The sequence below is a fragment of the Delphinapterus leucas genome, chromosome 13, assembly GCF_059928025.1.
Source record: "Delphinapterus leucas isolate spDelLeu-1000000601 "Yukka" chromosome 13, BTC_Dleu_Yukka2, whole genome shotgun sequence".
NCBI classification, from domain to species: Eukaryota; Metazoa; Chordata; class Mammalia; order Artiodactyla; family Monodontidae; genus Delphinapterus; species Delphinapterus leucas.
The window spans coordinates 14,841,047-14,912,797 of record NC_143141.1 but is presented as its reverse complement, the minus strand read 5'-3'; the positions used below and the strand labels follow the sequence as shown (position 1 = coordinate 14,912,797).

Sequence of the window (71,751 nt, the reverse complement as noted above, 5' to 3'; positions counted from 1 at the left end):
AGAATCCAGGTGTGAGTCAGGCTCCCTAGGTTTTCCTTCTGGCTCTGCTGCTTATCAACTGTGCAAACTTAGACTGTTACTTTACCTCTCTACACCTCTGGTCTCCTCATCTGAAAAATGGGGTTTGTAATAGCAACTTTAGATACCCCCAGCCAACACAAAAACAAGTGGCAAAGAAGGGCTTATGATTATATGCCTCAGGGATTTGTGGGTGTTTGTTATACAGCATGATTGTGCTAATAGCTAACTGATACAAGCACATGGTAGGTGCTCAATAAATATTGCTTAATAGGAAACTAAGCAAGCCCTTTCCTTATAATGGGGAATTCACAGGTTACCTGAAGAGGGGCTGCATATAGGACCCAAAGAGAAAGCTCACAGTTAACATCCAAAGTATAACCAAAGCACTGGGGTTTTGTTTATTTAACAGGCTGTGTTTTGAGTACTAGCCATTCTGGAAGCTAAAGCATATACAAATAGAATAAGGATTGACCCTTGTCCCCAGAGCTGACAATCTCTGGAAGGAAAGATTTGCAAACAAGTAATTACAAGGTGAAGTGCACTTGCTATAATAAAGGTGTGGACAAAGGGAACCAAGGAGGGTAATAGCACATCCACCCACGGTGGATGTGGGGTGACAGAGGTGGTGGCTTAGGAAGGGGATGGTGCCTGGTGAGGAGGCAAGGGATTTAAAGCTGCAAAGGTTAGCTGAATCCAGGGTGGGAAAGGCCTTGAGGGCCCGGGAAGGGAACCTGAATGTCATTCTTAGGGTCCGAGAGAAGGTGGTAGGATCTGGGGGCAGAGCAGCGCCATGTTCAGGTTTGTGTTTTGGGGAGATAACTCTGGAGTTGATGTGAAAGGTGCAAAAAGCCCCGGATGTGGGGCACTTAAATCTCACCTCCTGCTGCAGTCAGAACTGATCGGGGACAACTTCTGGGGACAGGATTGATCTGGGGCCAGACAACCCCGGGTGAGCAAAGTGGAGGAGCACAGGCATTGATAACCAGAAAAAGTCCTTTCTTCCAACTCCCCCGCTAGGAACTGTACCAGTTAGGAAAGTATTGGGCTGCAAGTAGCAGGAAGCCTGGTTATAGACGTTTAAACACACAGGGGAGTCTTTTTCTCATAACAAGAAATCAAGAGGAGGCTGTCATAACGTTGTTGTAGCTCAACGACTCTGAGATTTCCTTTGGCATTTTCTTCTTTATTTATTTAACTGAAGTATAGTTGATTTACAATGCTTCAGGAGTACAGCAAAGTGATTCAGTTAAATATACATATATATATATATTTTTTTTTCAGATTGTTTTCCCTTATAGGCTATTACAAGATATTGAATATAGTTCCCTGTGCTATAGAGTAGGTCCTTGTTGTTTATCTATTTTATGTATAGTAGAGTGTATCTGTTAATTCCAAATTCCCAATTTATCACTCCCTGCCCCCTTTCCCCTTTGGTAGCCATAAGTTTGTTTTCTACACCTGTGAATCTGTTTCTGTTTTGTAAATAAGTTCATCTGTATCGTTTCTTTAGTTTCCACATATACGTGATATCATATGGTACTTGTCTTTGTCTGACTTAATTCACTTAGTATGATAATCTCTAGGTCCATCTGTATTGCTGTAAATGACAATATTTCATTCTTTTTTTATGGCCGAGTAATATGCCATTGCATGTATATGCCACATCTTCTGTATCCATTCATTGGTTGATGGACACTTGGGTTGCTTCCATGTCTTGGCTATTGTAAATAGTGCTGCAGTGAACATTGGGGTGCGTGTATCTTTTCAAGTTAGAGTTTTCATCTTTTCTGGATATATGTCCAGGAGTGTGATTACTGGATCATATGGTAGTTCTATTGTTTTATTTATTTATGTTTAACATCTTTATTGGAGTATAATTACTTTACAATGGTGTGTTAGTTTCTGCTTTATAACAAAGTGAATCAGCTATATGTATACATATATCCCCATATCCCCTCCCTCTTGCGTCTCCCTCCCATCCTCCCTATCCCACCCCTCTAGGTGGTCACAAAGCACCGAGCTCATCTCCCTGTGCTATGTGGCTGCTTCCCACTAGCTATCTATTTTACAGTTGGTAGTGTATATATGTCCATGCCTCTCTCTCACTTCGTCCCAGCTTACACTTCCCCCTCCCTGTGTCCTCAAGTCCATTCTCTACGTCTGTGTCTTTATTTCTGTCCTGCCCCTAGGTTCTTCATAATCATTAAAACAAAATTTTAGATTCCATATATATGTGTTAGCATACGGTATTTGTTTTTCTCTTTCTGACTTGCTTCACTCTGTATGACAGACTACATGCTGTTCTCCATAGTGGCTGCACCAATTTACATTCCCACCAACAGTGTAGGAGGGTTTCTTTGGACTTTTCTTCATGGTCTTCGATGGTTGGTACAACTCTAGGTATCATGCCCACATTCAAAAGAAAACAGAGACAAAAAGATGAAAAGAAAGGGGTCACGCCAGCTGAATCCATCCCCTTTTATCAGGAAAGCAGAAGCTTCTGGACTTAACACTGTGAAACCCACTGTGTCTCCCCACTTCCATTCCAGACACTCTCCCCAGTGGGTTGCAGTTTATCCCTACCCCCCCTTACAGGGCCATTAAAAGTAGATCCAGCCCCTGTGTCTGGGGTAGTGATTGGTGCTAAGCAGAGTGGGGAGGGGGTCCCTGGGTCATCTGACACAGCACCATTGCTGAATTCCCTGTGGGCCTTTTCTGAGCTGAGTGGGTGCAAGGGGCCTGGGGACAGCTGCTGCTTGGAGCCTGGTGTCCTAGTAGCAGAGGGTACTAGCAGCAATACGCTGTAGGGGCTGCATTGTCCATATAACTCTATGGTTGGTCTCCTCTCCTGGCAAGTCCATAGTGAGGGGAGTGAGGGGCCCTCAGTCCAACTTGGTGGCTGTATCAGTCAGGAGAGGCTGAGTGATGCTGTGGTAACAAAAGGCCTGAAAAGTGTAATGGTTTAAACACAAAGTTTATATCTTGTTCATTCTAAATGTCCATCATGAGTCCACTGCGGGCTCTGTTCCATTTCTCCGCCCTCTGGAACGCATGCTAATGGATGGTCACCATTTTGAACTTGCTGGTTGCCGGGACAAAGGGCAAGGAAAGATCTGGAGGGTCTTGAAATGGCATTTAAATGCTCTGATTTGGGACAGACTCATGTAATTCCTACTCACAGCTCACTGGCGAGGACCCACGCCACCACAGAGGGACCCCCGAGGAGTGATCCCGCAATGCGCCCGGAAAAGAGAGAGTGGGAAAGGGTTAGTAAGCGGCACTCATGATGAACATAGTGATTTGGGGAAAGTCGTCTAATTTCTCCAGGCTTCCTTTACTTTATCTAAAAGTGGCACTCTAAGGCAGAAACTGGGTATGGTCAAAACGGCTCTTATAATCCCTTTAGCCATTGGTTATCCACAGACAAAGGAATGAACCTCCACTTAACCCCATGCCTTATACAAAAATCAACTCAAAATGGATTGTAGACGTAAATGGGCTTAAACACAAAACTATAAAACTTGAAAAAGCATAGGAGAAAAATCTTTGAGATCTAAACCCAAGCCTGATCCACAAAAGGAAAAATGGATAAACTGGGCCTCATTAAAATGAAAAACTTTCCTCTGCAAAAGTCCCTGGTTGAGAGCCTCAAAGACAAATGCGCACGAGGGAATTGCAGAGCAGTGATTGTGGAGGGCAGGCTGAACACCTCCATGCGTGGAGACCTGGGTCACCTGGGCTGTGTCCACAAAGGCTGCTGTGCTCAGGGTGTGAGTGACCCCTGGAAGGCCTGTGACCAGTCCCCTGAGCATGGGGGTCCTGGGGTGTCCCTTCCTGGCCCTGAGACACATTCCTCCCCTTATTGCCTGGCTGTGCGGGGTCACAGCCCCCGGAGGAGGGGGCCAGTCCTCCCTTCCTAAGAGAGCACCTTGTCTACAGCGCAGACAGCTCACAGGCTCCTCGGACCCCAAGATGCTGGAGGTGGGGCTGGGGCTGGGGCCTGAGATAGAGCAGCATCAGCCCCTTTTTACAGGTGAGGGAATTGAGGCCCGGGGAGGGCGAATGAGCTGGGTAGTCTCACACAGCCAGTTAGGGAAGGAGACTGAGTGATTTCAGACAGTGGCAGAGATGCCGGCGGCAGGTTTAAAAGTGAGGACTGGACAAGCCTCCCACCTCCCGGGGTGCAGCCTGGACCAGTCCCCCCAGTCACGGGGGAGCCCTCCCCACCTCCTATGAAGTGAAAGAGGTTCCCAGCTCACCCTTTCTTCCTCCAGGCCAGGGGGGAGCACAGGGTCACGCGGTCCGGCCCTCGCCTCCCCCCCATCAGTGCCCCAGGCTGGGGGTGAGGGGTTGCTGGGGGTAGGCTAGGCGGCCTGGGCGTGGGCATGGGCACCCTCTGCCCCCCAGGGCCTCCTGTGGGCGCCCCATCCCTGTGTGGGCTGCTCTGACTCCGTGCCGGGAGCCGAGCTTAGGCAAACCACGCCGCACTGGACTCCATTCAAGCTTTTACAGGCCCTCAAATTGGGGCTGGAGCCGGAGAGGAAATACTAAAATCCTGCGTACACAACTTCTGTCTGTGCGCGCCCGGGCTCCGGGAGAATCAGGCGCGGCTGCGAGGGACACGTTTGTACTGTTTTAAGGGCTCCACGCCTTTCTCCCTGCTCTGCTTTGAACAGGCAACACTGATGTGTCGCCTAAAACCGAGACTCCTGGACGTGGGCCCCGGGAGGTGTCTGTAGGGGTTGTGTGTGGGGGGTGCTGAACTTTTCTCCTACCCCATCCAAGACCCACAAAGCTGCGTTCAGAATCCTGGGATCCATGAACCACAGGGCACAGCCCAGGCCCCTTCGCTGGCAGAAAGATGCAGCCAGAGGAGACGGTGGCTTAGAGGTCCCTAGAGCCAGGCAGGCCTGGGTGGGAGCCTGGCTCAGCACTTTGCAGCTCTGTGACTGTGGGCAAGGACACCCCCTTTCCCCATCTGTAAAATGGGTGTGATAATGGTAAGATGATGGTACCCCTGAGGTTTCCTGTGAAGATTAAAGAGATGACGTAGTTAGGGAAATGTCTCAGAGTCTGGTACATTATATGTGCTCCCCAAATGGTAGCCGTTGTTATTATTTATATGAGGTAATAGTAAGAGCACCATTATGAGCCTGGCACTTGCTAAGTGCTGCATGCAGTTTAATTCATTTTATCCTCACAGTAGCCCCATGAAGTAGTAATTTAACCACATTTTAGGTGAGAAACTAGAACACCAACGAACGGAATGACTTACCCAAGGTCACACAACTAGTGATTGGCTGGGTTGGGATTTGAACCAACCTCTGCTTCAGAGACTTAGGTGCTTTGCTGACGCTCTGAACTGCTGGTCAGCTGTATGTGCCCATGGTGTCCTCATCCTGACATGAAGCTCCCCACACTTGGCGCCTGCCCCCCTTCCCAGTTTCATCCCTGCTGAATGCCCTCAAGGGCTCCTACGTAGCCACCACGCATCTCCCTGGCTCTGAACCTGTGTTCCTCCTCCCACCTCTCGGTCAGGGCTCAGCGCCTCTCCTAGCACAAAGCTCTGTCCGTTGACCGTCTGTGCGTTAGGTCCTCCCAGGCTACCCTGGCCAGAGAGGCTCCCTCCCTCTTTGAGCTTCCCCAATACTCGCCTCCCCCCACCTTCAGGTCTCCCATGCCCTTGACCTTGGGCCACCTTGAGTTGTGGATGTGTTCATCTTCCTCATCTGTTCCCTCATCAAGACCCCGCATGTCTGACCCAGTTTCTTGCGCAGATAGGTCCTCCCATTTGGGGGAATTGAATTTTCACTGATGGTAAATCTGGGCTGTTTGGCGACATCACACTGGTGACATGTGTGAGGGAAACAGAAGAGGGGCTCAAACCAGCTTGCTCAGAGGAGGTGGGAGACAAGGTGGGCACCAGCCCCATGTTGCTAACATCTGCCACCGGCCCAGGAATCAGCCAGGACAGTGAGAGTGTGGCCTGGGCTCCCCTGCGCACCCCTGCCTCTACTTCCCCCTTAAGTGTCCTGTCATCAGGGTTTCCCAGGAGCCCTGCTCAGTCTCAGGTAAGGACGGACGCCTCACAGGGGTCTGAGCTCATTCTGGCTGGGCTGTCCCAAACAAGCGGCCTGCGAAGGGCATCTATTTTCCAGGCCTGTCTGTGCTCCACGTGACACCAACCTCATCTTGAGCAAGTGCATCTTCTAGCCCTCTGCCGGGCAGCTAGACCCACACACCCTCCCATGCTACTTCCCCCAAATAGCCGAACCCTCGGTGCCCATGTTCAAGAGACTCAACGGTGCTGTGAAAATCACATGGCCTTTGGAATCTGGAGGTCTGGGTTTCAGTGCAGTTCCATGAGGTCTTGGGCAAGTCACTTCGCCTATCCTGAGCCTCAGTTTCCCCATGGGGGTGATGTTCTCTATCTCGTTTCCTTGAGATTAAGTGACAGCAGGAGTATGAGAGGGCCTGGCACACTATGGGAACAGAAGTGTTGGTGGGGTTAAGTGGAGTCACACAGGTGGGGTGACCTGGACCCGCCAGACAGTCTGGGACCTGAGCCTGAGTGGATGACCCTGTGACCTGGTCCCAGCTGTGAGACTGCTCCCCTGAAAGGAGGATGGATGCTGGACAGCATATCTGCTCCATACAGCCCTGGGGGCTGGCGGCCTCCCTGAGCCACCCATCCCGCAGGCTAAAGCAGAAACAGTCTACACGGCATGGCAGCGCCCTCTGCTGGCCAGGCTTGGCTGGCACTGGCTGCTCCTCAGCACAGGGCGATGGTGACCCTAAAAGCAGCCTCAGGCAGGGCCTCCACACCCCTGTACTGGGCAGGCAGGCCAGACCCCGGCCCAGGAGGGACCCTGGTAGGTGGGAAGCCCATTCCCATTTTACAGATGAGAAAACTGAGGATCAGAGAAGTGAAGTAAACTGCTGTTGAATGGTCGAGCCAGACCCACCCCACAGTGCTCTTCCTCCTACTCCAGATAGAGTCATTTTGTGTGAACGTAACAGAACAGCCATACTGGAAACAGTGCCCTTCTTTATTTCATTAAAATCAAATTAGACCTGGGTGGGGGAGGGATAAATTAGGAGGTTGGGATTAACATATACACACTACTATATCTAAAATAGATAGCCAACAAGGACCTATTATATAGCACAGGGAACTCTACTCAATATTTTGTAATAACCTATAAGGGAAAAGAATCTGAAAAAATCTATATATTCATATATAACTGAGTCACTGTACTGTATGCCTGAAACTAACAGGACACTGTAAATCCACTCTACTTCAATAAAAACAATCAAATTAGACCTGACGCCACCTTTCCAGGGCTGCAGAAAAATTCATTGTTACTTGCTTTTGGAAGTGGGAGTGGGGCTCCTCTCCCCTAGGCCCATGCAAGGACCCAGGAGCCTAACATGGTGCCAGAAAAGGGGTGAGTGTGGGGGAGGGCAAATCTTCAGTATGTTGGGGCCACTGTGAGAGCGTCATGTCTAAGCCTCCAGGAGGCTCTGCTGCTTCCTTGGCAAGATCGGCAGCCCTGGGGCCTGGGCCCATGCCCACATGCTCCCCGGGCGCCCCACACAGTGCAGCCCTGCCACCTGAGGTCCTGTCTCTTCCTGGTGAACACTGCTACTCTGGGTCACCGCATTCTCCCCAAACTACCTCTTTCTCTTCTCCCCAAACCCCCAGCCCAATCCCCTTAAATTGCTCAGGATCCTGAAAATAAAAGCAGGAAAGGTAGGTTGAATAAGGGAAGGAAAGTAGATCAAGAACAAAGGGTAAATAATTATCTCGAGAAAAGTTCCTGCCCCTCTAAACTCTGCCCGGTAGCAACTTGTGCCTATGGGAAAATGCTATGTCCTTGGAATGACCTTCTTGCTGCAGCTGAAGCCAATAAGACACGGCTCAGACAGTGAGCAGGTTGGTTGAATCCAACTGAAGAAAGCCTGGGGGAGCGGCTGGTCATGAGGAATGGAACGTGTTAACTCCTGTCCCAACTAAACCAATAAAAGCTGAAAAAGAGGTTATGGAAAACTGGGTAAGGGGATAAATACCCAGGAAGCCTGGGTTGCAAAGCCATTCCTATCTGAAAGGGATGGACTTGGGGCCCCTGTTGTCATCTCAAGTGTACAAAGGGCCTGGTGGGTCCAAACTGCGGCCCTCTGGACTCTGCAGTTCCCAGATCCACAATACTGTCTTGAAGTTCTGACCAAAAACCATCCACTGCTTGGCCATAAACTACCAGCTTAGTGTCACCAGTTCCCTGAGGGTGGTGCCCATGGCCTAGAGATGGTGCATCTGCTTCCTCAAGGGCCCTTTTCCAATCTGGGAAAGTTTAGATTTAAACATGAAGATGATGAAACAAATTAAGCCCTAAGGATCAAACTCTCATGTTAAGTTTAGAAGTAACGTGTCTATAGTGGTTTCTTTAAAATATTGTAATAGTTAAGAGACTCTAACACATTAAAGACTGACAGATTAACGATGTGTTTTAAACATGTAATAGAATTTAGACTTGTGACTTTCAGTTGGAAGGGGAAAGAAAATTTGACTCCATTTTTGGGAATATTATGAATTTTAAAGAAAACTGGTGCTTCACTATATTAATACATTTTATTTCTTAGGTTTATAAGAATTTATTACTTAGAGATATTTTTCTTTGTCAGGCAACTGAAGTGCTTACGAAAGAAATGTAATATATTAAATTTATGATTGCAGTTCAAAGTGTTTAGGGGAATTTAATTAATTAAGTTTGTAAATGATTTTTCAAAGGAGCTTAGGGTCTTCAAGTTGAGTTAATAGATCATTAATCAAAGAGAATCGAAGCTCACTAGTCTTATCTTGCCATATTTATAAACAGGATAACAAGATTTGTAAACTGAACATAATTGCTTAAGGATAACGAGGTTATTTCTATGTTATGAAGGGAACATTAATTTAAAATCTAAGTAACTCTAAGTAGTCCCTTCTGGACTGCCCTCAGATTTAAAAAAATAATTCACAGGAACAGCTATTAATGCTAACAGCTAGTATTTGTGGAAGGCTTTACACGGACGATCTCATTCCATCTTCCATTCTAGATGAGACCCTGGGAGGTCAGGAACTTGCTCAAGGCCACACATCTAGGAGGCTGTACAGGTTGGACTTGAGTTGGCTCTTCCACTCCAGAGGCTACGGTATTAATTTTTGGAGGAGAAATTCTGCATTCTCCCTTTTTTTTTTTTTTTTGGCCTTGCTGCACAGCATATGGGATCTTAGTTCTCCAACCAGGGATCAAACCCATACCCCCTGCAGTGAAAGCTCAGAGTCTTAACACCTGGACCACCAGGGAAGTTCCCAGAAGCTGCAGTATTAACCACAGTGCTGAACCATCTTTGGGGCCCGGGTTTCCAGGGTCTGCACCGAGGTCCCTGGAGAATGGCTACACTTCCCTAACTCATACCAGTGAATGCGAGCTTGTCAGGGCCCCATCTGCCCAGCTGCTTTGGTGCTCAGCAGAAATAGGGAAGGGACTTTTTTTTTTTATATCTATTAATTTTTTAAAAAATAAATTTATTTATTTATTTGTTTTTATTTTTGGCTGTATTGGGTCTTCGTTGCTGTGCACGGGCTTTCTCTAGCTGTGGCAAGCGGGGGCTACTCTTTGTTGCAGTGTGCGGGCTTCTCATTGTCGTGGCTTCTCTTGTCACCTAGAGCACGGGCTCTAGGTGCGCTGGCTTCAGTAGTTGTGGCTTGCAGGCTCAGTAGCTGTGGCTCGCGGGCTCTAGAGTGCAGGCTCAGTAGTTGTGGCGCATGGGCTTAGTTGCTCTGCGGTATGTGGGATCTTCCCAGGCCAGGGATCGAACCCGTGTCCTGCATTGACAGGTGGATTCTTAACCACTGCACCACCAGGGAAGCCCTATTAATTTTTTCTTTTTTTTTTTTTTTGCGGTACGCGGGCCTCTCACTGCTGTGGCCTCTCCCGTTGCGGAGCACAGGCTCCGGACGCGCAGGCTCAGCGGCCATGGCTCACGGGCCCAGCCGCTCCGCGGCATGTGGGACCTTCCCGGACCGGGGCACGAACCCGTGTCGCCTGCATCGGCAGGCGGACTCTCAACCACTGCGCCACCGGGGAAGCCCCTATTAATTTTTTTATACATATACTTTGTCCCATTTTCCCTTAAAATGTATGTCTTCAGGATTTTTTTTTTTTAATATTGAGCTATAGTTGATGTGCAATATGTTTCAGGTGTACAACATAGTGATTCACATTTTTTAAAGGTTGTACTCCTTTTACAGTTATTATAAAACATTGGCTATATTCCTTGCATTGTACAATATATCCCTGTGGCTTATTTATTTTATACATAGTAGTTTATACCTCTTAACTCCTTACTCCTATCTTACCCCTCCTTGGGGAAGGGACTTCTGAGTGGCCAATCTGAACCCCTAAGTACCATTTGTGGAACTGCCATATACTTGTGTCCCGTAAACACAGAACTTCTGACAATAGCCATGGCCTTGTGACAGGTGTGAACCAGGAGCTATGCATATTTTCTTCCTTGTTGTATACATTAGTCCTTTTCCCTTACTGTCCCTCTCCTAACGATTTACATAAGAAATGGTGTTTAACATTACAGCATCGTTTCTAGGTAACAGAAAATTCAGGTGGGATTGGTGATTGAACTAGAAGAGAAATTAACATTGCCTAGAGATGGAGGCAGAGACAAGTGGGACTTGGTGTCTAAAATTTTGTAAAGAGAGTGCGTGTGTCCACATCTGTATGAGTGACAGTTGCATTCTGCTAGGCAGCAGTGTGAGGGTGTAGTGATCCCTGTCACTCAGAGGGCTGTGCTGGGTCACGTCCGCTGTCTCCTGATTGCTTGTCTAACCATCCTCTCCACGGAAGGATTTGGAAATCTGAAAGCCGCGTTCCCTGACTCTCTACCTGTGAGGTTCTGCTGATGAGAGACAATGGTGGGAGACTGGAAAGCGGAGACGGGAAAAGCCTTTTTAGGGGTTGGGGCTTCTGATAGCAACTCTCCCGGTAGCAGTGGTAGCAGTGGTGGCAGGGGTGGTGGTACTGGGTAACACTGCTGCCCTTTTTTGCTTCCTGCAGGTACGAATCTGTAGGTAGCCTGAACTTCCACTTTTGTTCCTCCAGCAATTCCACCCCCTTTATCACTAATGCTCTGTGTTCAATCCCCTCTGTTTAAAATGTTTATGGTGCTTTCCATTTTGTTGATTGGACTGAAACAGATCTCATTCTCTTGTTTGCTTTTTGTGCTCAGCTCTTTGATTTGAAGATAATCCATCTTGTAGCGTCTACACCAGGTCTGTCGCCTCTAACTGCTGCGTAGTGCTTCATGGGGTGTGCATGGACCACACTGGACCTATCTCCTCCTCCAGGGTGGACACCCAGATTGCCCCCCAACATGCTGTCATAAATATTCTTATACATATTTCCTTTTTATACCTGTGTGAGAACTTATCTGCAATTAAAACGTATACCCAGAACTGAAATGGCTGTGTCATAGATCATAGGTATGTTCATACTACATATGACTAAGTATTATAAGGTCATGATCCTGAATAGCCACACCTCCCCAAAATATAAGATAATGCTATATATACTATTCTGTAATTAAATTTCTCCCACTTTAGGTCAGACGAAAATTCAAATAATTCCAACTAGGGAAAAATTGTTTTTAATTAAGGTGCAATTATAATCAATTCTCCTGAAACAACAGAAACGGTGTTTTGGATAACAGCTTCTAGAATGAGACTGCAAATTCCAGCTTCACCATGCACTAGCTGTGTGACTTTGGGACAGTTGCTTAACTTCCCTGTGCCTTGTTTTACCCACTTGTAAAATGGAGGTGATAATAGTACCTACCTTATTAGGAGGTTGTGAGAATTAAATGAGATAACGCACATAAAGTGTTCAGAATACTGCTGTTGGCTATTATTGTTGAACATTTAGGTAATATACAATTTTTTTGCTATTTCTCAACAATGCTGCAATGAAGTTCAAGATTTTTTATTATTATTCTTGCTGTTATAAAAAACACATAGCATTAAATTTATCATTAATAAATTCACATCTTACTAAGTGAAATAAGTCAGACAGAGAAAGATAAATATCATATGATATGACTTATATGTGGAATCTAAAAAAAATGATACAAATCAACTTATTTACAAAACAGAAATAGACTCACAGACACAGAAAACAAGCTTATGGTTGGTTACCAAAGGGGAAAGGGTGTGGGGAGTGATAAATTAGGAGTTTGGGATTAACATATACACCCTACTATATATAGAATAGATAAACAGCAAGGACCTACTGTATAGCACAGGGAACTATACTCAATATTTTGTAATAACTTATAAGGGAAAAGAATCTGAAAAGATTCAGATATATGTATCTGAATCACTTTGCTGTATACCTTTTGGCTTGGGACACCTGGGTCTTTTTAGAGTAACAGGATGTCTCCACACCGTTTGCCCCACTGCTGCATGATCAAGGCCTGTGGCTGGGAGAGCCCTTCCTGAGGTTCCCTGATTTCTGCAGAGCCAAGATCCTTACCAGGGCCTTCCTGAGCCCTGGGGTGGGTGAGACAGGGCAATAACCTCCGGTTAGGCAGTGGAGCATCTGTACAAGGTTGTGTGCCATGAAGGGATAGAATTGATTCAAAGTCCACAACTCTACCATCTGTGTGATCTTGTGCAAGTGATGTCACATCTTTGGACCTCTGTTGCCTCATCTGTAAAATGAATCCTGGCCTCGAGACTCATCAGCAATGGGGCTTGGGTAAGTCGTCTTTTCCCCTGGGGTCTTAGTTTTCCCATCTGTGAAACGGGGTATCATCGCCTTTATAGGTTTACTGTAGGGATTAGGGATAATGTTTGCAAAGTGCCTGGCAGAGTGCCTGGCGGAGATTCTGCGGCTGGTAGACAGTTTCAATACTGCAGATTCTGTCTGCTTGACCCTCTGGAAATTTTGACTCGTTGGCATCCAACCTGCGCATCGAACATAAGGTCCCCAAAGCCCCCTCATGCTTATGCTCCAGTGTCTCTCTGAGTTTGTAAACCCTCTTCTGGATGCCCTGTGGGAACATTAGGCAGCCTTCTGTCCCTGGTACTGGGGCCACAGCCTCAGGATCCCTCTGAAACCTCTTCCTTCTCCTCTGTCCCTATCTCCATCCCATCTTTATTTTCCACACTCCAAAGGCAAACTTCTTCCTTTCCAACATGAATGGATGAAGACATTTCATCTACATACATTCCCAAGGGCACGCCGGGAGGGGGTGTCTCTGCTTCCCCACCTCTTATTTGTAACTCAAAACAGCAAATCAGGGGGACCCCGGTTTTAGCTCTGAAATCTTGGAAGTCGTTGCTCCCATCCTTACAGCAGGAGAAAAGCTGAACAAACTGACAGATCAAAGAGACAGAAAATCAGTAATTACATAGTTGAGCTAAAGAGCACCATCAGTTGTCTGGATCTAATTGACATTTATAGAATACTTACCCAACAAGAGCAGAATACACATTCTACTCAAGCTCACACAGAGCACTCACCAAGTGTTTGTGTCTTCCCCAAATTCATATGTTGATGCCCTAACTCCCAGTGTGGCTGTATTTGGAGATGGGGCCTCTGAGGTAGTGGTTAAGGTTACAATGAGATCATAATGGTGGGGCCCTGATCCAATACAATTAGTGTCCTTATAAGGAGAGACATCATGTGAGCACAGAGCAAGAAGGCAGCCATCTGCAGGCCCAGGGGAAAGCCCACACCAGACACCTACTGGCAACTCCCTCTAACTTGCAGTTCCAATTTCCAGAACTGTGAGAAAATAAATTTCCATTGTTTATGAAACCATGCCCCATAGAATTAACAGAAGCTGATAACAGAAATTCTTGAACTTGTCTTACATAACAACAGATAAAGGAACAACTTGTTAAAAGTCCTTTGCTTGTAAACTGCCTTCGTTGATTAAGTTCACTTTAGTTTTTTTCTTTCTTTTTTTCCCCCTCTCTTTAATTACATACCTTCCCAGCTTCACTCAGCCCAGCTGTTCTACAGGAACTTGGAGTCAGCTCCTATTCAGTGCAAGCCGGCCGGGGGACGACTGGGACCATGAACCCTAGACCTGGCCTGTGCAGATGTCCAACCAACAGCCTTTTGACATCAGAGGGCCAGAAAACTCCACCCTCAGATCATGCTAAGCACATGAATATGCAGAAGCATGAACCCAGATGCACCTTCCCAAACATCAATTACCTCATCTTTTTCCCGTACATCCAATCACCTTTCCCCACACCTAAGGCCACCCTGCTAATCCTATAAATACCCCAATGCCCTCACCTGCCTTTCTTTTGTTGTTCATGGCTTTGTTGTCATATCTAAAAAGTCAATGCCAAATCCAAGGTCATAAAGATTTACCCTTATGTTTCCTGCTAAGTTTTTTTTTTTTTAATATAGTTTTAGCTCTTATATTTAGGCCATTGATCCATTTAGAATTAGTTTTATGTATGTGGTGTGAGATAGGGATCTAACTTCATTCTTTTGCTTGTGGAAATCTAGTTGTCCCAACAGCATTTATTGGGGAGACTGCTCTTTCCCCATTGAAAGGACCTGGAACCCTTGTTGAAAATCTGTATAGCACAGGGAACTTTACTCAGTATTCTGCAATAACCTATATGGGAAAAGACTCTGAAAAAGAATGGATTAAAAAAAAAAAAGAAAAAAAATAAATTGGCTGTCAGTGTTTGAGTTTATTTCTAGATTTTCAATTCTGTACTATTGGTCTATTTAACTATCCTTATGCCAGTACCACACTGTTTTGATTAATGTCACTTTATTGTAAGTTTTGAAATTCGGAAGTGTGTGTCTTCCAACTTTTTTTTTCTTTTTCTAGATTACTTTGGCTACTTGTGTTTCCTTGCATGTCCATATGAATTTTAGGGTCATCTGATCCATTACTGCAAATCAGGCATTTGGAATTTTGATAGAGATTGCACTGAATCTGTAGATCAGTTTGGGAGGAGTGCTGCCATCTTAGCAATTTTAAGTTTTTTGATCTATGAACATGGGATGTCTTTCCCCTTATTTAGGTCTTCTTTAATTTTTCAACAGTGTTTGGTAGTTTTCAGACTATGACTTTTGCACTTCTTTTGTTAAAAGTATACTTTTATATTCATAAGTATTTTATTCTTTTCGATACTATTGTAAATAGAATTGTTTTTGTAATTTCATTTTTAGTGTGCTCAAAGCTATTATACAGAAATATGATTGATTTTTATAAGTCGATCTTGTATTCTGCAAACTTGCTGAACTCATTTATTACTTTAATCATTTTCAGTGGATGCCTTAGGATTTTCTATGTACAAGATTATGTTATCTGAAAACAGAGACTGTTGTAATTATTCCTTTCCAATCTGGGTGACTGATATTTCATTTTCTTGCCTAGTTGCCCTGTCTAGAATCTCCAGTTTGGGGGAAAGCATTTAGTCTTTCACCATTAAGTGAAAACCCATTAGCTGTGGGCCTTTTGTAGATGTCTTTTATCCAGTTAAGAAATTTCCCTTCTATTCTTAACTTGTTGAGTGTTTTTTTTACCATGAAATGGTATTGGATTTTGTCAAATGATTCTCCTGCCCCCATCTAGTGGGATGATCATGTGAATTTTGTTTTTTATTCTATTGATATAGTGTATTACAAAAAGTGTTTTTTCCAAATTAAACCAACCTTGCTTTCCTGGGATAAATCCCTGGTCATGGTGTATAATTCTATTAATAGAGTGCTGGATTAGATTTGATAACATTTTGTTGAGGATTTTTGCATCTATACTCATAAGAGATATTGCTCTATAGTTTTCTTGTGATGTCTTTTCTGGTTTTGATATCAGGGTAATACTGGTCTCACAGAATGAGTTGGGAAGTGTTCTCTTCTGTGTTTTGGAAGCGTTTGTGAAAAATTGGTATTGATTCTTTAAATGTTTGGTAGAATTCACCAATGAAGCCATCTAGGCCTGGGCTATCCTTTGTGGGAAGTTTATTGATTAATTATTAACTTGATCTCTTTACTTGTTATAGGTCTATTCAGATTTTTTTTTCTTGAATTAGTTTCAGTAGTTTATGTCTTTCCAGGAGTTTTTCCTCTTCATCTATTATCTAATTTGTTGGAATTCAGTTGCTCATAGTAGCCACTTATGATTTTTTTCTATAAGGAAGGTCAGTAGTAATATACCCTTGTATATTTTTTAATTTAGTCACTTAAGTATTCTCATTTTTCTTGATCAATGTAGCCAAAGGTTTGTAAATTTTGTTGATCTTTTCAAAGAACCAGGTTTTTGTTTTGTTGATCCTATAATTTTTCTAGTCTCCATTTCATTAATTTCTATGCTAATCCTTGTAATTACTCTCCTTCTTCTTGCTTCGGGTTTAGTTGGCTCTTCTTTTTTCTAGTGTCTCAAGGTGGAAGGTTAGATTGTTGACTTGGTATCTCTTTTTTCTTTTTTAAGCTTTATTTATTTATTTTGGCTGCACCACATGGCATGCGGGATCCTAGTTCCCCGACCAGGGATCGAACCCACGCCCCCTGCAGTGGAAATGTGGAGTCCTAACCACTGGACCACCAGGGAAGTCCTGAGATTTTCTTCTTTAATGTAGGCATTTACAGTTATAAATTTCTTTCTAAGGACTGCTTAACTTCATCCCACAATTTCTGGTACATTGTGTTTTTTATTTTCATTAATTGCAAAGTATTTTCTAATTTCTCATAAATTTTTTCTTTGACTCTTTGGCTACTCAGTTGTGTGTCATTTAATTTCCACATCCTTGTGAATTTCCCTAATTTATTTCTTTGACTAAGTTCTAATTTTACTGCATTGTGATTGGATAACATTCTTTGCATCATTTCAATCCTTTTAAGTTTATTAAGGCTTGTTTTATATACATTGGATAGAACAACTGGGCAGAAGGCCAACAAGGAACTAAATGACTTGAACAATGCTCTACAATAAATGACTTGAACAACGCTCTATGCAAACTAAGCCAAGCAGGACATTTTCTAGAACAATGGCCACTAACCACTGGACCACCAGGGAAGTCCCAGCATGCATGTTTAAATGTATCAGTATCTCCAGTGGATGTGTATTATTTGTACCATAAAGAAAAAACACAAGTAGTGTTTCTTCCTGATGGCGGGTCTAGGAGTCAGGACTTGTGGTGGGCAGGGACCAGCAGATCAAGGAAGTGTCAAGGCCAAGCTGGGCTCTGCAGGGTCTATAGGAGCTCCACTGCCTCCCAGAGCCTCACTCTCCCAAACCGTCCACTTAACAAGGGACAAACTTGGATGTAAGAGGTGTTGCAAAGGCAGAATCCACCTGACCTTCCACCTGAAGCTGGAGGACTCTGGGTCATGGTACCTGTGAGATTCTGCCTATCAGAAAATGAATCGTTCAGCAGAAGAGCCCTGGAATTTTTGGCATTTGGAGTCTGAGGTCCAGGCTAGCTGGGGAGGAGGCAGTGTCCTGAAGGAGGTGGACACGCTGGGCTGTGGCTCTGGAGACTTGACGGGGAGGCCCCACTGCAGACCTGGGTGTGGACTAAAGAGAGGCTGTATCAAAGTGTGACCCACGGGAGTGGATGACCCTCCAGGGAGAAATTACAACGGAAAGGGGAAAAGAGGATTGGGAGGAGGAAGGGGAACCCAAAGAGAAGTGGTCAGAGATGGTGCAGGAAGGAGGGAATTAGCCCAGCCGAAGAAGAGGCCTGACACGCAGAGGAGTGGGTCCCACCGGCCGCCCTTGGGGCTGCTTGGAAGCCCAGGGCTCTGAGAGCCGCGCACGCACCGCAAGACACTAGGCGGCGCTGTGGCCCATTCTAACAGCCACTCCTTTTCGTGTCGGGGTTTTCTTCTTTTTAAAGAGAAATTAATGTGTGCTGCCCTCCTCACCCCACCCCCCCATTTCCTGTTTAACAGATGAGAAGCCCAGAGAGGGACTGTGGTTCTCCCCAAAGCATACAGGGGTGTCATGGCCGAGGTAGGGCCACCTTGCCCACCAGGCCCAGCCCTCCAGCACCACCCACTTTTTAGTCTTGCCAACAGTGAAATCACCTTCCTTGGTTTTCCCATCCTTTCTGTTTCCGGTTCCCCATCGGCCCCACCCCCATTCTCCTTCCACCTGCAGCCACAAAGATGTGTTTCAGTATAAACTGAATCAAGTTGCTCTCCCAGTAACACCCTATGGTGGCTCCAGATTGCTTTTTACCCTGGCATTCAGCTTAGCCTGGCCTGCAGGGCTTCACACCTCTAGAAGCTTCACCCTGAGCCTATGCATACTTGCCTTTTGGGTTTGCTCTGATAAAGCTGGTCATGCTGTGTCACCTCCACCAATCTCTTCGCTCTGCTTCCCCACTCCTCCTCTCTCCTCTAACTACCACCTTGGTCTCAGGCTGACTTTCCTGGCTCTACAGTGCCCTCCCCTGTGCTCTAATGCCTGCGTTGTCATGTTCATGTCTTTAATGTTTTTTCCCTTCTAGACTGAACTCCAGGGCACTAGGACAGGGTCCATTTTGTCTGCAGCCTGTCCATCAGGGTCCAGCCGTGGCTCTAGGAAGGCTATCGCACTAAGGATGACCATGCTGGCAGAGCAGGCGAGGAGCTAGCACCAGGTGTCACGGGGCAGGATCTTTGGGGCAGGCCCACTGAGTACTAACCTATAGCCAAGAGCATCTGTCTGGAACCGTGGGCAGACCATCGGCTGTTCTCAGCGTTTGAACAAATGGTGTTCCATACAGAACGGTTAGCCAGAGCCACAGAATCGAGCCGGCAGAAGGGGCCCCCGCCGTTGGTCTCACTTTTGTATTCTAGGAGCTGGTATATTTCACTGCTTTTAAAAATAGAACAATCAGGGTTTCAGTTCCAAGTTTTGGAGAATGTGGGGCTGCATCTGGAGCAGGTAGGAATCAGCACGGCCTTTGTTCTCACCTGGTCAGACCTCTCCCAGAGTTGAGGCCAACAGACCCTTGAGCCAGACAATGACAGTAATGTGGAGGCACCCACAAAGCTGATGGTGGACCAGCGCCCCGCCATGCTGTCACTGTGGACATTACCAAATTTGGGCTGTTGGCCAATAGGACAAACATGTCAAAATATTTCCCTCTCCTTTCTCTCTTACAACAAAGCTGTAGCAGTGGGTGTTAATAGACGTTTTGGATTTCCCCAGTGCATAGGCCAGCTGCAGGGCTACTGAAACCCAAGTTTGTTATGCAAAGGAGCTCATACACAGAGACTTCAAAAAGCCTGAAGAAATGAAAAATGATCTAAATGAGCTTTTCTTCTTTCTATTTCATATCTCAATGCTAAATGATATTTAAAATCCTGTTAACTTTTTTCAGGAGTATTCAAAATTGGACAATAGAAATTAGATAGTCCTTTGTTTCTGCAGGAAGTTTTGACACAAGGCTGTGGTTTTTAAATCTGGCTCCTAGCTCCAGGCCAGAATCTCCTCAGTTGTCAGCCTAATTTTGCAAACTTCCTAAAGAGGAAGGATTCTTTCTAGTTGGAGAGAAGCTAAATCAATGTTTAGTACAGGATGTGAACAGGGGGTGGGGTGGGCAGAGAAAAGGGAGAGGGGAAGAAAATCAGGACTGGCCCTCTATAGAGAAAGGTTTGGGGAAAATTCTGGAGCAACTTTGAAGTAGCTTCAGGCTGAGATGTAAGTGGTCAGGAGAACCCCTTCTGAAAGTTACTCCAACTGTCTTGGCATAAATACTTTAAAAAAACACAAAATAAGTCACTAGGAATAAATCTATAAAGCAATGAGTATGGTGATTATACTATTTAAAGTCAAAACCAGGATATTTGACAAGCTAATTGGACAGTATAATTGGAACTGAGACTGCCCACCCCTTCCAGATGAGAGGTGCCAGGCTGGCGTGCATGAACCCTAAATGCTCAGCCGTGAAGCAAGAGGTCGACCAGATGTTTCCTGATTCCTGGTCCTGTTTCCAGATCATGAGTGGTGGTGATGTCGGGAGAATAGGAGAGGTTAGTGAGAGAACAGAGGGTCTGTCTGTCTGACTTCTCCTCAGCTCACCCTCCAGGATCACAGTACACACCGTGTTCTTAAATTTAGGTCAATTTAGAGAAAAGTGACATAGATGAGCCACAGACGAGACAGAGGGGGAAAGGCCACTGCTGGGACATTCCACTCAACTTTTAACTTTAGGACAAGACTTTTGGTTTACACTGGAATCTATAGTTTTGCCTGTTTGGAGCGTGTGTGTGTGTGTGTACGTATATTTTTTTTGAGTCTTCCTGTTCGTACTAAATATCACACTGGAAGAGGAAGCAGCTCTAGAACAAAACCTCATAGAAAGTATTTTGTCCACCATTTATTTTATTATTTATTTATTTATTATTTGTTGGCCACACTGTGTGACTTGTGGGATCTTAGTTCCCCCACGAGGGATTGAACCTGTGCCCTCAGGAGTGAAAGCGTGGAGTCCCAACCACTGGACCACCAGGGAATTCCGTCATTGTCTTTAATGTCATTTTTCTTGAAACTGATTTTCTTCGATAAATCAAAAGAATATAAGCCAGGTAACAGAGAACAGAGTGGAAATACATTGCTCCTTTAGAAGTTACAAGTTTTTAGTGTACAGTTATTGCTGTTATGACACATCTCCTGAATAGTTTCTTACTGTACATTTTCTGAAAGTTCACTTTGTTAATATTTCCAGCTACACAAAGGCCGTAATGGCTACATCTGCCCCCATCTTGGATGGCTGCCTGACACCAGAGCAAAACTTGACATCTCACTTCTGCCAGACAGAAGGAAACTTATAAACCTGTCATTCTTTGGACATGTCTTATTGACACAGCTCATTGGAAAAATCTGCTTTTAAAAAAGTCATAACTAAATTTCACAGCACGTAATTTATTCTCATTTCACCACAGCCCCGCTGAGTGGCTACTTTTCCTGTCTGCAGAATGGGTTGGACTTTAATACTGGGAACTAGTCAAATTGAATCATTTGGGTAATGAAAGTCCAACTACAAAGACTGCGGTTTCCTTTTGGGGAGCACTACTTTCTTGTCAGAATTTTTTTTTTTTTTTTTTGCGGTACGGGGGCCACTCACTGCTGTGGCCTCTCCCGTTGCGGAGCACAGGCTCTGGACGCACAGGCTCAGCGGCCATGGCTCACGGGCCCAGCCGCTCAGCGGCATGTGGGATCCTCCAGGACCGGGGCACGAACCCATGTCCCCTGCATCGGCAGGCGGACTCTCAACCACTGCGCCACCAGGGAAGCCCTCTTGTCAAAATTTGAATGTGCATATGAATGAATGGTTCTCTTCAATTTACTTCAGTTTTATGTTGTGTCGGTTGTAGGTAAATACAGATAAACACCTTGTTCTGTGAACACAAAAACAGGCTAAAATGGCATTGGGATGTAGGAAAGAAGGGAAAAAGACAAGTTTGGGCCAGGGTGCCTGGCCCTCCAGGGAAGGGCAGGGGGTGCGCTATGTACTGGGCCTTTTCCCCTGTTGTCTGCACTTTAGTCTGAGAGCTGAGGGTGTGGTCATCTGGGCGGCCTTCAGGGAGGGTCAGCGTCTGGGAAGACGGTGTCGGTCCCACGGGCAGCAACACAGAGTCCTTCGTTTGAGAGAAGCATTTTGTCACCATGTGCGTGAACGGAAGTCAGGCCCAGCATTGCACAGTTCCTGCTTGCTACACAAGCATTCTAAAAGCTCACTTCATTCTAAGGGGAATTCTGCTAAATCACAGAACTAGTCATTTCCTTCTTTCTCAACGCGCTTGACTGAAGTGCACCAAAGAAAGGAAGAAAAAATAACCCACACCTGGATGCTGTAAACCTGCCAAGGAGAATAGATCCCATTTCAAAATCTTCCTATGATGCTGGTCTAAAAGATTCTCCTGAGACAGAAATAAGGCAAATGTAACAATCCCTTTGATATCAAGTCCAAAAGCACTGGAGTTAGAATGTAGTTAAAATAAAGAGGTCCTTGGTTTCAGAAATCTTTAATGCCCTGGGGAGACTAGGGTGTGACTACTTCTTGTTCTCTTTTACAATCAGCCCATGTCTGCAAACCAGATTGACCGTTGCCGGTCAAGAGGTCATAGTTCAACAGAAACAGTCCAAAAAGTGGGCTTGACAACTTATTTTAACTAATGGGTCCACAGATGAGACCCGCCCCCACCCCCAAATCTGTGAGAATAGACATGCCAATGCCTTATTAGTACATTGTTGGGAAATTAAAAAAAAAAACACCACCACCACCGTGACACAAAAGTATCAGTGAAGAAGACAAGGTAACACCTAGAGGAATGAAGTTGTTCAGAAGATCCCAATTTATCTTTGCCTAGAAACATGGCACACGTCATCAAGAGATACTCATCCTGGTCCCCAAAACATTTTTCTACGGCCAGCCTAGGTTTCTGGAGAGAAAAAGCTCTCTGTAGGAAAAAACAGAAAACTAAAACTCACTGAAATTTTCTGTGGCTCAAAGTTCTAGTGAGAAGTATGTTAAAGTAGAGAACATGTGTAAGTCATCCCAAGTTGCCTCAAAACCCATGATTACATCCACGCAAGAGCATGTGTGCCTATAAGGCTGAACAAAGTTGAAAGTGTGATGGAGGAAACTCAGTTACTGGAGACCAACCTTGTGACACCCTGGGGCACCTGGAGGTCTGTTCCCAGAAAAGCAGGCGGAGACACAACCCTGAAGCAAAGAAGCAACTTCTAACGAAAACTGCCAAAGTGCTTCAAGTTCTCAAAGATGGTCTCTGGTCAACTCTGATTGGTGGACACCACATGAAAGGTCATTGAAAAAAAGATGCCTTTGTATTCACTTAGGGCACTTACTGCCTGCCAGTAATTAAACGTTGAGAGGCACGGGCAAAACAATGTAAAAATGAAAAAAAAAAAAGACACACAGAGTAGAAGGGGAGGGATGAGGCCAGGTCTGGTATTTGTTGAAAGCTGAGGAAGTGCTGGACGGGCTACTTCCCAGAAGCTGTGCAAGGCAGGGGAAACGAGACCACGAAACCATGCGCACCCGTGAAGGGATGCACCGGGAAAGCTTTCCAACTGTTGGACCCTGGCTGTTTCTTGTCTTTTCTAATAAGCATTTGGGCTTCTCTAAGAAGCCCCTGAGGAATGAGGGGGTGGAGGTGTGTGGTGCAGGCCTGGCCTCACCTGAAACACAGGACAGCTGCAGACCGTTTTCCTGAGTCTCAATATTCAGAGCTAAGTCTCACCGTTTAACAGATAGGAATTTTCTTTCTTTCTTTTTTTTTTTTTTTTTTTGCGGTACGCGGGCCTCTCACTGTTGTGGCCTCTCCCGTTGCGGAGCACAGGCTCCGGACGCGCAGGCTCAGCGGCCATGGCTCACGGGCCCAGCCGCTCCGCGGCACGTGGGATCCTCCCGGACTGGGACATGAACCCGCGTCCCCTGCATCGACAGGCGGACTCTCAACCACTGCGCCACCAGGGAAGCCCCAGATAGGAATTTTACAGCATTTTTTCCTAAACAGTGTCTTACAGAGTAGAATCCATAGAAAATTTTAAGAAAAGACATAAAACCAGAGAAATCCTATTTTGCTACGCAGGCTGCTCTGAGCTTGACCCCAGAACCCTGGAGATCCAAGGGACTCATTCAGAGCTATGACCTGGCTTCTTGCCCCGCATATGCTGAGGAGCCGGCAGATGCGGGAGCCATCGGCCTGGCCTGGGAGTCAAGAGCTGCACCGGGGGGCTGTGGGAGAAATAGAATTGGGGGAGGGGCGGCAGTAGCAGCCAGCGGAGGAGACCCCTTCATCCCCCAGCCCTCCTCACAGGTATCTGCAGTGAGGTCCTGCCTAGCAGTGGCATCCAAGAAGGACATTTTAGCTAGACTTATAAACTTATTTTCTGGGGGTGGAAAAAAAAAAGCACTCAAATTAACTAGACTGTAAGAGTTCCTCAAAAGCTTTTATTCTGTTTTTTTTTTTTTTTTTTTTTTTGACCAGCACACTGCCTGGTACACACTGCCAAGGAGGCATTCAAAAATAAAAAAAAAACGTTTTCTCTTAAATAGGCAATTTATAACACTGGGAAGACTCCATTTCAGTGTTTCAGAAAACATGATTATTCCTGGAAAGAGTTTATTCCTCTACGACTCTGGAGAACAGAGGTTTTATCCTAATTTTTATAAGCCACCTCAGACAGACAGTGGAATAATCTGGATTAACATTTAAGTGTTTGGAAGGCAGTTAAAAACTCTCAAGAAATCCAAGAGTTGTCCGCCTGGGGCAGCGTTGCAGTACTCGGAGGACACAGAAAATGTCTCTGTGCCCCTCCTTGACCTGGGACCTGCAGGACAGCTCCCCTGCTTGATTCCTACAAGTCTTCCTGCAGAAGGCAGATCAACAGAGAGGGACGGTGAACTTCTCCGACCGGCCCAGGCCTCATGCAGCAGCATGGCCCAACCAGTCCCAGTGGTTTAGCTACCCAGCACGTCACCCTGGAAGTGCTTCCGACATCTGTCCCACCAAACAGACTAACAGAGAACCAGAATCAGGCATTCAGGGCTGTCATCAAAGGAGTCGCCTCCCTTCTTCCATATAGTGACCTGGGATTCTATGTGCAGTAGACATGAACAGAGTTTTTACAAATTAAATAACTTTCTTAAAATACAATAAAACATCATTACATACAATTCTCTTTGGAAAGTCTTTCCCATTCTCAAAATTAACTTACAAAATTTTGTGCAAAAACACTGGCTTCAAATAAATAGGGAAAAAAAGTGGGACGAGCAGAACTTTCTGTATTGTTTCTGTTTTTTAAATTAAAAGTTAAAAAACACCAGCTGCACTTCAAAGGTCTTGCAGGACGCATCAAGAAGGCTGTGAAAAACAGCCCTCCTGGTCAGAACTGCATTTTCAAGTGAGGTTTTCTGGGTTCAAAATTCACAATGGATGCCTCCGCTGAGATCCCTCACCACGCCCTCTCTGACCAGCTTCAGGAGGAACCCGGTCTCTGTGGTCACATTGTGCATGGTCTGAAAGTTCATGGCAGCCATACAGAGATTGTCAAAGTAATGCAAAGGTGTTCTGGGTTGGCTGAGGTCATAGCCAAAGCCTGCCAAACTGACTTCATCGCACAGGTGCGTGGCTAAGACAACGGCAATGACACCAATCGTGGGGACGTTCTGGAAAGGAGAAAAGACAAAAAAAAAAGGTCTTAGCACAAGTCACTGCTTTACAGGTACGCTACATGCCATGCAAAGTGATGAAAGTGGCACTGGGGGCTGCAATTTTATACATCACACAATTTCAAATATCACCCAATTCTAAAGTCTGACTTGCCATCCAAGTCAGGAATCTAGACTCTAAATCATGGTCTGTGATGTGAATTCTTTTTAACACACAAGCAAGAGGCAGCCTGGCAGGTCCTGTTGCACCAAGCTAAAAGGTGTTCTTTCTAAAACTTCCACCCACCAGTCCTGCACAGAATGACCATAATAGCAAGACTAACCCATTTCCTCTCTCATGTGACAAACGTCTACAAGGTCTGCTCTGGGACAAGTGGCCACAGCCCTTCTCCGGACATGGTTTGGGAACCCGTCCCGTCCTGGCTGGCTCCTGCACAGCCTCTGCCTGAGAACAGAGCGGACTCAGCTCTCCTTGGTGAAGACTGTCTTCACCCCTTACTTGTGAAGACAGTCTTACTTCACCCCTACTTGTCCTTCTGGCAAATAACACCCCCAGGCCATTTTCACACGTCCTGCAGCTCAGCCAGTTTCTGCTCGCTCTCTGTTCAGGCAAGTACATTTTTTGCCTCAAATTACGGGCTTTCACATTTGTTTTTTCCAAAATGTACCCTTGCTGACTTTGGCCTAGAATGCCAGATGTCCAAAATTTTGGATTCTGACTGTATCACCACTTCCTCTTCACGTCCAACATCTTGCCACTTGTAAATCTGGAATTGGTTCTCTGGATCTCCCTCACAGACTTGGGTAAAGACAGCACACAGGGCGGCAGACAGGAATACAGAAAGCCCTGCAGTGCCTAAGCCCTCCTTGGAGACTGCTGCCCATCTAGTACTTGATATTCTTTTGTATCGTCTTTCATGTGCAAATATACCTCCTTGGTTCATCTCAGCCGAGTCTGTGACTTCCATAAACAGTTCTCCTTTTCTGTAAACTGGAACAACAGTGAACTTTTAAGAGTTCAGAGATTAAGGTGGGAATAGCGAACATCCAGGGAACCCGCCATTTGATAAAAACTGCTTCCTGCTCCCCAGTGTGTCATGTCTACCTCTCAAAGCCAACCTCCCTTATTAAAAAGGAACTCAACAGTCATTTTACATGTTCGGAAATAAAAACCAAGGGAAATTGACCCTAAAGAAGCCAGCCTCCTGTTTGGGCTTAGGACTCTAAGGCAGTGTGTCCTGTCTTCTCCACCTGCAGCCAGCTCGGCACACAGCACCTTAGGAGTACCCATCAGTGTCTGTGGAGGAGTACATAGGGGTAATGCATGGAGAGAAACTCAGAAACTATCAAAAGCTCCCCAGAGCACGTTATCTCCAGAACACGTCCCCCAAGAGCAGCCCTCACTGTCCAACAGGCTTCTTCTCTGTCTGCTGGGAGGGCAGATGCATGAGGGAGTTTCTGACGATGCAATTTTAGATCAGAAGCCATCTTCCAAGTTACTGTTTTTATCCAAAAGAAGAATACCATTTTGACAATGATAAAAAATAAGCAAATATTCAATTCAAATGATAAATTATAAAGTAGAATGTAAAAGACTCCTATAGACTCACTCTCCAGAGAAGGGCATTCTTCACAGTTTGGTGATTCTTTCCAAGCTTTTACCTATGCAACTATATATACATTTTTAGTTTTTAAACAAAAACGGGATTAAATAAATGTTCTGTAACTTGATTTTCTTGCTTAATACATTGTGGAGGTGTTTTCATATCCATTAGTTTTTCTTCATCCTCAACAGTCACACGATATTGCATCGACTATACCATAACGTTTAAACAATTCTCTAATGATGAATGTTTAGGCTGTTTTTAGTCCTTTGCTATCAATGCTACGATGAACATCCTAGAATAGCCTTGCAGATTTTCTCTAATTTCCTTCTAATAAAATTTTTAGAGTCAAATTGCGGGGTCAAAGACTATTCATATATATATATTTTTTTTTTCCGGTACGCGGGCCTCTCACTGTTGCGGCCTCTGCGGTTGCTGAGCACAGGCTCCGGACGCGCAGGCTCGGCGGCCATGGCTCACGGGCCCAGCCACTCCGTGGCATGTGGGATCCTCCCGGACCGGGGCACGAACCCGTGTCCCCTGCATCAGCAGGCGGACTCTCAACCACTGTGCCACCAGGGAAGCCCAAGACTATTCATATTTTAAAGTGATATATGTATTGCCAAACCACGCTCCGGAAAAAGTGCCAACTTATAATTCGACCTACATTCCTGCCAAACAAGGACATTATCAAGCTTTTAAATCTCTGCTAACAAAACAGGCAAAAAATGTCACTGTGGCTCTAATTCGCTTTTACTCGATTACTGGTGAAGATGAACATTTTACCATGTATTCCTGGGCTGTACTAATTTCTTCTGTGAAATGTCTGTTCATATCCTTTCCTCAGTTCTTTATTGGCTCATCTTTTTCTTTTTGATTTAATAAGATCTCTAAATGCTTTGAGAATATTTACTCTGTGATTTCTATGATAAATTTTCCCCCACTAACTTTGTTTCTGATACCCTTTGCCATTCAGCAATTTCGTATTTCACGTAATTAAATCTGTCCATTTTTTAAAGGTTATTTTAAAAATAAAATCGACCTGCAAACCAACAAATGAGCATCTGCCTGTGTTTAAAAAAATACTATGGAATCTAATAAAGAAACGGGGCAGTTTAAAAGATACAGAAATCTAAGTGCACTTATAGTGAAACCTCTTTATAACTTAGTTTAAGAATCTTGCCAAAGTATGTTGTCTTTTTTATAAAATTGTTTTGTTAAAAGTGATGCCAACAGGTTAAAAGTTGTAAGCCCACATTCCGGAGGAACCCATGTGCTCTGTGTGGGAGAGCCCAGCTAAAGCCAATCAGAGACCTGACAGTCACTGGTCGGGGGTAGGGCTGCTCTCCTATGAGAGGCAAAACACATCACGGGTTCTGGACACGTTCCTGCAATGGGCAGAAACTACATGGCCCTCCTGGGCTCCCCATGGATGGAGAGGCCAGAGCCCTGGAGGAAAACGGCGGACTGCGAAGGGAACAGCTTCCACTATGTGAACCATTTCACCCGAGCTGGGTGTTCAAGCCTGAAGTTGGAGCCAGAGTTGGATTTAGCTCTTACTGATCGCAGTGAAGAACTAGGTTTTTGTTTTTAAGGAGACTATTCAGGTATTTGTTTTCCTTAACAAGCACAGAATTCTTCCTTTAAAATTTACACAGTTGTGTTAAAGCATCTTTTTAATTAGAATTTGATTCAAAGGGCAAATAGAAGACCCTGCTCATCTGCCTATTGGATGAGGACCCCTGAGTCTAGCTCCATTTGCAAATTGCACCCTGGACCAGCCCCATTTCCTAGGAGGTATCTCAGGCCCCCAGTGTGGGTAGCAGTCCCCACGTTTCAAAATTCCTTGCTTTTCCTTAAATATAAATGTTTTGCTTAAACCATTTCCACTGCTTTTAAAGAAGTTTTATTTAAAGACACAGGTTTAGCTATTCAGATCATGAAGAAACAGGTAATAAAGGCATCTCCGCCCAGTAGCAACACAGGCTAATTGCAGGTAAAGAATCTAGTGCAGTGAACAGCCTATAGCACCAAGGTTCTCAAAGCAGGCTGAAAAATAAAAATCACCCAGGGAACTTTGAAAATCCCAATGTACAGACCACAACACAGACAGATTAAATCAGAACGTCTGATGGGGTGGGATCCAGGCATCAACTGAAAAGCACTGCTCTCACCTATAAAGTGATGATAAACGTCAATTTTCACCCAAGTGGCCTGTAGAGTTAAAATGTAAAGAACTTTCTGACCACCGAAGTTCCTTTCAGTGTCCTGCAGCTAATTACATGGAGTCCTGGAGTAAGAATACCTTAAATAATATCTCAGTGACCGAAGCGCTAACGTGCTGTGCTAATGAGATGAGCCACCAGGAGTGGGGGGATTAAACAGTGGGGAGCCCTAAGGTGAAGATGTAGAGAGGGAAGAGCACATGGAACATCTAATCAATGACTCGGTTTCATCCCTGGAAGATGCTTCTGGGTATACAGCTGAGCCTAACTGAAAGCTGTATAGGTGCCTCCTTTCCAACACAGAGAAGAACAGTTAAGTTTCAGTAGCGACAAGAATACCTTATCTCGGCCCCAGAACCTTGACTGAGGCTCTGAGTATTGAAGGATGTCAAAGGCAGTCTCTTTGATAATAACCGGATTCAAAATCCTGAACTGTTTTGGCTGGAGTGGGATTTTTTCCACCACCTGCTTCCAAAAGAAGAGTCGCACCCAAAACGGCTAAGGAAAGAAAGCAAGCGATCGTTAGGGGGATTTAATCAAGTGATCTTATCAGTGGAGCGGGCAGAGCGCATCCCCTACTAATGAGGCCAGAACCGTGGGTGTGGCCCCTTGTGGGTTTGTATGTTGCATTCTGTGGCCAAGTCACAGATCTATGCAAATCCAGTACCTCAACTCAGGCAAGCAACTCTAAGGATCTGATTTATGAAGGTGGCACTGGACAAGGAAAGGAACTGCAGAAGCAGCTCTTATTGATTTGGGGAAGAAATTCTTCAGGTAATGACGGGAGATAGTCAGCCTTTTTAGGATCCAAAGCCACCATTTTGCCCAGGGAAAACCAAGCAAACAGATCCAATTCGAGGGTATGAAGCATTCTGGGTGCCCCGCCTGTGCTCAGGCCCCCACCACGCACCCCCTTCTCCACTTACTCCACTTCCTAGTCCTGTGATGTCTCTAGGTAACTGACTGTAAGTCATTTCGTATGTGCTTCATCTTTCAACTAGAACAACTACCCAAGAGAAAATCCAGAGGACCACAGTAACCTGTACGGAATCGAGCTTTGGAGATACAAATTCTCCAGCACGTGAAGCTTCTGTGAAAAGTCTGATATGTCCTGTGAACTTTACAGTCAGCTGGTTTGTGCAAGTGCATATAAACGCACACACACTGCTTAACAGCTGACCTCTGGAATTCATTTCAACATAATGTGGGGGGCTGGGGGACTATAAAGTAAGGTGATAGATTATTGTAAAGACAAAGAAAAGGAATATGACCAAGTTGGGGCCATCTCCTCCACATCTGCCCCTCTGGAACGCCGTGAATTGACTCCAGCGAGAGCACCACCAGGGGCTTCCCCGGTGGCGCACTGCATAAGACGCCGCGCTCCCCATGCAGGGGGCCCGGGTTCAATCCCTGGGTCAGGGAACTAGATCCCACAGGCATGCCGCAACTAAGAGTTTGCATGCCGCAACTAAGGAGCCCGCCTGCCACAACTAACACCCAGCGCGGCCAAATAAATAAACATTAAAAAAAGAAAAAAAAAGAACACCACCAAAGCATTTTTGGAGAATCTCTTTGAAAATACTCTTCGGAGAATTTATGTATATTCTTCTGAATTGCCTCAATAATGGTTTATATTCATGCACATAAAACTAATTTCTGAAAATAGTCAGAAGCCCTGTAAATTCATGTCTGGTGAATGAGGTGGGTGGTCAACCTCAATAATAGCCATTTTGGTCCCAAGCTTGTTATTTCCACTAAGTAATGATCCCAGTTTCCACATGTGACTCAGTCAAGTTCTGAAAGCAATTTCCAGGGGAAGTTCTGAGGGGCTTCTACAAAGGGAGTGTTTATTTGAAAGCATGTGTGTTAGTTTAAAAATAAAAACCTGTTAATTCCAATCAGAGACCCCTTCGCTTTTTACGGAGGCATATCTGATGGCTGAATTTCTAGTGCTTACCAGGGTTTCATTTTTGACCATCGCCTGAAGCCAGTTGAAGTCAACACTCTTAAATAAAACAGCAACAAACAAGTCATTGGAATAATATTCAAGGTCAGACAGTGGTGCACCCTCTGGATAAGTCATCCTTATAGTAGTTTTATTTCCAACATGCTCTGAATATCCTTCAACCGGTGCACTGTTTAACCTATTTAAGTAAAAAGGACAAAGATAAACTGACATTAACCACTTTAACACATGCCAAATTCCTGCAGCGTGTTTTCCACATTTTTTTAGGACTGGGAACGAGGGCGTGGTTGGGGGGTAGGGCACCCCTCCCAGCAGCCCTGTCATCCCTCAGCTCTGCCCCTTCCAGGTGCTTGATGAACGCAGTCTTCAGTCTGCAAGAGACTCCCGTATCCAATTTCCGAATGACAAGCAATTCCATCTAGTCCTGCCACTTTAAGCCAACCCAAACACATTACACTCTGGGCACTAGTAATGTTTCCGTGAAAGCTTCCCATTGAGCTTAGATATTAGTGGTTCTTGCCAGAATTTCAAAAAGGTAATCAAAAAAGAAAACCTAAAAACCGGGGAAAGGCAGACAAAAACCATAGTTATATATAGACAGGGTTGGGCCCGAGGAGGGCACTGGGTCCAAGTGCAACCTGGTCTTAAATTAAAGCAGGAATTTGGGGCACTTAGAACTTTTAGATCAATGAAGGCTTTGCCAGGGTGGATGCTCTGGGGAAAATGCTAAGAATTCTTCCCAAAGCAGTACCACTCACACAGGTACACAATTTTGAAATCTCAAAAAAAGTCTGTTTGGTTCTTTCCCTGCATTATCACACCTGTACAAACCTTTCTTTTCTATTCCACCGTCACTTCCTCTTCCAGATCTCAGATACCTAACTCCTGGATTATTAAAAGCTATTATTAGGGCTTCCCTGGTGGCGCAGTGGTTGAGAGTCCGCCTGCCGATGCAGGGTACACGGGTTCGTGGCCCCGATCCCGGAGGATCCCACATGCCGCGGAGCGGCTGAGCCTGTGGGCCATGGCCGCTGAGCCTGCGCGTCCGGAGCCTGTGCTCCGCAAGGGAGAGGCCCGCGTACCACAAAAAAAAAAAAAAAAAAAAGGTATTATTAGACACTACAACTAAATGCACAGGTATTTTCTTTTTCTTTTCCTTTCTTTCTATTTTATTATTTATTTATTTTTGGCTGCATTCTTTTGGTCTTCGTTGCAGCACACAGGCTTTCTCTAGTTGTGGCGAGCAGGGGCTACTCTTTGTTGCGGTGCACGAGCTTCTCATTGCGGTGGCTTCTCTTGCTGTGGAGCAAGGGCTCTAGGTGCGCAGGCTTCAGTAGCTGTGGCACGTGGGCTCAGTAGTTGTGGCGCACGGGCTTCGTTGCTCTGCGGTATGTGGGATCTTCCTGGACCAGGGCTTGAACCCGTGTCCCCTGCCTTGGAGGCGGATTCTTAACCACTGTGCCACCAGCGAAGCCCTCCTTTCCTTTCTTTTTAAATAATGGACACGACTGGAATAACTGGTGAAGTCTGAATAAGGACTGTAGCTAAGGTCTGTACTGCATCAGTGTTAATTCCCTAATTCTGAATATCGTCATGCAGTTCTATAAGAGAATGCCCTTGTTCTTAAGAAAGGCACACTGAAGTATTTAGGGGTAAAGAAGGAGTTTGAGATTTGCAACTAACTCTCAAAGGGTTCAGAAAAGAATAATAGTATATAAAGAGAGAAAATTATAAAGCCAGTGTGATACAGCGTTATCAACTGAGGAATCTGGGAAAAGGGTGAATGGGAGTTCTTTGTACTACTCTTGCAACTTTCCTGTTAAGTTCAGAATTGCTTTAAACCTAAAAGTTACCCCGGGGAGGGGAGAGGTAAATTGGGAGACTAGGATTGACATAGACATACTACGATATATAAAACAGGTAACTAATAGGGACCGACTGTAGAGCACAGGGAACTCTACTCAGTACTCTGTAATGACCTGTATGGGAAAAGGATCTACAAGACTGGATATATATATATATATACACACACAGCTGATTCGCTTTGCTGTACAGCAGAAACTATCATGGCATTGGAAATCAACTATACTCCAATAAAAATTAATTTTAAAAATACATAAATAAAATAAAAGTTACCCCAAAAAAGTTCTTCAACTGATCTCCGTCATAATCAGTCTAAGTCCCCTTCCTTGTTCCCCGGTGCTCTGTGGTCCCCAGTGCCTGTGCCTGAAGTCCATGCTGTCCAGTCTGGCCTCCCCATCACTGGGCATCGAGCCACCTGCCCAGCCCCCCTTCCCTCTCCCAGGCCCTCGTTCCTCCTGCCAGGTAAGGTTCCCCATCCAGATATCCTGGCCACCTCCTTCCTAAAGGGCTAAATGCCACCATTCTTCAAGGTCAGCTCAAGGCCGCCCTTCTCTTCCACTGCATCTCTCCTCTGGACTGGAGTGCGCACCCCAGTTTCTTACCTCTTCTCCTCCCGTATATCGGTCGTACACCATTAGAAGGGCATATGGGGTCCTGTCTGCCTCCCCCAGTGCTGCCTGTGCACAGCTGATCATTCAGCTGCTCACATAGAGTCAGGGTGAGGTTCTGGAAGCCTCAAAACCGTGCATTCGGAATGCTAGGCTCTGGCCTGGACTCTGTGCCCTACAGTGTCTCTGTGTCCTCATGCCTGACACTGGCTAAGGGGATGGCTTCACTATGGAACGAGAACATCCAGGGCACGTGACAGTGTCGGGCACACAGGAAGCACCCAGAGAGAGGAAGCAGTTCCCTCCTCCTTCACCCCACCAAAGTCCACAACCCCACTCCCACACCGTCACTTCCCACCTTTCACCTTAAGACGTAGTTCTTACTTGTTTCTTCTATCTCTTGGCCCTTACAAAAGTCTGGTTCTTTCCTACAAACATCTTACGCCCCGTGTCCTTTCCTCCTTAGCTCCCTACGCATTCTCCCAAAATAGCTACTAACATGTACTAAGCACCTACCCCAATTCTGACACTGTTCCAAGTGCTTTACATCCAGATGTAACTCACTTTGTTGTCACAGTAACCCTGTAAGGCCTGTGCCACCACTGCCCCCATTTACAGATGAGGAAACGGAGGCACAGGGCAGCAAGGAAACTTGCCCGAGATCACAGCTACTGGGGATAAAGGCATTATGTGGATATAGCACCACTTTCAGGCTCAAAATACCTGAGATGGATCTTGTCATCCTCCCTCACGAGCCAGAGATTTTCCTCAACTCCTCCGTTTCTGACAGCGGTCCCACTAACGTCTCAGACCCCAGACTAGAAATCTTGGCGTCCCCTGACATGACTGTCAAGCTGTCAGAAACTCCTGTAACGTAGGATGACTGCCTATTGCCTGTTATGTGGCTTTCAAACACCTCTGTGTGCTTTCTGGTCCCAACCGGTGCCACCTTCCAGGGCTCACCTACCCCAAGCCCTGCTCCCAGAAGCCGGGCGTCCCACTGACTCAAGCTCCCTGCACTGCATCCTCCTCTGGGCCCTGCCTAGCACAGCCTTCCACCTTCGCTGGCTTATCTGAATCTACCGATCCTTCCAACCTTCACCTCCTCTGAAAGGGTTTTTACCAAAATTAGGGTCAGTACTGCACAGTTTGGGGCGTCCAATCCTTTCATGTCTTTGTTTCCACTTCTCAAACAGTGAGTCCCCTGCAGGCAGGGACATGTAGGGCTGCCTGGGTCCCTCCTGTTTTTGGTGCTGCCCTGACCCACAGCAGAGAACTAAAGTCCAGAGGGGAGAGGATGGTCTGAAAGCCAACGTACCTTATCACAACATCGAACTGGTTCAGGGCCTGGCCCAGCTCTAGTCCGTGGAGGATTCCACCACTTCCAATGACCACACAACGCCTGCAGCTCTTGGCTTTCAAGTGTGCAGGGAAGTCATGCTCGGGCAAGAGTTCCAAGAGGGTCTGGACTTTCTCGGAGAACGTGCGGAATCCAAAAGGAGGGTCATACTTGTACTCGGCCTCACTCCCTGCGGGGGCCTTCGTCACGAAAGGTGGCAGGTCCAAGGTGTACCTGCGCCTGAAGAGCTGCACCATCGACCTCTTGGCGAACTGGGGCCGGCATTCCTTCTGCAGGACTTCCTGGGCATATTGCTGGGCTCTCTGGAATGAAGCACAGACCTGAGTTTCAAAGGCTCTCAGGCATCAGAAATATACTCTGACAGGTGACACTTTGTCCTGCCATGTTTGGTGTAGCTCCCTTGTGGATGACTGTCTTGTAACACAAAACGTCTGCTTTAGGGGGCTTCCCTGGTGGCGCAGTGGTTAAGAATCCACCTGCCGACGCAGGGGACACGGGTTCGAGCCCTGGTCCGGGAAGATCCCACATGCTGCAGAGCAACTAAGCCCGTGCACCACAACTACTGATCCTGTGCTCTAGGGTCCTTGATCCACAACTACTGAGCCCACGCGCCACAACCACTGAGCCCACATGCCACAACTACCGAAGCCCATGCGCCTAGAGCCCGTGCTCTGCAACCAGAGGAGCCACCGCAATGAGAAGTCCTCGCACCGCAATGAAGAGTAGCCCCCCTCTAGCCCGCGCGCAGCAACAAAGACCCAACGCAGCCAAAAGCAAATAAATAAATTTTAAAAAACAACAACAACAAGAATCTGCTTTAAAGAGTTAATTTATGCTAGAAACTTGAGGGGGAAACCTGGGAGAAGCACATGACAAGGAGACAAACTCAACAAGGGTATTTATTTCATGGCACAAGTAGAACAGGAAGGACCCCCACCTCCTACCCTCCCAGCCTAAGCTGTTCAAATAAATTCGGGGTGTTCAAATAAATTTTGAACAAGATTTGAACAAATCTGAACAAATTTTCAAATAAATTTTGAACAAATAAATTTTGAAGAAATTTTGAGGTGTTTAAGCTGTTCAAATTTGAGGTGTTTAAGATTTCATGTTTCATAAAATCCTGACATGGGAATTCCCTGGTGGTCCAGTGGTTAGGACTCTGTGCTTCCAATGCCGAAGGCCTGGGTTCGATCCCTGGTCGGGGAACTAAGATCCCACAAATCGCGTGGTGTGGCCACACACACAAAAAAATCCTTACATGCGCTACAACATGGATGAACCTTGAGGACATTATACTCAGTGAAATAAGCCAGCCACAAAAAGACAAATACTGTAGGACTCCATTTATAGACGGTATCTAACACAGTCAAATTCGTAGAAATAGGAAGAACAGTAGTTACCAGGGGCTAGCGGGGAGGCGAAGTGGGGAACTGCTGTTTAATGGGTAGAGTTTCAGTTCTGCAAGATGAAAATGTTCCAGAAATCTGTTTCACAACAATGTGAATATACTTAACAGGGCCAAACTATGCATTTAAAAATAATGAAGATGGTAAATTTTATGTGGGTTTCTTTTTTAAACACAATTAAAAAAAATGATTTCCGGGACTTTACTGGTGGTCCTGTGGTTAAGACTCCGAGCTCCCAATGCAGGGGGCATGGGTTTAACCCCTGGTCAGGGAACTAAGATCCCACATGCTGTGCAGCACAGCCAAAAGAGAAAAAGATTTCCTATTTCAGGTTCCTATCTAGTTGGATGAGAAACAGACTTATTTATCAGATGGAGTAATGAGCTTCACACAGTCTGGAATGGGAACCAGGTGTAACCTGCCACGGTGTCCGGTCAACAAAGAAGTTGCCTTGGTTTTGTATACCGTCTTCCCTGCACGTTAATATTTTGCATCAACAAGAAATGACTGTTGAAGGCCAAGTACACTAGCCCGGCTGAACACAGCAAGACACGGAGAAACAAGGGACAGACACCCACTTGCCCCACAGTCTGCCCCTGGGCTCAGTCTGGCCAAATGCTGCCTCGGGATCATCTGGCAGCATCACTGTGCTTTCTGTCCTCATCGCCACATGCAGCAGTCTTATTCCTCCTCCCACCAAGCTGCGTGGGTGCATGCGTGTGTGTGTTCCTCTATTTTATTTGCTGGGATATTTATTTTTAGGATTGAATATGTCTTTTGAACTGTGTCAGTACTATTATGAGGATTATTATTGCCATATACAGTTTTAAATGTTTGTCTCAACTATGTTTTTCCTCAAAGTCTTGTCTGATTTTTGTATAATAAAATTATTGTAGAAATAATAATCTTACTGCAGGAGAACCCCACTCCCTTTTCTTTAAATTACAGCTTCAAAAAGTTCTTAGTACTGGGAAAAGCACGCTGTCTACATCTTAAGAGTCTGGCCCCATGTCTGAAGAAGGGAATGGATTTTCTGTGAGCCTCAGAAGATGCCGCCGACACGACGTAAGGTCACTGTCTGAGGTCACCGGCACGACACCTAGGACACCTCGCAGGACGGTCCTGAGCGTCTTCGCTTTGTGGGTTCCAGGTGGCACACCCAGGAAGAGGGCTGAGCTGGCAGGCTCACGTCGCCTGATCACCTCCCAAACCCCTACAATCCCAGCCTCTGCCCATAGAGAGCAGGTGACAAACACCACCACTGATACATATTCTGATACACCACTGATACCTAGCGAATTAGCATCTTCGCGAGGAATCGGTGGTAACCCAGAACAGCCCGAGTGGAGGGCTCGCCCTGACCAGGCCTCCAGGTTGGTGACACTCTGCACCTACAGGCACTTGATGCCCAACTGGGGGGCAGGGCAAGCAGAGGAGCCACATGTACTATCCATACTTGTCTCTACACCCCGGGCCTGAGGGTTGTGAACAAGTTTTTAGAGAACAAAAGGTCTAATTCTTCACTATGGAAGGACATCCCAAGCATCTTGTTTTACAAATCTCCTGGGATAGAAATGAACATCTGAGAAGTGCCAAGAGACAGAAGCTTAGTGACTGACTCAGGACTGGAAAGAGAGGTTAGGTGATGGAGCCAGACGCTGGAGCACGACTCTCTTGGGCGCCAAATTTTCTAGTTTCATTTGGAAGGAGTGACATTTCATTCCATTTCCATTCTGGCAAAGAGTTCCATCTCAGGCTTCAAACTTAATTTTCTAGACTGTGGAAAGAGCATCTTCTGATGGTGACCCCTCCCGTCCCTCCGCAGGTGCAATAAATCAATCCCAGGGACAATGTTCTAAATGCCACTGGAAATGGCCAAAGCCACAGCAATTCCTTTTCTTCTCTTGTTTCAACTTGTTTAAACATGTAACACGCCCCAGAAGTGTCTCAGCCTCCCTCCTTCCTCCTTCAGGCTTCAAAGCTCAGAAGAAAAATGCCTCGGGAGGACAGCTCGCCTTGTGGAGCTGTGGTCATGACCGCAAGCATCTCGACCTTCCTCTTCTCCACTGCAGACAGTGCCAAACCTGGGAGCCAGAGCAGGCTGGAGAGGAAGGACGCAGTGGGGTCCGGATGGCATCCGTCTCGGATGAGAACCACTGGGAACCAGAGGACTGGTGACCTCCCCAAAGATACAGGAACCCCTCTTCTCCCAAATCGAGGCATGGACACAAGAGCTTCATTTTTTGAAAGGCTTCAAGGCTGAGCTTGCTGGCTGCCCACAATTGAGAATAAACAGACATCAGGCAGTTTCAGTTGTCACTGATGTGGCGATGTGCCGTGGAAAACCACAATGTGAGAATTCCCTGAAGGATATTAAAAAATGAATTTTCCTCAGTAAAAATCTCCATTTTCATTTCTACCCCATAATTTTTAGGACAATCCTTCTCAGAAATATAGGTAAGTGGCATAATTCTTAGTAAAAGGCAATGTGTTCTTTTATTTATTGATTTAAACCCAGGACAGGGCACAGCATGTGGGATGAAGGAGAGTTTGGGGCCTGGAGCTGACTGGACCTGGGTAGGAGCCCAACTCCGCCACGGACCACATGAACCGAGGGTATGACTTATGCAACGACACTTTCATTCCCACGTTTGTAAACTCTGGTTTAACTTCCGTGAGTTAGCTGTCTGTAACTTGGTTACAGACATGGTTGTCTGTACCTGGTTAAAAGCAGAAAAATCTGAATAAACAAGTCACAGAGGGAATAGCACAGTAAAATCTCAACCGGCCAATGGTTGCCTCAGGCTGGTAGTTGAGGGTAGCGACTGACCACAGAAGGGGTGGGAGGGAACTAACTTGTGTGCTGAAATGTTCTAAATAGGATTGTGGTGACGGTGTAAGTTTAACTATAAATTTACTAACACTCCTCCAACTGGATGCTTAAAAGGTGAAAGTCTTATGGTATGTATATTTTATCACAATACACGGTTAAGAAGAAAACAATCAGACGATCTGGATCTAGACCCAGTTTCGGATCTCTTTAACAGTAGTGTAAACTTGGTTAAAGCATGAACTTTAAGGCTTTTCAAGGCTTCAGTTTCCTCACCTGTATGAGGCCACTGAAGGATGGTCTGGGAAAAGCAAGAGCAGGACCCAGGAGAGAAAGGGATCGGTTTGGAAGTGTGAATGTCTGGACTGATTTAACTCAGCCCAGGGTTACTCTGCTTACTTTTTTTTTTTTTTGGGCCACACTGCACTGCTTGCAGGATCTTAGTTCCCCGACCTAGGGTCGAACCCGTGCCCCCTGCGCTGGGAACGCGGAGTCTTAACCACTGGGCCGCCAGGGGAGTCCTACTCTGCTGACTTTGGATACGTGAGTGTAGGTCTATGGAGTCACGGTGAAGACATAAACTTGGCCATGATGAACCACACAGCCCAGGATGCAGTCCCCAGGGCGATGTGTGGTCTTTAGTTCCTGAGAGAAGGCCAAGTTCAAACTGGTGCTACCATGAGGTCTGAACCTAAACTGATGTGAATGCGCTCTTGTCTCTCTTCACACATCTTTTTTTTTTTTTTGCGGTACGCGGGCCTCTCACTGTTGTGGCCTCTCCCGTTGCGGAGCAACAGGCTCCGGACGCGCAGGCTCAGCGGCCGCTCCGCGGCACGTGGGATCCTCCCGGACCGGGGCACGAACCCGTGTCCCCTGCACCGGCAGGCTGACTCCCAACCACTGCGCCACCAGGGAAGCCCTTCACACATCTTTTAAGTGCAATTTCACATCTGCACCACATTCAAACTATCCAAGCATCCCTGCAGAGACCACTGTTCGTCTTTTTGCACAAATGGCACGTTCGGGGACATCTTTAAATAGAAAATATAAAACCCACAGCAAACATGGCCACACTTCCGCTGTATACATGCAGGCAGAATGCAACCAGGTGTTCAGAGTCCAGCAGGGTTATTGACCTTGCAAGTTGTTGAATGTCATCAACAAAGCTCACAGGGCCCCACTCTCACGACCCTGAGACCCTCTTCTGCTAATACACAGCCACAATCATTCAGATTCGTCCAAACTCTCTTGGTAGTAAGGATCAATCTCCACCGAAGCCTGGAGGCAGGGTTTTCTTTGTAGAGAGCTCATGCTGAACACCATCTCCCAGCCCTTCATACCAGCCGGCTTGCTGGCTACTTCCTCTATTCTGGGGATTTGAGAGAGGATTTCTCTTCTGGTTTAGGGATGTGTGACCAGATATCGAAGTTAGGAACTGCTCAGTGTGGCATTCAAGGCCTCTCACGCTCTGGCCCTGTCTCATTTTCAGTCTCATATCCTGCTACTCCCCACCCCAAATCCTCAGCAGTATCTACCTCTTGCTGTTCCTCTACTTTGCAAAGCCCGCTGAGACATGGGCTTTCTGCACACGCTGTCACGACCACTGTGAAAAGCAGGGCAATCTGACAGAGTCAATAGTGCTAAAAAGCTACATTTAAAAAAAAAATCTCAAGCAATAGAATAAAAGACACCCCTCATTCCACCACCGTTAGAGCAGGCTTTCACTTTCTACTTCATTAATTTCTGAATGGAGACTTGCACAAACCTGTTTGACTTAACCGTGTCCCCATTCCTCCTTCTTTCCGCACCATTACGGGGGACTTTCTAATTGGAAAAAATAATGATCTTTTAGAAGTCTTTCGGAAATGGGTTGACGTGGCGGTCACCGTGGGCTACCTCCTGGGTCTCCATTTCCTGTTCCTTCCTCTTCGGGAACCGTAGTGTCCTTCCTTCAGGCAGCCGTCACCCCTTCTCCACGCAGGCAGTGGGGCTTGGGAGGCTGATCTCACTCATCAGGTCCTTCCATCTCCCCATCAGGGACGAGTTAGGAATCCTTACTAGAGCCAGTCGGGACAGGGCACTAGCACCCATGAGAGGCTGTTACTGGCCCAGCAGTGAACTTAGGTTTAAAACTGGTCCCACCAGCCTAAAGGGGGGGACTCACATGCCATGGTTTAGGGGGAAAGAGAAGGGAGAGTCTGTTTACTGGGGGATATGAAGAGTTGGATAGGAGGTATCTGTCCTATTCCTCAAAGGGATATTAAACTTAATGTACATAACGGAAAGTCCTCCAAGAATTGCCTGTTAAAATTTAACTGTGGATTTTCTGTACAATCTGTAGTTCAAAGATGAGACACCGTGCTGAGGTTTGAGTAATATCTCTCCTCCCTCTGGAGTTCAGTACATATAAGTACATATTCGTTAATGTAAAATGTTATCCCACAATCCCTATCTCCCAAGGGCTTGCCTGGAGGACAAGTGGGGAAGACAAAACAGTTAAGGTACCACAGTGATAACTGTCAAGATTAAGGTATGAGGGGGTTCCTAGAAGACAAGAGGGAAGGGTGATCGGAGAAGGATCTTAGAAAAAGTAACCCCTGAGCTGCGATTTGATGTAAAAGATGAATAACAGAGAGGCAAAGGAAGGGCTCCAGGCAGAGAAGAAAGAATGCAGCAAATACAAACTATTACAGAGAGAATGGATAAACAACAAGGTCCTACTGTAGAGCACAAGGAACTATATTCAATATCCTGGGATAAACCATAATGGAAAATATGAAAAAGAATATATGCGTGTGTGTGCATGTGTATATATAAAATATATAAAACTGAATCACTTTGCCATACAGCGGAAATTAACACAACATTGTAAATCAACTCTACTTCAATAAAATACATTAAAAAAAAACACACAACGCAGCAAACACAGAGAAAAGTGTTCAACAAAGATACTGGGACAACTGGAAAGCCACAAGCAAAAGAATGAAGCTGGACCCTGACTTCACACCATATATAAAAAGTAGCTCAAAAGTGCATCAAAGGCCTACATATAAGAGCTACAACTAGAAAACTTTTAGAAGAAAACATTAGGCAATGGTTTCTTAGATATGACATCAAAAGCACAAGGAACAAAATGAAAAGTAGATAAACCGGACTTCATCAAAATTAGAAACTTGTGTGCTAAAAATGATACCATCAAAAAAAAGTAAAAAGACCACCCACAGAATGGGAAAAAGATAGTTGCAAATCATATAACTGATAAGGAACTGGTATCTAGAATATACAGAGAACACTTAAACAGCTCAATAATAAAAAGACAGGCCAATTAAAAATTGGGCAAAGAATCTGAATAGACATCTCTCCTTAGAAGACCTACAAATGGCCAATGAGTACATGAAAAGATGGTCAACATCATTAGTTATCAGATCAAAACCATAATGAGGAAGAAGGAAGCTCATTCAGAATAGGAAGAACCCAGGTTACGAAACCAGCCTACACTTTCCAGCCAGGTACTAGACGATTACAGTGAACCACGGAATTCCAGGGCTGGAAGGGGTCACAAGGCCCTTGAGCCACCAGCTGTCTGATGCCTGAGTTCTACCCCAAAATAGTTAACCTGGCTTTGGTCAAAGACCTCCAGAGATTCGCCACAAAGGTAGCTCAGTTTTTCCATCTTCGGACGTTGTGGACCATCAAACCCTTCTCCTTTCGGCTTGGCTGTCACCCTTGACCCAAAGTTCTTCCAGTGAGGCCACCAGAGCAGGCTGACTCTCCCCCGGGCCAGGCCTCTGGCTTGTTGGCAGGAGCTGCCATGTGTCCTGCACTGGTCTTCTCTATGCAAATGTTCCCATCCCTTCAAAGGTTCCTCGGGGACAAGGTCTAGAATCTCTTCTCTGGTCCTTCTCAGAAATCACTAGGGAATTCCCTGGAGATCCAGTGGTTAGGGCTTGGCGCTTTCACTGCTGGGGCCCGGGTTCAATCCTGGGTTGAGGAACTAAGATCCCGCAAGCCACGAGGTGGGGCCGAACAAATTTTAAAAGTCACTAGAATTCCTTAGGGGAAATTTGAAGAGCCATAATGACCAGGGCACTTGTCTGAACACGGCAGGTTCGAGCAGACCACCACTGGCCTATTAACGTAGCTAAAAAGAAAACAGCTGTAGGCTGTCACAGCAGTTGACGCAGACAGCGCTGGCCAGGCACGAAAACCACTAAGTTGATTTCACCCAAGGTGTTAGCAAACCACATCTTCTCCATCCGTCTCACAAGTACACCCGGTGCTCTACTCTTGCACAGAGAGCTCACATCTCTCCTCAATTAACCCAGACTCGAGAGCAACGATCTCTGTTGTTGGTCAGGAGGTCAACGGCCTGATGAATGAAATGGACAGGACAGAGGGGACGCGCAGAGAATGTGGAGAAGTGTAGCAAAGGGACGAGTTCACAGATGCCAGCAATCGTATATCACAGTGTCAAGTGTCAGCATTTCAGGGTTTTTCCAGGAGACAAAAAAACAGAGACAGGATGTCTGCAAAGTTTATCCAAGCGAGCTGTGGAAGGCCTTGGAATTGAAAGGGATTTGGGAACGTCTGCAAGGCCAGCCGTTCGGGAGGGAAAGCCCGAGTGGATGATGCGGGACCACATCCTGCTCCAGCAGAGCGGAGGGGCTAACGCTGCCGAGATGAACTGAGTCGGCCAACGTCTGAGGGACAGAAACAGCAGGGGAGGAAGGCCCCGTGATCAGCAACACCCCTGAGACACAAGGATTCTGCACAGGCCAAGCTGTGCCTGTATTAACTACAATACACTCTTTCCATTTACATGTTTATACCTGTCTGTACTATGAAAAATGTGAGGTACTTCAAAGCATATACAGAAGAGAAACGCGTGAATAAAAACCAGGCCTAGAAAAGGAGCTTTGTGCATACTAGCTTACTGCACTTGGATGACCATCCCATTGCACAGACGTTGTTATCTACACCTCACAGCTGAGGAAACTGGGACTCCAAACGACTCAGTCACTTGCCTCGGGTCTCAATGTTACGAAGTGGCATTTAGATTTGAATCCAGGTCAGAAGTTTGAGCTCTCTCCTCTGCATCATGCCACCTATAACTTCTGGCTTCCTCTCGGTGGACGCTCCCTACCCCAGCAGAGAGCAGAGTCATCAGGAGACGGGACTCTGAAACCACACTGCTGGGTCCAAGCCTTCACACCACCACTTACTTGCTGAGATAACCTTAGACAGGTTACTTAAGGTTCTTCCCTATACTCATCTATGACGTGGGGATAATAACAGCAGCTGTATCCCCAGGACTGTTATGAGGGTTCAATGAGTTTCTATTGCTAAAGCATTTTCAGAACAGCTACACAGTATATACTAAACTCGATTAACTAAAACAGTTAACTAAACTAGGTGTGAACTTGGGCCAGCAGCTTAACCTCCCAGGCCATCATCTGTAAGATGCAGAGAACCCTGGGATATCTCTCAGTCATGATGATCACTAAATGAGATAATATATGTAAAGCAGCCATACATGTCGGTTATCATTATTACCATGCTACTTTACTTAAAATCACCTGTCTTTTGTCCAAGGCTCAACAGTATCAGATAATTTACAACTCAAACAATCAGTGAAATCAGGATTTAATATGTCAACTGATTAAAAAAATAAATATACATTGAAGGAAAAATCTTGAAATACAATGTGAAATCATTAAAACGAAAAATAAAACACAGAAATGACAAATGATACTAAAAGAATTTCTTCCTGATCTGCTTTAAGAACAGGTACGCTAGCATCGTCATGGTATATTAACTCCATGACAGGTGCCCTACAGGGTCAAATGGAACTCACCTCACCCCACGACTTCAGTAAATGGGGGAAGAGCAGTGAGTGTTAGGCGGGCCTTTTGAAGTGCTAAGGTTAAGTGTTTTCCCTTCTGTTTATAACTTTCATGAACGTTTATTTATAACACTTGAGAGACAATATTACTATTTAAGTGTACACTTGGAAATATTCTAATTGAAACCACACTGATGGAATATCTAACCTTTATGCGGTTGGGGTCCACATAGTGCATTTTTTTCATGTCACATTCTTCAGTAGTATAATTTAACTTGAGGATATAAAGGATCCACACTCCAAACACAAGCAATGTACACCTAGAAAAAAAAAAAATCAGTTACGTATAATGACGTCGTCATGTGATAATCAAGAGAGATCATGTGAAATAACTGAAAACCTAACCCAAATAGAGTCTGCCTGCCACACAGCATAAAAGTACAGTCTTTAAGAAGACCTCTTAACTTAAGGCAGCATTTCTTATTTTTCTAACAAGATAAGTCATTTATGACTGTCTTTGTTATAAGCAAATATAGAAAAGACATTTTTCTGCAAAGGTACTGCAATAAAATCTGAATCACAATATAGATTACTGGACTTAAAAAAAAACTAAGCAATAAATTTTGAACGACAGAATCTCAGCTTCAATTTTTTGCCACTTTAAAATAGTCAGTCCTGAAGATGGTTATTTTGAGACTTTAGTCTGCCATCTTCTCTGATGCCTGGCTTTCGGAATAAAGTCATATTCCTTGCCTCAATTAAAAAAAAGAAAAAAAAAGTCAGTCTTGGGACTTCCCTGGTGGCGCAGTGGTTAAGATTCTGCGCCCCCAATGCATGGGGCCCGGGTTCAATCCCTGGTGAGGGAACTAGATCTCACATGCATGCCGCATTAAGAGTTCGCTCTACAACTAAGGAGTCCACGCGCCACAACTGAGGAGCCGGTGAGCCACAACTAAGGAGCCCACCTGCCACAGAGAAGACCCGGTGCGACCAAATAAATAAATTAATTAATTAAAAAAAAAAAATATATATATAGCATTTAGCATAGTATACCATAGATGCTAAATAGTTCTTAATATTTGAGGATTATGTTGCAAGAAAAGTATTGCTAGGAAGTGTTTTCAAGACTTCTTGATTCTCATTTCAATAGACTCTACCATGAAAACTTGGACAAGCATCTTAATTCTTCTCTGGGATCAAATACAATGCTAAGTGAATGGGATGAAACCATTTGCATAAAAAAGAGACGGTCGGGGGAGGGGAATACACACACACAGTATTTCTTACATACACAAGACTGCTAATATTGGTCATCTTTAAGTGGAAAGAGGAAATGTGGGGAGCAGGGATGGGAAGATGTTTTACTGAGTACCTTTAACATCTTTTGAATCTTGTGAATGCAGTATGACCTATTCTTTTCTCCAGTTCCAGAAAAGGTATTATATTCAGTGCATTAATAATTCCCTTATTTTGATTATAAAAGAAATAAAAGGGGGAATTCCCTGGCGGTCCAGTGGTTAGAACTCCGAGCTTTAGATGCAGGGAGCACGGGTTCAATCCCTGGTCGGGGAACTATGATCCCACAAGCTGTGCAGTGTGGCCAGAAAAGAAAAAAAAAAAGGAAGGAAGAAAAAGTTAAAAGCAGGCCCAGAATCTACAGCCCTGATTCCGTTGTTCTGTAATTTCTGGTCGCAAGTCTGTCTCAGCCATACTGTAGGCAGCACGGGGCCCAGGTCTATCTCCCATGCAGCCAGCACCCAGCATGGCGCCAGGCATACGGGGGCCTCGATAATTACTGGTTGATGACAAAAGGAGATGGAAAATGATCTGAGTGTTTATTAACATACATTTCCTTTCCCACCTTTCTTCTTCTACACCTCCCGAATTAGTAACATGAGGTGGGAGGCTAGATTTCAGGGTTGGATTTCTACCTGTCGGCATGAAAGAAAGGGTAGTTTACCACCTGGTTTGGCTGGTACCAAGTAAAACTGACAAGTTCCTCCTTTAACAATTCTATCTCGGGAGTTCCCTGGTGGTCCAATGGTTAGGATTTGGCGCTTTCACTGCAGTGGCCTGGGTTCAGTCCTCGGTCGGGGAACTGAGATCCCACAAGCCTTGCCGAGTGGCCAAAATTAAATAAATAAATGTAATAAAATATTTAAAAAATAAAAAAACAATTCTATCTCTTACTAGGATGTACGGGTGACCTGGCTGGTACCCCTCTCATCCTGTTTAGTGTTTGATATTCAATGTTATTCAAATGCCTGTAGGGGACTTTAATTAACTGCATTTTTAGATGCACCGGAAATGGCAAAGGTAAAGGGGATAGCCCTCTTGCACTAGGCAGCAGCTGGAAGGGCTGTGCACTAGAAGCTGTGGAGCCTGGAGACTCCCGGGCTGGTGCTGTGCTGCCACCAAGCACAGCCTGATGCAGGAGCCCACAGCACCTGTGGTCTGAGCCTTGACTCAGATGTGCCTTATTTCTTTTTTTTTTTTTTTTTTTTTTTTTTTGCGGTACGTGGGCCTCTCACTGTTGTGGCCTCTCCCGTTGCGGAGCACAGGCTCTGGACGTGCAGGCTCAGCGGCCATGGCTCACGGGGCCAGCTGCTCCGTGGCATGTGGGATCTTCCCGGACCGGGGCACGAACCCGTGTCCCCTGCATCGGCAGGTGGACTCTCAACCACTGCGCCACCAGGGAAACCCAGATGTGCCTTTAAATGATCCTGAACAAGGGTGACCGCGGATGAGAGCCATCTTCAGGGTTCTCACTGAATTTTTCCCCCAGTTCTACCCAGTTGACCCAAATCAAAGGTGTCTTGCGGCCCGAGGGCTCGTGCTTACTTGAGGATGTCTTTTAACAACAAGCTGGGTCTTCTCATCTTGTTCTGAGCGCGGGTGTACCATTGCAGGGAGGGCCGCGAGCAACCGCTTTTCAGCTTCACACGGTTGTACTGGCTTGGCATTGCTGTGAAGAGAGGAGAGGGCAGGAGAAGGGAAAGAGGAAAGTGAGTTCAGCAGATTATGCTTTTAAAGAGCTTTTTTTTTTTTTCTTGGCCTCCCTGCACAGCTTGCGGGATCTTAGTTCCCCGACCAGGGACTGAACCTGGGCCCTTGGCAGTGAAAGCACTGAGCCCTAACCACTGGACCGCCAGGGAATTTCCTAAAGAGCTTTTTTTTTTTTTTTTTTTTTTTGCGGTACGTGGGCCTCTCACTGTTGTGGCCTCTCCCGTTGCGGAGCACAGGCTCTGGACGCACAGGCTCAGCGGCCACGGCTCACGGGCCCAGCCGCTCCACGGCATGTGGGATCTTCCCGGACCGGGGCATGAACCCGTGTCCCCTGCATCGGCAGGCGGACTCTCAACCACTGTGCCACCAGGGAAGCCCTCCTAAAGAGCTTTGATGTGGTATAGCCATACCATGAAATACTACTCAGCCAAAAAAATGAGTGACCGATTGATACCCGCAACTGGATGAATCTCGAGGCAATTATGCTGAGCCAATACTAAAAGGTTACATGTTGCAGGATTCCATTTATATAATATTCTTGAAATGACAAAATTACAGAAATGTAAACAGATTAGGTGTCAGGGGTTAGGGAGGGGGTGGTGCAGTGGCTAGGGAAGGGCAACAGGAGGCGTCCTTTTGGTGATGGAAATATTCTGTATCTTGACTGTACCCCTGTCAATATCCCAGTTGTGCTATTCTACGGTTTTGCAAGATGCTACCATTGGGGGGAAAGTGAGTAATCTGTGTTATTTCTTACAACTGCATGTGACTCTACAACTATCCCAAAAGTAAAAGTCTAATTTTTGTTGAGTCTTTAACTATTAGAGATACTTACGGAACTATTTACAGATGAAACAGGAGAAATGAAATCTGCTTCAAAAAAAACCAGGAAGGGGATAAGTGTTTGTGGGAATAGCTGACACAAGTTGAGCTTTAAACTGCTGTAGAATCTGGGCAATGGGTACATGGGGCTCACTATACAATTCTCAAAACGATTTGAAATTTTCTATAATAAAAGTTTAAAAAGAAAGCGGTATATTGAAAAACAGGAAGAGGTTTACACTAAGAAAAAAAGAAAAAGAAAACACAGCAGTTTAAAAAAATTTTAATGGCAACTTTAAAAGAGGTTTTCTTTAAAAAATACATATGTTCTCTGGTATGCTTGCCTACTTATTCTTCTGGATTAATTTTATTCTCAAATTTTCAATTTTTAAGCAATATTACAAGGGGTATTGTAGTAGAAATCAAAACATCTCCCCTCATATCAGTTTCCCCCTTCCTCTCTCCTCTGGATTTTTAGCTGGACACATGGCCTCCCAGAAAAAAGACATTTCTCAGCCACCCTTGGAGCTAAGTACAGCCTTGTGACTACGTTCTAGTCAATGGGATACAAGCAAAAGTGACCCGGAGAACTTTCAGGGTGCTTTCTTTGGCATACGCCCTCTTCTCCTTTATCCCCCTTCCTGCTGGCTGAAATACTGACACTTGATGAGCCACTTTGGACCACACAGCATGTCACCCAAGGGATGGAGGAGCAACAAGAGAGAAGGGGCCCGGGTCCCTGGACCACCCCAAGGACAGAGCTGCCAATCAACCTTAGACTGCCTGCCTCTGGACTCTTACATGACGGAGAAATAAACCTCCATCTTGTTGAAGCAACTGTTAATTAAATCCCAGCTAATACAGGCACGGATTGTGTTATGATATTTACATATTAATTCAAGAAATAATGTCTTTACTATACTTAGTCTTGAAGCCAGGAGGAAGTTATATCTCATTATTCACTTCATTTCCCCCATTAGTGCTGTGCCATTTTCTTTGAAAAAAAAATCTTTTATCAAATTGACATCCAAGTATTTGATTTCTTGCTACTGTAAACGCTCTCCCTCAACTGCAGTTTTAACTGTGTAACACCAGAGGACAAGAATTTTCATAGACTTGCATCACTCCATTTGAGTAGTTTCAAAAAACTGAGCCAAGGGCCTCACTAGTAAACCTCTGCTGAAGAATCTACTGAATTCTTAAAGGAGAAGCGAGATCAACTGAGACCCTGGAAGGTTTTCAATCACCACAACTTCGTGGTTACTTAGATGCACAGTCAGCCAAGTGGTGGGTCCTAGGGGGCTGCCTATGACCAGGGCATCTATAAAAAGGAAGATTCTATGATGCCCGTGTTTTTATGACCAGAATGACACTTCACACCCGCGTGGACCTCCCAAGAACAAAGCAGGCGGTGGTATTGGAACCGGGATCCCACCCTTGCCCACGGCTGGCGCGCTGGATGGCGCTGTGGGCTCTGGGCTCTACTCTGCCCCCTCTTTCTCATCTGCTCTGCCACTCAGGCTGCAAGCCTGCAAACTGCATTCCCAGACTCTCTCTTCTGCCACCCAGCTTCCTGAGGAACTGTGATTGTGTGCCGTCTGGGTGGAAAACTGGAAGGCAAAGGGAGGGGGCAGCCTTTCATATCTCTATGGTTTCTGGTTTCCTGCTGGATAAGGACTGGGACATCAGATGACTCTCTTCTGCTACTTTTAGGAAAGTGGAACCAAACAGGAAGAGGCTCTGGAGGTGAGAGGAGGGTCTACAGTCCTGGACTCCTTCCTCTTCTCACCACTACTGCCACACAACACACTCACGCATCATTCAAACGCTCAAAAAAAAAAAGAGAGACAGATACAAAAGAAAAGAAAAAGACAGTTGTGTTTTTGTTTTGTTTTTCCTATCACACTGGAGGGGATCTCAGGAGAGACCCCTAGGCTCAGCTCCTCCACCTGCCACCTGAGAAGTCTGGGGCAACTGACTCTAACTCTTGTAGCTCAGTTTCCAATATTACCTACCTCCCAGGATTCATGTGGGAATGGTGGTTGCACATAAGAAGCACTACCTCAGTGTTGGCTGTTGCTACTGTTACACAGAGAGGGAAGTGACAGGCATTTTATACAACTATCTGACAGGGCTTTAAGACATCTGCATCCTTTAGGCACTCTCATTTCTGGCCACAGGTTTCCGCTCCAGCCCCATTAGGGGCCTGTCTTCAGTCCTATCCATGTCCCTTCCTGGGGATCTCTGGAGAGGCAGCATCCTCCCGAAGCCCCTCCTGCGCTCACCCAGTCAGGTCCCGGTCAGTCTCTCTCTCCCCAACCCCTTTCTAAACGCCCAGCTTCCTTCACCGGCCTCTCCTCCCCACCCTGACGGCCCAGCCGCTCCTTCACTCGGTCTGCGCACCATGCTGGGTGCCTTAGAACCACGCTTCCCTCCCGACCTCTGCAATGGTAAACTCCCCTACACACGGTGCAGGACTCCAGGGTCCCGGTTCCCACCCTCAGCACCATTTCCTCCTCGCTCACGTATATTCGCGACAAGGTTCACCACTTGCCTTTTACTCACCTCCTCAAGGGATCAGACCCCAAATCCATCTCCCTCTGCAGGCCTCTCACTCAGCTCAGACCTGTCTAGCTAACGACCTGCCTGCTATCTTCTCCTCAAACAAAATCACAAAGCAGAATCTTTTCTCACATCATTTGGTAGCTGTACCATCTACTCAGTCATCCAAGCCCAAACCTGCAGGTTGACCCCAGACTTCTCCCTGGCATCCCCAGGCTCAATCAATCCCCAGGGCCACTCAATCATACCTTCTTGAACTTCCCGGGCCCACGGGCATTCTCTTAGTGGAGGTCACTTACCCAGACTCCCCTGTCTCAGTTTTGTCCCTTCAAAGCCATCTTTCTATGTATCTGCTTACTGGCTCCCAGCTCATCTCAGGTGCTATGACTTCAGGTGACAAACTTGTCTGTTACACTCTAGCCACAAAGAAGTACTGTTGGAAGCCTGGATGTGCCACATTGTTGCCTCCGTGCCTTTGTACAGATGCATGCTCCGTCTGGAGTCCCGGTGGGAATCCCCCCACCAACGATCTGCCTGGTGAAGTGTCTCCTTTCATCCTTAAACCCTTCTCCTTCTCTGTGAAGATCATTTTCAACACCATAACCGTCCCTGGGCACTTCCCCATCCCTGTTTAGGAACTGAAATGTTCTGTGTACATTTGGGGTCTCCTCTACCTTTCTGCAAGCACCTGGAGGACTGAGCTGCAGGGCCGGGGCTTTGCTCATCTTTGTAACCCTAACACCTAGGATAGGGCTTGGCACACAGCAGGCCCTTAAGAAACATCCCACGTTGAATGGAATGTGCATGACTCGCCTATGGTCTGTTATCAAACAAGATAAACTCCCCCCCCCCCAAGTGTACTTTCCCAATGATATTTAAGATTAAAACTAAAACTGAATGTTAACAGCAATTCTAAGAGCAAAGAGTAAAGTGTAAACTCTACTGAAACATCTAACGTGTCGAGCAGCAGGGAAATTTGTTGGTAAATTATGGTAAATTAGAATACTCTGCAGTTGTCAAAGCCTTTGCTACAGGAAGTGGAATCTGTGACCACAGCCTCAGCATCAGCTGGGAGCAGGTTAGACTTGCAAAGTCTCAGCACTGCCCCCTCCATCTGCCGATTCACAGGATTCATGTGAACGTTAACGTTTGAGAAGCACTCAAGGTATTCGGTCCATACATTTATTGGCGCAGAAAGACACTGCAAGGAAAAAGCAGGTCTGTAAAAAATTATGTATATATACCTATAATCATGTTCTAGGGTGCACCTACTCAAGGTAGGAGAATTTGATTTCCCGTGAAGTCAGTGAATCCTCCTACTTGGGTTGGAATGTCTTCTTCCAATTTAGAAGGGACCATATGGATTCAACACGACAAAAGGAGGGCCAAGCAGAGTCATCTTCACACACGTGCTGTTGACATACGGCTGGGTGGCCTTAAGATGCTCCCTCGGAGAACCCGGGCTTTACGTATTTCTAGTCATGATCATCTCTGCACCAGCTGCACTGTGTCCATTCATTTCTTTTGTCTTTAATGTGCTGTTTGGTGGAGGACGGGTTGCAATGAAAAGTTCAATTAAAATGCTTATCATCATGAGACGTGTTACACATAATTTCTGTCTTTTTGATATACATTTATCTCTCGTCTTCCCCACCGGAATGTAGACTCCATGAAAGCAGGGGTCTTTGTTTTGCTCACCACTGAGTTCCCGGTGCCTAGGATGGTAAGGGGCACACAATAGGCAACTAATACATATTTACTGAATAAATACTCAAGCTTCTTATGAGGTTTCAGAGGTGATGCTGGTTTCAGGCATTCCTCCCAGGACGTGTGTTGGCAAGCCATCACCATCTGTCCCGTGGCACTCTCCTGGCTCTGCTTCTCCATTTCCTTCACGGGCAGCTCATCCCCTACCACCTCCTTCTAAGTGCTAGGGTCCCAAGGCTCATAAATGTGTCCCTCCTTTCATTCAGACTGCCAGAGTAAGAGCCTCCACTAACCCTTTCTATGCAGAAAAGGCCTGGCTTTCAAAATTATATATTTCTACTCACAGGTAAAACTGTCACAGATGATTCCCAAGTGCTTGTATACCTGATGAAGAAATCATTCTTATTAAGGCCCTGACGAAGAAATACTAAGGCAAGGTCCAGGCCTCCAGTCCACTTGTAGAACTGGCACTAACATTTTCAAATTAAGACTTAACCATCCAAGATAAGAATACAACAGACGCTGCAAAGCAGTACATGACAAACTGTCAGATTAACTGTACAGCCAATTACTGGTGCAAGAGAGGGTAGGACATTAATATTTATTGGGAGGAATAAGCCTACACACGATATCATTAAATCCGAAAAACACCTTCTTTGGGGACTTCCCTGGTGGTCCAGTGGTTAAGAATCCACCTTCCAATGCAGGGGATGCAGGTTCGATCCCTGGTCAGGGAACTAAGATCCCACATGCCGCGGGGCAACTAAGCCTGCACGCTGCAACTACTGAACCCACCCGCTCTGGAGCCCTCGCACCACAACTATAGAGAAGCCCGCATGCCACAACAAAGATCCCACGTGCCGCAACTAAGACCCGATGCTGCCACATCAATCAATCAACATTAAAAAAACCCAAGCACCTACTTTTTTGAATTGCTATCTGCATTTAACCTGCCGAAGGTCACACATAGACAAGTAGGGAGCTGAAATTTCCAACCAACATCTATCCATGTCCAGGTCCACGCCCTTCCACCTGGGGGGGGTACTTAGGCAGGGTAGATATTGGAATTAGGTGGGTATACCTGTATGTGAAGGTTTTTTTGGTTCTTTATTTTTTTTAATAATAAAGGCACGGTCAAAGCACAGATTATTAGAAACAAAAACCTGAAACTGACAAAGCAGTAAATAAACCAACACAGCTGGAGTGGACAATCTGGGAAGATGAGCAGGTAGAGCTTAGATATTAACACGGCAGCCGGAAGAGCATATGCCCTTCAAGGTGGAAGGTGTCTTGAGAAGGACTTCACAGCAAGAGAGAAGGAAGCCTCACCCTAGGCTGTCCGGGGACAGCGGGGCACGACACCGGACGCTCGGGTGGAAAGGGAGCCTGAGGCCCATCCTGGTGAGGAAGAGGATGGGAAAAGGGCAGAGATCGATCAAGAAATGATGAAGGGGCTTCCCTGGTGGCACAGTGGTTGGGAGTCCACCTGCCAATGCAGGGGACGCGGGTTCGTGTCCCTGTCCGGGAGGATCCCACATGCCGCGGAGCGGCTGGGCCCGTGAGCCATGGTCGCTGGGCCTGCGCGTCCGGAGCCTGTGCTCCGCAACAGGAGAGGCCCGCGTACCGCAAAAAAAAAAAAAAGAGAGAAATGATGAAGACTAGCGCCAAAAAGAAGCAGGCAAAAATCAACCTGGGTCCCGGTTATGGAAAGCAACAGGATCGGAAGTCAATTTTTGTGGTTTAGTGATGATGATGTGAAGAACTTGAGATGATAAATAACTCGACAAAGATGCCCAGGATGCAGCTGGAAGTGCGGCCTGGACTCCCCAGAACGCCCATCCCTCCAGCCAGCCTTTCTTGGCAGGTCCGAGAGTGATTTTCTCTCCTGTGGACCTCGACTGGTACGAGTCACACGCCATCCACGGGAAAGCGGAGGAGACAGTCACTGAAATCATGCTTGGATTTTCTGTTTTAGATGAAGAACTGTACTTGATAGAGGAGGACAGGAGACAAGACAGAAAGCCTGCCTCAGGGGGGACGGCTTTGGAATGCGCAGAGATTAAACACCTCCCGCTGCCAAGGATAACACACCAGCTACAGCAGGCGCAGAGGGGGCTGGGTGAGGAGGGGAGACCCACCCCGCGGGCAGAAGGAACGAGCAAAGCAGAGGCCTGGGGAGTCTGGAGAGCGAGTGACTAGGTACAGCTGCGAAAGTATGGCCTGGGGTGTGGGCGCAGGCAGGAGTTAAGGGCAATACTGTGGTCTCGTTGGGCACCCCAGGGCTGGTGCCACATCTCGGCTGTGAGTGTTGACTGCTGACAGCACACCGCTGCCCACTTCTCTGAGGATCTGTCCTCTGTCCCCAGCCAACGACTGATTGACAGGGGGACAAAAGGCCTGGGATTACCCTGGAGAGCAATTCAAGCTCCAGAGCTCCCTGGGGGAGCAGCTGAGACCACAGTTCCTGTTCCAGGCTCTGCTTCTAGGGAAGCTGACCTAAGACAGGTCATTAGGTCAGCAGGGTCAACATATGGATGATGGCAGAAGGTCACGGACGATCACGAGAAGCCCTTGAAGATTTTATTCAGGGGGGTCATGAGATGTGGAAGAGAGTCGCCGGGGAGGCAGCAGGGACGGGGTGGAGGGGGACAGCCAGAGACTGGGCCCCTCTCAGCAGCAGACCCTGTGCCCCAGCCCCCATGCTGTGGCCAGGCGGGCAGGAAGGGCTTCCAGCTGCAGCAGAGACAGGGCTTGAGGCAGGTCAGACGTGGCAAGCAGGCAGGCGGGAGGAGAACTCAAGTGTCAGGGAGGTCACAAGGAGGACGTGTGCCCTTGCGGAGTCCCCAGTGCCAGTGGGCCATTAGGCTGATAAATGCCAGCTTGGAGCCCTGGGGAGGGATCTAAGCTGGAGTATCAGTCAGGGGTGCACTTGGTCGCACATAACAGAAACCTGGGCACCAGCCAAGCCCAGGTTTGGCACCCAGCACAAGCCAACTGGGGGTGTCTTTTTTTTTTTTTTTTTTCTTTTTTTTGGCCATGCCGCGAGGCATGCGGGATCTTAGTTCCCCAACCAGGGATCAAACCCGTACCCCCTGCAGTGGATGTTTGAAGTCCTAACCACTAGACTGCCAGGGAATTCCCCAGGCGTGTGTTTTTCTTACAGAACAGGCGCAGTGGCTCTGCAAAGCTGTCCCTGTCCCTGGCTCCCACCAGCCTCTGCTCCAAACTCCAAGCAGGAAGGAGAAGAGGGATAAGCCAGAGAGGAAGGGGAGGCACCTCCATCAGGAAAGGAAAAACTTCCCCGGAAATCCCTGACGGGCTTCCAATTCTATCTTGTTAGCCAGAACTGCATCACGTGACTACCCCCAGCCGCAAAGTTGTCCAGGAACTTTTCACAAATTGGGCAGGCTGCTTCCACACAAAATTAGGATTCTGCCAGTAATGAAGGAGGAGAGAGGGAATCTAAATCAGCAGTAAGGCCAGCCACAGCCGAGAAAAGGGCCTGGGGCTGTTTAGATAAAGGAACAATTAAGGTTGTTCTAAAGAGATTAGATCTCCAAGGGGAAGAACAAAAGGCAGAGCCTTCTAGGGGTTGGAGAGGTGAGGAAGAAGCACAGAAGGTGCTGCTGGAAATCAGAAGAGGAAACCTTAAAATCTGTGACTCTGCTGTGACAGTTCCAAGCCTGGGTTCCATAACATTCCGGAAATTCAACTATTTAAGAAAGGAGCACAATAGCTCCTAAAACAAAATGCATTTTGGATCGCTTTAACCTAAAAAAGTAATATGGGTGCCCCCACTGTACACAGAATAAAGGGTGACTTCTAATTTCATCAGTTCCTCCAACATGCTCTGTGGGAATGCCAAGATGAAATGGATTAAGTCCCCGCTTTCTAGAAACCCGAGGTCCAGGGAAATGACAACAGGAACGTAACTCCAATGGCGTGGGGAGGGCTTCAGGAAAGGAGGCTGTTCACAAGTGTGGTGCTGGACATCCAGCACAGACACAGGCACGGTGGCCTCCCCAAAGCCCACCCACAGGTACTATCACAAAAGCCACGGGGCTAGGGCCCAGAAGCTGGGAAGCAGTGGGTCAGAATGAAGTTCTAAACTAAACTTTCTTCTGCCCCCAGCCAACAGGAAGGAGAAGTGGCGGCGGGGAAGATGGTCTCGTTGGAAAAGTTCAAAAGCACACCAGCCAGGGCCTTACCTGGGGCTCACAGAGTCTTGGTGACCTGTGCTCCCTGTCCAACCAAGCTGACAGGCATCCTCATATAATCTAGGTGGCTAATTTCAAACCAGTTTCAGCCGTGGAACTCTTTTTTGTGTTTCAAACAGGAGCACTCGCTTAGAATCCTAACATATAACACAGATAAGAGGCATGGAGTTGATCGCTTGCAGGGTTTCTCTGCCTCGGCACTACTGACATTTGGGGCTGGGTAATCCTTCGTTGTAGGAGGCAGAGAGGCTGTCTTGTGCATCGTGGGATGTTTCACAGCATCCCTGGCCTCCACCCACTAGATGCTGTTAGCATCTCTGGTCCTTGCCCTCTCTCCCGGCTGTGACAACCAAAAATGTCTTCTGACCTTGCCAAACGTCCCCCAGAGGGCAAAATCGCCCCCGACTTTACCCATTGGGATAAAGTCACTATATATTAAAATCTCAATACTGCTGTATTTTTTAAAGGATTGCAGGTAATTAAACAATGCAAAAACTGAAAATCAAAGACTGTGGGCTAAAAATGGATGTTTCTTGACCTTCAGTATCCAATCTTTTTCTAGATTTGGTTTGGGTTGCATAAGCTCACGAAATCCTGATTCGGCAAGATATGTGGTCGTGTTCTCATGTGTACAAAAGAACAGGAACCAACTGGCAGGCACAGCCCTGCATTCACACACCAGCCTGCTGAGGCGGGTTCACAGGTGTGCATGGGGGAGGAAGGACAGCTTTCACTCCTGGATCCATGCAACTCAAGCAGATCACCTTAACCATCTCAGTCCATGCCCACCAGCAAAGGGTGCAAACCTCTGCTATATGGGACCTTCCTATTTCTGCTGGGTAGGCAGTGTCTCATTTCTATTTTAGGAATGTGAGATTTCACCCATGATGTCAAAACCACAACAAAAGTGCTGGTGAGAGCACTGATGCTGAGATCATGCTCAGACATCTCCCCAAAACTTCTAATATTTGTTCAATTTAATTGATCAATGCCTCCACCCGTCTCAGCCTGCGGTTCTCCAACCTGACCACGCACAAGAACCGCTTGCTGCTGTAACGTACGCAGGTTCCCAGACCTCATCCCCAGAATTTCCCACCTGGCAGGACCAGGTGAGGACACCAAGTGTGCATTTTAAGCAAGTTCCCCCGAGTTCTGTGGGTATGGCCCTTTAGGAAACCTTGCTCTCCAGCAAGCTTCTCACAGCTGCGATTAACAACAGATTTTAGCCTAAAGATTTTCAGATCCTCCTGCAAACTGCACAAAATTATGAGGACCTGTCTTCTGAGAAAGCAAATAAAAGTGTTGCTCTGCGAATATGTAGTCTACACTCTACTAATTTTGACCACCTACCAAGATGCAAGCAACTGCAAGATGATTCTGAGGTATGCTTTTTAATCTACTTCTAATCAACTGGTATAGCTCCAATGCGGAGAATACATGATGACTATCATTCAATCGCCTTTTTATATGTTTAAAATTGTTAAAGGCAATTAACTGAGCCCTCACAGTACGTGAACATTTTCCAAAATGAGAACATGCCCGGCAACTGCAGACGGTATTTCTCCAAGGTTTTACTGAAGTGACAAAAGATATTAACAGGACATCCACTGTTGCAGTGTCAAATCTGGAGCCCTCTCCCCGTCCCCGCACTCTCCTCACTCGCCTCTTCTCTCTGCTTCAGCCTAGTAGGCCTCCTGCTGTTCCTCAAGGGGTGGGGAGGCCATCCCCACTTCCACTTCAGGGTCTTCGCTGGTGGTTCCCTCTGCCCCTCTTCCAGAAGGCTCCCTCCCGCACCATCTTTATCCTGGTTTTTATTCAAAAGTCGCCTCCTTGGGCTTCCCTGGTGGTGCAGTGGTTGAGAGTCCGCCTGCCGATTCAGGGGACACGGGTTCGTGCCCCGGTCCGGGAAGATCCCACATGCCGCGGAGCGGCTGGGCCCGTGAGCCATGGCCGCTGAGCCTGCGCGTCCGGAGCCTGTGCTCCGCGACGGGAGAGGCCACAACAGCGAGAGGCCCGCGTACCGCAAAATAAATAAATAAATAAATAAAGTCGCCTCCTTGATCACCCTCTGTAGCACTGCATTCTCACCCTAAGCCCTGTGATTCACCTTCCTGCTTTACTTTACCTCATACACTCATTACGACTCGTACGTATTTGCCTACTGTCTGCTCTCCCCTCTGAAACATAAGATTCCTAGACTGTCAATGTTGTTCACTGCTGTAACCTCAGAATCTAAAACAGTGCCTAGCATGTAAAAGGCACTTAAATACTTGAACGAATGAACCAATGAATAAATGAATGTACTGGTCAGCAGCCTGGACCCAGATCCCCACAGAAAAGCTAACCCAAACTCAGCAAGATCCTAACAGGCCACAGATGTGAACACCAGATCCCTCTATGCGTCCAGATATCACAATCACTGGTTATTTGTACAGTCTCCAGGGCACACCTGGCATACAGACAACAGGGACAGGAATCCTTTTTCAAACAAGAATCACTGCGTGTGTATGGTGAGGAAGGGAGATAAATGATTGTCCCATCCACCACCAAGGAAATAAAAGAGCAACTGGAACATCGCTTATATGTGGAATCTAAAAAAGCATAACTCGTAGAAACAGAGAGTACAGTGGTAGTTAACAGGGGCCGGGGAGGTGGGTGGGAGAAATGGGGAGGTGTCAGTGCCCAGTTATAAGAATAAGTTCTGGGGATCTAATGCACAGCATGGTGATTATAGTTAATAATACTGTATTTGCATACTTGAAAGTTGCTAAGAGAATAGATCTTAAATGTTCTCACCACAAAAAAAAAAAAAAGATAACTATGTGCAGTAATGGATGTTTTAGCCAAGGCTATGGTGGTAATCATTTGGCAACATACAGGTGTATCAAATCAACATGTTGTACAACTTAAATTCATACAATGTCATATGTCAATTATATCTCAATAAAGCTGAGGAAAAATCCAATAAAAATAAAAGAGAGACTGGATCTGTTTTGTTTTTCAAGAAAAGAGGGAGAAAATACTTAACTGTTTGGCTGTTGCCTGTTTCACGGTGGCCAAGTCACCTCTCTGAGGATGTCTGCTAACATGTAAGAAGCAGGTTGGGTGCTAATGAAGTTACACTCTGCCTGGGAAGCCTCTTTCGCAGGACAGCTGGAGGTCTATTCTCAACCAGGCAAATGTGTGCATTGGAGTTGGTTGACCAGATACCTGGGGATGCAGCAGGAGTGATACCTTCTGGGACAACAGTGGTGGCGACATCAACAGGAAGTTGGAGAAAGAACCTTCCTGTCAGGTGAAACCACACTGAGTGGTCTCTAACCTGTATTCTACAAAACCAATTCTGAAGAGAGCTCAGTGTTGCTGGAAATGATTCAGTAGCAACCCTGGAAAGGGCAGCCACTCAGAGTGTTGGCCTCTGATGCTACGCTGGCCGCAGCACCACGATCTGGAGGCTTCTGGGTTTTAAAAACTTTATTTCTGGACATAATCTCAAACTTACAGAGAGACTGTAAGAAAACTACAAAGAATTCCCCTCACCCAGACTACCCACTTGTTACCATTCTACCACATTTGCTTGGTGATTCTATTATATGATGCACATACCACTTTTTTTTTTTTTTTTTGCGGTACGCGGGCCTCTCACTGTCGTGGCCTCTCCCGTTGCGGAGCACAGGCTCTCCGGATGCGCAGGCTCAGCGGCCATGGCTCACGGGCCCAGCCGCTCCGTGGCACGTGGGATCTTCCCGGACCGGGGCACGAACCCGTGTCCCCTGCATCGGCAGGCGGACTCTCAACCACTGTGCCACCAGGGAAGCCGATACTACTTTTTTAACCACTTGAAAGTAAGCTGAGGACACAATGACTTTCACCCCTAAATATTTTAGTATTTCCTAAAAACAAGGACATTCCCAGGCACAACTGCAGTATTATGATAAAAATCAGGGAATTACTGTTACTTTAATACTGTCCTCTAATTTAAAGACCTCAGACAAATTTCTTTAGCAGTCCCAGTAATGGCCTCGGAGCAAAAACAGGATCACATGTGGCATTCAGCTGTCATATCTTTTTAGCCTCCTCTAATCTGAAAGAGTTCCTTTATCTTTCATGACTTTGGCATTTTTTGAAAAGTACAGGCTAATTGTTTTGTAGAATGTCCCTCAGTGGAGATTTGTCCGTTTCTTCATGATTCAAGTTACACGTTTCCGGCAGGAATATCACGGAAGTGGTGCTGGTCTGTCTCGGTGCATTTTCTCACGAGGCACCTGATGTTGCTTTGTCCCATTACTGGCGATGTTAAATCAATTGGTCAAAGTTGTGTAAGGCAGCGGGCTTCCCTGGAGCGGCTGGGCCCGTGAGCCATGGCCGCCGAGCCTGCGCGTCCGGAGCCTGTGCTCCGCAACGGGAGAGGCCACGACAGTGAGAGGCCCGCGTACCGCAAAAAAAAAAAAAAAAAAAAGAAAAAAGAAAAAAAAAATCTGTGTAAGGCAAGTTTAACTACTGTCAAGTTACTCTTTTCGCTTTGTAATTAATAAGTAACTTGATGGGAGATACTTAGAGACTAAGTAATTACCCTGTTCCTCATCCAATCTACTGGTTTCAGCACCCAGGATAAGGATAAAATTCTGTGTGAGGTCAAGCAAGGTCAAAGTTCAGGAAAAAAATCCAGGGCTGGTTGAAGCAGTAGCTGAGGGGCAAGAATTAGCATTGAGACTCCTCTATCAGACTTCATTCAAATAACCACAAGGTGTGTTCACTCTTCTCTATTAAGAAAAAAACACCTCTAGATTTGCTTTGGAGAGTATTCCATGAGTGCCTATGACTCTATTTTCTCTTACGTTGAGTCATGCCTGCTGGACACAGCCGTTCATTTACAAGTGTCCAGTGGCAACACCCAGGTTCAGAGGGCTGACAGCTACCCATCCTCATGTGGAGGCCTGGTTCTCCAGGGGCAATGCTGAGGGGTCAGCTCTGTGATTTCTGGTCCGCTGTGGCATGGCACAGGGAGCTATATTTAAAAACAAAACTCCAACTCTCCACTGCCTTATATTAAAGCACAATCAGGTTTAGGAGCTCCGGTTTGGATTATTCAAGAAACATTAAAAAAAAAACAAACACAACTCTGTTATCACAAAGTTAGAAACTTCAGAAAGAACATTTTGAAATCACACACCGGTCGTTACACTACAGTGCAGTGATATCCACTGCTAACATTCTGGTCTATACTCCATCTGCCTTTCCTCTTTGCATATGTATATTTTATCAGGTTTGGGATCATATTACCTATACTAGCCCTCTTCAGGCTGGGTCCACTGGAGATTAAGCCCTACAGAAAAGGATCTGAGTGTCTATTTTCTTTAAAGATTTTTTTTTTTTTTGACGTGGACCATTTTTAAAGTCTTCATTGAATTTGTTACAATATTACTTCTGTTTTACGTTTTGGTTTTCCAGCTGCGAGACATGTGGGATCCTAGCTCCCTGACCAGGGATCAAACCCTCATCCACTGCCCTGGAAGGTGAAGTCTTAACCACTAGACCGCCAGGGAAGTCCCTGAGTGTCTATTTTCTTAATTCTCCCAAGGATGGTATATAACTAGAATCACTCCAGAAGCACAGGGGAGAAGTTAATTCATAGTATACAATGGTGACCTTAGCGCATTAGGGCTTAATTCTCTTGTAGAGCCCCAGCTGGGGAGGGCTGGTCTGTACTGTTGTATAATTTGCTTTGTTCACCTAATAATCCTTTAAACAGACATTTAATAAGCATACACCAAGCACTGGGAATATAAAGAAAACTAAGACACAGCCTTTCTCTTGAAATGAAAAACCCAGCTAGGGAAAGCAAAAAATAGTTAAATACTCAAAATGCCAAATAACAGAGGAACCTGGAGCGCCCCGGGCCAAGGGACCACTAGCTCCATCAGACGAAATCAAGGAGGCCTCCCTGAGGACATGATGTGTAAATGGATCCTTGAGGGACAGGCAAGACCTCAGAGACAGAAAGAAGAGAGAGCAGGCACTCCGGATGGAAGGAAGGGCATGTCAAGATGCCCAGAGAGGGCTGCTCAGGCCAGGTCACAGGGGACCTGGAGGAAAGTGGCAGAAGATGTGACAAAGAAGGAACCAGGCCCTCCCAACTGGCCCCAGAGGAGGAGGCGGCCTTAAGTGGTTCTTAAGCAGGGAGGCGGAGAGCTCACAATGGGATGTAGGAGGCGATGGGACGGAGTGGTCAAGGGGCTGCTGTGACCACCGCAGCCAGGGGTGATGGGGCAGCTGAGCCAGAGCAGGGACGGCGAGATGGGGGCTGACAAGAGCGGTGGAGGAAGAAGAGGCCACGGAACTTGGTGACTGAGCTGGCAGGGGCTGTTCTTGTCGGACCCAGCCAGCCGTGATCCGGCCTGCGTAACAAATTCAGGCCGCTAACGGGAGAAAAAAAAAGAAAAAAAATAGCAAAGTATGCAAGAAGGCTCCACCAGCTGCCACCACTCCACCATCCGCTGAGATGATTTCCCGGCCGAGGTGTGGGCACCCATCAAAGAGGAGGAGGCCAGAGGGAATAAGACAGGACACGGGGATAAACTGAGGAAACTGTCCAGAGAACTGCCTGTCCTCCTTGGGCCCCACCAAGCTCTAACAAAGCACCTTACGTAACAGCTCTCTGGCGGTGGGCCTCCACGTGACAGCAAATTAGACGAGCAGAATATGCTACAGCAGAGCACGTCTGTGGCAACCTCAGGAGTGCCATAAATAAAGCCAAATCTAGAAGCTACCTTTTTAACGGGAGATTTCCCTCTTAATCTAAAGGAAACACAAGGAGTCAGGCTGAATAAATAATACTTAATAGGAGAAAGTGAAAGTCAGTAGAATGAACAGTTAACAAAAGCAACTCTGGGACCCAATACAAACAAGCTCCAAAATGGCGACCTTCCCCCAAACAGGAGTATAAAGGGAAACACCAGGTGTGAGATGATGGAAAAGTGAGTGTGCAAATTCTAAAATAACCAAGATCCCACCCCAAAAAGAAAGGGTAAGGATATGGGTTCTTAAGGTTTGGGATTATCAAGAGACATCCCCAAACAGGACCTTAGCAATAGTCCTCAGGGAGCAGCTGGCAGGTCAATGGGGAAGGGAAGGTGGAGGATGCGATACGCAGTTTATGCACTAACCTGGTACAGTGGTCCCTCAGTATCCACAGGGAATTGGTTCCCGGACACCCCCTTGGATACCATATCCATGGATGCTCAAGTCCCTTATATTAAACGGTGCAGTATTTGCATATAACCTATGCACATCCTCCTGTATACTTTATTTATTTTTCTTTTTTTTGCAGTATGCGGGCCTCTCACTGTTGTGGCCTCTCCCGTTGCGGAGCACAGGCTCAGCGGCCATGGCTCATGGGCCCAGCCGCTCCGCGGCATGTGGGATCTTCCCGGACCGGGGCACGAACCCGTGTACCCTGCATCGGCAGGCGGACTCTCAACCACTGCGCCACTGGGGAAGCCCCCCTCCCGTATACTTTAAATCATCTCTAGATTACTTATAATACCTAATACAATGTAAATGCTATGTATGTAGTTGACACCATGCGGCAAACTCAAGGGTTGTTTTTCGGAACTTTCAAGAAAGTTTCCGTTTTGAGTATTTTTGAGCCACAGTTGGTTGATATGGAGGGCTGGCTGTATTCAATAACCCTCTTTGTTCTACTGGAACAGAAGAAACATACTAGTCATGTAAAACCCCAAATCCATTACCAGAAAGTGGTAATGACCCCAGAAAAGGAACTGGAGGGACAGCGACAGGGAACAACCTGGAGGCTGACAGGCCCTGGCAGTTGAGAGACTTGAAAGAGAGGGAGCAAACACAGGAGACAGAGGAAAGTTTTGTTTGGGTCGCTTTAAGCCCAGAATAAGTTAAGCATGTTTGAGTTCCTAAAACTGACAACATGTATTTAGGTCTGTAAGAGGCATGGCTAAAACATACAGTTGCCTTTCACACCCCAATCACATGTCCCTTTTACTATCTGCTCCAAAAATGTGGGAAACCAGCACTTGGGCAGGCTCCCAAACAGGCATACTGTCATTCACGTAACCCCGTTTTTAATCAGGCAGGGAGTACGTGCCTGGGGGTAGAGCAAGAAGCAACACAGAAACAGCCTCTTCTAAAAGCTCTCATCTCATTTTCAAAATCAGACAAGTAGATCTAACACCAATGTAATTATTTTCCTCATTTTTCTTTTTAACTCACTCCACATTGGACATGAGGGCAGTGTTAGGAGGTATTTTACATTTGGAGGACGTGTGTATGTGTGTGTTTGGGAGGGGCTTAGAAAAGGCTCACCCCCACCCCAGGAAAAGAATGGGTAGGACTTGCTGGGGGTGGGGAGACAGGTGCCGCCTGAGCAGGGACAGTAGGCACTGAGGGGAATTTCTGAAGGTCTAGCCCCAGAAGGAACAACGTACCCAGAGGCTGGGAAAGGAAGCAGGTCATGCCATGGTGGGTTGGAATTTTATCCTAAGATAAAAGAAGCAACTGGGGGTTGGGGTGTGGATTTGAACTGGAACTGGAGTTTGGAGAGACCTCTCTTGAGGCAGGACTGGAGATGGGGAAGTCCTTTTGTGAGGCAGGACCAGTGAGGAGGCTGTCATGGAGACCCAGCAGAGTGACGATGCTGTGTCTGGAAACGCAGGAACCTGGACCAGGGAACAGAGCTGCCTCAGCCACCTCAGATCATCCTCTCAGGAGCCCTTCTGAGGGGTGGGGTAGGAATGTCCTATACACTGCAAAGACAGGGATGCATTTGCCTCATCTACCCCCTCCAGGCCAGACTGCCTGAGTCTGGATCCCGGCTCTGTCCCCGAGAGTTTCTTAGTTTCTTAACCTCCCTGAGCCTCAATATCCTCATCTGTAAAATGGGGATAATAATGGTACCAAACTCATATGGCTTTTGTGAAAATTAAAAGAACATATATATACATATATATATATACACACACATATATGTAACATGTCTAAAACAGGTAAGGACAAAGTGAGTCAGTAGAGCATTTATCTTTATTTCTGTCCTATGTTTTGTAGCATGTGGGTTTGTTGGGGGGGGTGCTTATAAGATTTTCAAAAAGAGCCACCCTCTGCCAACCACAAAACACTCTTAGATTCCCATGACCCTCGATTCACTTGGCAGATAACTGAACCCCACCACTGTTAGCTCTGACTGTCCTGTTTATCACCACAAATCTCCTCAACATTTACAGGAGGCGAAGACACCATAGTCACATGGGGCTGCTGGGTAATTCAAACGTGGCCAGACCAAACTGAGATGTGCTCTAATAAAAGTATAAGATACACACAAGGCTTTGAAGACTTAGTTTGACCAGAAGAACGTAAAATAGCTCAATAACAATTTTTATATTGATTTCATAATATATTATACATATTGGGTTAACTAAAACATATTATTAAAATTAATTCACCTTTTTTTTTAAATTCCTTCCTTCTAACTCCTTGGATTTATTTTAATTGCTGTGTTCCTAACGTCTTCCTAATTTAGCTGACTAGCTCATTAGTTTTTGACTATTTTCTTGCTAATATGAGTAATTAAGACTGTGTATTTCTCTTTAAATACTGATTTAGTTGCATCCCACAAGCCTTACGTGTACAATTCATTCTACAAGTTTTTTTTTTTTTTTTTTTTTTGCGGTAAGCGGGCCTCTCACTGTTGTGGCCTCTCTCGCTGCGGAGCACAGGCTCCGGACGCGCAGGCTCAGCAGCCATGGCCCACAGGCCCAGCTGCTCCGCGGTATGTGGGATCCTCCTGGACCAGGGCACGAACCCGTGTCCCCTGCATCGGCAGGCGGACTCTCAACCACTGCGCCACCAGGGAAACCCCATTCTACAAGTTTTGATTTATATATTTTCATTGTTATCACTTCTTTATCTTTCAAATTCAAAATTTTTAATTTTTAAAATTATATTCTTAAATTGATACATAATTTAGTTTCACTGTGTTCAGAGAACTTGGTCAATACGATACCGATTATTTTAAATGTTAGGACTTACTTTATGACCTGGTATAAGTTCGATTTTTGTAAACGTATAATCTTCACTTGCTGGAACTATGTTTTCTATTTAATCAGTTTGATCAAGCTTATTAATTGTGTTGCTTGTTGAATCAATCCCTTATTGGAAAAAAAAAAATCCCTTACTGGTTTTTAGTAAGCTTGTTCTATCAATTACGGAAAGAGATATGCTAAAATCTCTCACTATTAGGCAGGTTTGTCAACTTTTTCTGTCATTCTGTCACTTTTTACTTTATACAGCTTGAAGCTGTGTCATTAGGCTAGAAGAATAAGCATAAGAGTTAGAAGGTTTTTTTATCTTCCTGGGAAACTGAAACTTTGATCCACCGGTTTCCTTTTAATTTTTTAAATGTAGCTACTAGAAAAATTTTAATTATATACATGGCTTGGCTTATATTTCCATTGGACAGAGCTGGTCCAGAGGAAGAATAAGCAAGGAAACCAGCTACAAATCCTGGGCGACTAAGGACTTGACTGCAGAAAATGACAAGCAAAGAGAGGAGAGTACTGGCAGCCCTGTAAAAGTACCACAACTCTGTTCTCCTCTCTTGCTGCTGAAGTCTAGATTGGAAATGAGAACAAGACGCTTGTGAAAAGCAGAAAGGAGTTGATGAACTCAATACATATAAGCCTTTAATTATGAAAATGACACCTAGTCTTAAAGGCAGACTTCATGTTCAAAACACAACCTGCTATTCCATCAAAACAAATTTGTTATTTGTATCACTTTTTCCCTGTTTAAATTAATCAAATCATACCACCTGATTCTGAACTATTAATTCCAGATATTTAAAACTGGAAAAGGGGAAGAATTCATGGGTATAAGGAGCTGATGAACCATCCAGTAACTTAATCCTGGATATTCTTCCACACTCTAAAGGGGGAACAAAAATGTCTTGCTGAGTTTGGAAAATCTGTTGAACAGTAGTATACTTATGCCTACTTTCCTAGTATGTATGCTCTACTTAGAAAAACAAAGAAAAAGCTGTCCAGGTAAGGAAAGCCTGGTAGTGTCCTTGTAGCCCTCCAACCTCGTTTTTCTCCCGCTCCCCTATCCCTCTTCCTCACTCCCCCTCTGCACGTGTGCTCAAGCTGGGTCTCTCTCCCCGGACAGCCTGTGTGTCACCAACCACAGTCATGCAGTCATGGCTCCCTCCCACACTAGGCCAGTGATTCACCCACTTCTGGATGCCTTTGCTAACTTATACCCCTCATACCGATCCAGCCCTTGCTTCTCCTTCCTCAGCAGTTAGGGAAGTTCGTTCCATCATTAATGTGTGTATACTCCCAGTTGCTTTAATTCTGCCAAGGCTTCCCAGCTAGACCAAAAACATAGAGCATACTCTCTGGGAGTGTCTCCACAGGCAGTTCAGATTAAATCGCTTCTCAGCAACTAGCAAGGTGTGAAAAATGAGGTTTGACCCTCTTCCAAGACTAGCCCTTCCGCCCTCAGCACCTGGATGACTCACACAGAGGACCCAGAACCTTTTTTACTGTCCCATTCACCTCCCAAGAGCCAACCTGCTAGATAAACTCCTGCCAAACAGACCAGCAGGGAAAGCAGGGAAGGACTGAAGGAGGCACATCAAAGAACAAAGGGTTTGTTCTTATCCTGTCTTGAATATAGTCTTAAAATTCAATACTACTACTCAACCATAAAAAAGAACGAAATAATGCCATATGCAGCAACATGGATGGACCTAGAGATTGTCATACTAAGTGAAGTCAGACAAATATCATATAATATCACTTATATGTGGAATCTAAAAAAACGGTACAAATGAACTTATTTACAAAACAGAAATAGAGTCACAGATGTAGAAGAGAAACTTATGGTTACTAAGGGGGGTGGGGGGAGGGATAAACTGGGAGATTGGGATTGACATATACACGCTACCGTATATACAACAGATAACTAATAGGGACCTACTGTAGAGCACAGGGAACTCTATCTACTCAGTACTCTGTAACGACCTATATGGGAAAAGAATCTAAAAAAGTGTGGAGATATGTACATGTATAACTGATACACTTTGCTGTACAGCAGAAATTAACACAACACTGTACATCAACTATACTCCAATAAAAATTAAATTAAAAAAATTCAGTACTAATCTATTGTGGTAATATGAAACAATTTGGCAGTCTGTGCCAAAATCATAAGCATTTTCAAAATAGGTAGTCATAACTGTGCATTTTTAGAATTTCTGCCTGTTGGCCCTCTCCGTCTTCTACAAACACCTTCGTGCCTTCCCACCTCACCCATTTCTTTTCTCGCCTAGAGGAAGACACAGCTACTAATCATAACCAAGGTTCATTTTATCTTACAGCAACAGCAGCACTCAGACAACGGACAGACACATGAAAAGGCTAACGACATTCCAGTCACAGGGCTCTGCCAGTTCACATTAGTCTCTCCTTGTCCCAGCACTGACTGGAACTTAGGTGATCCCCTGGCTCTACGACTAGAAATTTAAGACATTCTTCTAAACCATCAAGCTTTCAGGATTATGTGAATGAAACCACAACCCATCCTGACAGTTTTGAGTTTGTGCCCCTTCACTCAACAGACAGGATGCCTCTTCCAGGTTCAGGACAGCGCACTCTTCTGTGGAAGAGGATTACCAAGAGAAGGGCTCCGCTTAACACCAGAGGGCAGGAGATGCGTCTCCTTTCTCTTTGTAATCCCAACACCCAGCATGGTGCGTGGCCTAATGAGCAGGCAACCCGAAGGTGCCAGATGAAGGGTAGCAGGTAAAAACCATTTTCCCTTTTAAATGAACAATACCTAATGAAGCAACGTCATAAACACGAATTAAGACATGAGGACATAAATTTGTCTTTCAAGTCAGCTAATGATTCTGCAGGACTCTCTTCATTGGTCAACACATTTTGCAGTCAGAACCACAGAACCAGGGGCCTGAAAGGGGCCTTGGCCATCAGTAGGTCAAACCTCCCAGTACAGATCAGGAGATGGAGTCCTACAGGGGGATCAGTGTCCGCCAAGGTCACCCACCTGATGTGGGGTTGGGGAGGACCCCTCGCCTCTTCCTATTCGAAGATGCTCCCCGAAAATCTTGCATTACTTACACACTAAAGGCTCATATGAATGCCATTGCTTACAATTCAGGAGAAACCAAAGGTCACCAAAACGTGTCTTTTCCGCAGGGCTGGCCGCATTGAGGAAGCAGGGAAGATCACTGGCCAATTTCTACCTGCAGACACCGCACGCTTTCCCGATGGATGCAAAGGTCAGTTTCCGGAGCTGCTAGTCATAGGGTCCCCCAATTCTGTCCCGGGGAAATGAGTCAACTCTGCTCTCCTGGGCTCAGAAGCTTCCAGCAATGAATTAAACCCCAAGTCGATGTGAAAGACTGAGGGGAAAGGGACACCGCGCCTGGACCCCACGTCCCGGTCGTTCACCCCTCAGCCTCCACCGCGTCCACACTTGCGCGGGCCGCGGCGCCTCCCGCCGGTCCACTCCGCGCGAGGCCACGACTCCCAGCCCGCGCCCCCGCCAGGCGCGTTTGGGGGAACCGTGCCCTGGGCGCTGCCCGCGGGGGCTTGGGCGGAGTCTCCGGGCCCAGCCACGCGGGGGCAGGGACGGATCTGCGCCGCCGCCCCCGGCCCGCGGGCCCCGCTACGCAGAGGAGGGGGCTGCGCCACGTACCTCGACCGGCAGGTGCCGCCGCCGCCACCGCCGCCTTGGTCCGCGGCTGCAGGGGACGCCGCTCCGCGCCGCCCTCCGCCTTCGTCCGCATATTAGGGAGCGGGAGGCAGCCTGCCACCAGTCCTGGGCCCGGCGCCCCGGCCCGCCCCCTGCGCCGCGCTAGCGCCCATTCAGTCCCGGACCATCCGCTCCCCAGCTCAGATGCGGAGGAGGGGCATGGGGCGGGGCCTGGAGTCACGAGGACACGAGAACCAATCGGAGCGCGCGAGGGCCCCAGAGGCTGCCCCGCTGCACCGACGCTCAATCCTCCACCCTGCGGGGTTAGGGGAACTGGCCCCCCCCAGCCAGACGCCCGTAGCTGGAAACGCGCTTGGCTGTGTGCTGGCCCGGGTGAGGGTCCCGGGCACCCACAGCCCTCTGGATCTCTGCGTGCGGTTAGATAAAGAAGGAACAAAAGGTGTTTATAGGCTGGTTATAGGCTTTTACTGCACAGAGGACTCGTAGATGCGGAGCTGCTGAATGAAGGGGCTTTATGTAGTCACGTGCTTTATTCTCTAGGACGGACCCGCAGGCAATACTGGTTTGGAGTTCCTGGAGCCCTCGACACAATGAGAGCAGCCTGAGTGTGTCTGGGCATTTGCCGAACAGCTTTCTGTTGTTCCACGTATCAGAAAAAATCGAGGGAGCACTAGTTTCACAGATGGGTAATTAAGACCCAGAGAGCAGAAATGAGTCACCCTAAAT

At 46.3% G+C, this 71,751-nt stretch overlaps 1 protein-coding gene across 5 annotated transcripts; it reads right to left on the bottom strand.

Annotated features, from left to right (window-relative positions):
* Positions 1 to 23,380: 23,380 nt before the first annotated feature.
* Positions 23,381 to 71,152, bottom strand: ST3GAL5 (ST3 beta-galactoside alpha-2,3-sialyltransferase 5). Of its 5 annotated transcripts, none has more exons than XM_089922863.1 (8): positions 70,461 to 70,762; positions 52,610 to 52,875; positions 47,789 to 47,912; positions 45,156 to 45,267; positions 34,828 to 35,171; positions 31,030 to 31,216; positions 29,412 to 29,570; positions 23,381 to 25,240 (listed from the first exon to the last, which is right to left on the bottom strand). In XM_089922863.1, the coding sequence occupies exons 3-8, from the start codon at positions 47,908 to 47,910 to the stop codon at positions 24,992 to 24,994; spliced, it is 1,173 nt and encodes a 390-aa protein (XP_089778989.1). In that variant the 5' UTR covers positions 47,911 to 47,912; positions 52,610 to 52,875; positions 70,461 to 70,762; the 3' UTR covers positions 23,381 to 24,991. The 5 variants fall into 5 exon arrangements, with proteins under 5 accessions (XP_089778989.1, XP_022411841.2, XP_022411847.2 ...); XM_022556136.3 differs by having other exon boundaries at positions 23,382 to 25,240; positions 52,582 to 52,875; positions 70,461 to 70,760; XM_022556133.3 differs by lacking the exons at positions 52,610 to 52,875; positions 70,461 to 70,762 and adding an exon at positions 71,008 to 71,152.
* Between the last annotated feature and the right edge of the window lie 599 nt (positions 71,153 to 71,751).

Excerpts from the sequence above, each read along its gene's own strand:
- ST3GAL5 (XM_022556133.3), bottom strand. The coding sequence starts at position 71,098 with ATGCGGACGAAGGCGGAGGGCGGCGCGGAGCGGCGTCCCCTGCAGCCG. Across the intron at positions 45,268-47,788 it reads TTGTTAAAAGACATCCTCAA|GTGTACATTGCTTGTGTTTG; the intron begins GTAAGCACGAGC and ends TTTTTTTTCTAG. Across the intron at positions 25,241-29,411 it reads GGTTCTGGGGCCGAGATAAG|AACGTCCCCACGATTGGTGT; the intron begins GTATTCTTGTCG and ends TCTCCTTTCCAG.